Below are 72,089 nucleotides of genomic sequence, written 5' to 3'. Positions count from 1 at the left end.
TATTATGCTACTACACATTACATTCATCATCATCACTACCATAAACTATTATAGAACCATGTACCGTTTTGACCCTATTATTGGTACTTTTCATAGTATTTTACAATATATCACTTAAACCGCGGGTAACACCGCGGGGCAAAGCTAGTTTTATTTATAAGAAAATAAATAAAATAATAGTATAATATTTTTATTGTTTATTCTATAATAATATTATTAATGTTAATATTATTATAAATATTAAACAACTTTAGGCTACGAATATAAAAACTATTTCGTAGATAGGTTTACTAGGTTATGAAAATTGAAATTAAATGCAAACCTATGATACGAAAAAATCTGAGTTCTCGTTGAACACAACGTATAAAGTAAACAATCCAGAAATAGGAAAGACCATTGAATTGAACATCAAACGGTATTTCATCACTGCATGATCTATTTTTTAAATGGAGTATGTAGGTAGTAGATCCCCTACGTCTACGTAAGATTAAATATCATAATATTTTTTGCACGTCCTATCTTTAGTTTCATCTTTGCTTTTTTTAAAGATACACCTTAAAATTATAGCACTGATTACTTAAACACGTCTGATGAATTTGAGAAATAAATAGAAGTCTTATAATTTTGACAAACAAATTATTGAAGAATCGGTTGATACTCCAATAAAAGTCTGAGAGAGCCCTTTAGTTAACACCAAAGTAAGCAAAAATTATATTACAATAATATTAAATTTTTTATTAAAAGTAGTCATCATGTATTAAAATTGTCTCGACATGTGTATGCGGTAGTTTTGTGATTTGTTAACGTTCGAAGAAACGCTACAAAACACGGTTTTATAGGTCTACCAGGATCAGATGGCAAAAAGTGAGAAAAGAAATTGACTCTAGCAATGCCGGGGTAATTAGAATGAAACATCTTGATCCTTTTTAGGGTTCCGTAGACAAATGGCAAAAAACGGAACCCTTATAGATTCGTCATGTCTGTCTGTCTGTCTGTCTGTCCGTATGTCACAGCTACTTTTCTCCGAAACTATAAGAGCTATACTATTGAAACTTGGTAAGTAGATGTAGTCTGTGAACCGCTGTAAGACTTTGATACGAAAATGGAAAAAAATATCAAAAATTTTAGGGGTCCCCATAGATACAACAGAAACGAAAAAAATCATCTAACCTATGCGTGTGGGGTATCTATGGATAGGTGTTTAAAAATCATATTGAAATTTTTAGGATCACTTTTTTTCTAACCTGTTTAATATTTTCGACGAGTTCCCTCGATTACTTCGATCCATGGATCCCATCATCAGGCCACCACTTTTATGAACATGGTACCAAATTCGAGTTAAACCCTTTACAACATGAGTAACGCTCGAAAACCTCATCTCAATCTTAAAAAATATGAAAAGTACTAATAATAGGGCCATAACGTGATGACTGATGAGTGATGATGCATGGTGTAATGGTAGTGGTGATGATAATGATGAATATAAGTTGCACAGTAACATATTATGCTGTCTGAATTCAATTAAGAAATTTTCAGACCTGGAGGTTAAAAATGTAATTTTGTCCATAGCTTCGAATGCCGAGTGATGATTTGATCAGTCGTAATATGATTCTCCCTATCTTAGATGATATTTTACCTGCTATCTCACACATATTCAATACTTCCATTTCTTCTGGTATATTTCCCGAAAAATGTAAGAATGCGCTAATTATTCCCATTCCCAAAAAAAGCAAGCCTATAAATTTTTCAGATTATTGTCCCATATCAATTTTACCGTTTTTGTCCAAAGCTCTTGAAAAGTTAGTACATCAGCAACTCAATAACTACCTAATTAAAAACAACCTTCTTGTTCCTCTGCAATCCGGATTTCGGAGAAGCCATAGTACTGTTACGGCTCTTACTAGAATTACCGACGACATTCGATTAGCGATGGACAACAAAAAGGTTACATTTTTGATTCTCTTGGATTTCACTAATGCATTTAATTCTGTGGATTTCGACATCATGCTAAGTATCCTGTAGTCACTAAATATTTCAAAAGCTGCTATAAACTGGTTTCAGAGCTATCTACATGGTCGTCGACAAAGAGTCAAAATCGATGAAACTGCTTCAAACTGGTGCCGCACTTTTACTGGAGTCCCACAAGGCGGTGTACTCTCCCCGTTGTTGTTCTCAATCTATATTAATTCTATATGTAATAACATAGCGTCACTTTACCACATGTATGCCGATGACCTTCAAATATATTCGCATGCTACTTTAGATAATCTAATTTCAGCTATTTCTAAATTAAATCAAGACCTATCGAATATATTTGACTGGTCAACAAACCATGGTTTGCAACTCAATCCTGCAAAAATACAAGCTATTGTTATTGGCAGCCAAAGCATTTTAAAAAGAATAAGTTTTTCGGATCTGCCTCCGATTATGTTGAACAACGTCATAATATAGTACTCTGAGACAGTTAAAAATCTAGGGGTTATCTTTGACACAACATTGTCTTGGTCGAGCCAGATAAATTATGTCTGCAAAAGAGTTTTTGCAGCATCCGCTTCATTAAAACGCCTTAAAAACTTTTTACCCATTCCGACTAAAGTAATGCTTGCACAGACTTTACTCCTTTCCATTGTCGACTATGCTGACGTCAGTTATATAAATTTGACAGAAGAACAATTAAATAAACTCGAACGTATGCAAAACCTATGCATTGGATTTATTTTTGGGCTGCGTAAGTTCGACCATGTCTCGTCGTTTACGCAGGAATGCTCATGTGCTACACCTACTATATAATATACTTTTTGACCCCATGGCTCCCCCTTATCTAAAGCAAATGTTTACTTTTTCTGGCAGTGACAGCGCGCGTTTTTCTTTCAAATTAAATGTCCCTGTTCAAAAGACAACATTTTTGGTAACTCCTTTTCGGCCCGCGCAGTGCGCTTATGGAACTCTTTAATGTAAGACAGTCAGAAAACTTAAATGCATTCAAAAGACAACTTAAAAATTATTATCTGACTACACCCGGTTTCTGAAAGGCTGATCAACACTAAAATTAACAAATCGCCTGTTAAATCTCTTGTCAAGTAACAATTGGGTTGCTAGAAGTTTAATTTGATCAGCGCGTCAGTTGACGGTAGCTGTTCAATTTGACTTGAGAACGATATGTCAACCGCCATTTTGGGTTTCCGAAACGCTTGTCAAGCCGTGATCATAGATTAAAGGTTTGTCAAAAGCTGTGTCAACTAATCGGTAATTGTGGGTGAATTAACTTGTGAATTCAATTTATTTTTTATGTGAATCTACATTTTCTCTTTGAAACTACGTTATTATAAGGTTCGTAAACACATTTATTATGAAGTTTTAATAAAAATTCGTAAGAAATACGTTGATTATGCAAATAAATTGTTTATTTGCAGTACTCGTTTTATTTGCAAAAAATATATATTATAATCAATTTCATTTCTATAATGAAGAAGAATTTAGGATTCGATATCGTCTGAAAAATTGAAATTCGGAATTCTGACAAATGAACGAAAATAGACAAATCGCATGTCAAATCAAAATGATCACAGATTAGTTAATTTTCGTCTGATCAATGTTTCAAAAAGTATCAGATTTGAAATTCGCAGAACATTTTTGAAAGCAATGACAGTCTGCAATTCCTTCTTTTCACATTTAATTTTCATTTTTGATAGTTAATAGTGAAGCAATGAACGAAAACAAACAAATCGCTAGTCAAATTAGAAATGATCATAGATTAGTTAATTTTCGGCTGATCAATATATCAGAAACTCAAACTGATTTGACATCCATGCTAAATTAACAGCAGTGTTAGTTGATCAGTGATTTGACAGACCTTTCAGAAACCGAAATCATTGAACAATAATGACACGGATGAAACATTATTTATCCTTGTTAGTCATTAGATTTTTTTAACATTAGTAGTTAAGTAGGTAATTAATAGTTTTTCATCGTGTACTTTCGCTTTAATTGTTTTGTGTGTGTGTTTATTAGTTTTAGTTTGTTATGCACATTATGCATCCACTCGTTTTTAAGTTATCTTTATATCAATGTTCTAGTCGTAAGATGGTTGCCTGGAAGATATCGCTACTTAGCGATAAGGCCGCCAGAATTGTGTTGTCCTTTTCAGATTTTAGTGTTTTCTTGTATTATTTTGTGGAATGCAATAAAGTATATTATTATTATTATTATTATAAGGAGTTAGGAGTTCTATCAGTACCTTCGGAACCATGGTATATTTTGATGCAAAATCTTACTTTTTGGTAGCAAATGCTTAGTATGCTTCTAATAGAACCAAATTCACTGTTTTCATATAAATTTTGAGGAGTTTCCTCGATTACCTACTCATGGATCCCATTATCAAGTCACCACTTTTATGAACATGGTACCAAACTTGAGTCAAACCCTATACAAAACAAAAAGAATTTTGAAAATCGGACCTCAAACGGCTGCGTAATCTTTGAACATACATAAAAAAAATACATCGACTGCTCCTAGCGCCTAGGTAGGCAAATTTCGGTTTTGGATTCCAAAAATGCATATAATTATGTTAGATCTTTTAGGATCTCCAAGTAAAAATATAAAATACGAACTATAACTGCCTTTTTCGAAACGTAAGCTGTAGTATGTTTCAAACGCCTCCGACGTTATTTATCGTAAGTCCCTTAGCGATAGTCTACGTGGAGTAATAGATGAGCAGATGCCCGAATTTACACATCGTATGTATCAGTTACGATTGTCTACGCCGGATAAAGAGTAACGTAAACAATAGTTTGTACTATTTACAATAGTTTACATTGGAACTTCTTTTGAAAAATATATTGAAAGTGTAACTTACGATTTTGTTCGTTGGAATTTAAGTTATGATAAATATTGTATCATAAGAAAGACATGAGCCGAAGAATCGAACTAATAACACATTTCGAATTTCGAGTAAATTTCGCTTTTAAGGTTTTGAAAAAATTTTTATGATTTTTCATCACAAATCAAGTAATGTCTTTTGTTAATTGTATTAGGAGGTGTAAATATCTTCCGTTTTTATTATTATGATAATAACAATATGTATATATTAAAAATATCTCCATTCTAGGATAAATTAAGAAAATTGTGACGTTATTGGGTTCTTCACTTATGAATGCAACAAAATCTATAAAGACTGTCAATGCATGAAGTAAACTTGAATTTTTTTTTTTTATTAAGATTCAATTGAAAAGACAAGAAACTCACGGCCAAACAGATAAAAAAAATGGATTATACTTTTGAAAGACGGGAAAGATTAAGGTTGGGTTGCACCAACTAATTTTAACTATAACTACAGTGCAAAATGTCAAATCTTTGGTTAAGGTTAAATATGGCGTCCAAGGACGCTATATTTAACCTCCCCTCATACGTATATCTGAAAATTTACTATGTTTTACAGTGTTATATTTTTCCTGACGATTTTTACGGATAATTCAATTTTTTATACAATCAATCCCGTTACCTGTAGCTTCAATGAAAAAAATAAACGCAACAGTCATCTGAATTTCTCCGGTTAAAGTTAAAGCTAAAGGACGCCATATTTAACTATATTTAACCATAACATTAACCACGCCTCTGGTGCAACCCAACCTAAGGGAATTCCGCCTTAGAAAACTAAATGTAAACAAAACTGAGTTGCAGGCGTCATCTAGTAGGAATTACAGAAAACGAGACAAAGAAATTTTTCGAAAATTCGTCGAAATCAGTTCAGCCGTTTAAGTGTTAAGAAGTACTATTTATGGGAGCCCCCCCTTAAATATTTTTTTATTTTGGATCCTCTATTCAAGATATCATTAGAAAAGCTCAATCAGTTCTAGATGCTCTTCAATCATGGTTTCGAGTAAATCTACTTACCATTAATGCTGTAAAAAGTTGTTACATGATTTTTAAAGCAAAGAATAAAATAATACAATCACACCAGCCGCTATCAATCAATAAATATTTTTTTGATAGCGGCTGGTGTGATTGTATTATTTTGTTCTTTGCTTTAAAAATCATGTAACAACTTTTTACAGCATTAATGGTAAGTAGATTTACTCTAAACAGTTACTCTGGAACAAAAATCATGTGAAAAATATTTAGGCCTACGGATAGTCAATGCTCTATCGTGGAACAACCATATTGAGCATATTAGATTGAGACTCTCATTGCTCCTTGGCTCCCTACGTAACATCGTTTAAGTTATACCACACAAATTAAGACATACTATTTATAATGCCCTTGTAAAACCACACATCTTGCATTTAATCGAAATATGGGGAAGCTCAGCCAAAACAAAACTATCAGACATTCAGATCCTGCAAAATAAAATCATTAAAATGTTATTTTCACTACCACGACTTACTGCTACTAAAAAAATCTACAATGACACAAAAATAATGAACATTCGACAATTATATATATTTACAACTTGTATTTTATATGGAAATGTCTCAATAAAAAGTACAGACGGATCTTTATTTTACTTACCGTAGAGATGTAAGCAAACGTAGTAACCGACGTGCCAGTCTTCTAGTGCTACCTAAAACACGCACTAATTATGGAAAAAAAATTAAATTTGAAGGAGCACAGTTGTATAATAAAATACCTACTAACATACGAAATGTAAATTCACTCAATGTTTTTAAAATCCGGCTCCAAAATCATATAGTCGAAAATATCATATAGATCAGAGTACACTGACTTGTTTGGTAAAGGCAAGAAATTGCCTTTACCAAATAATTCAGTGTTTGGAAAGGGTAGAATATTTAAACTCTCTTATTTTATCAATTATAAATATTTAATTAAACACTGAGTGAATATTATTTAGTTGCTAACTGACGAATGCAACATATTTTATTCTTATAATTTTATGTTCTCATGTAAGTGACATATTGTAAGTCTTAATGAGAATAAATATCTTTAAACCTAAACCTTAGCTGTTGTCATTATTGATTACGAGCCAAAAAGGTAAAAAAAATTACGTTTGTTGTACGGGAGCCCCCCTTAAATAGTCAAAACTACTGACAAAAATGTCAAATCAGTACAAAAATAGAGAAATGAATTGCAAGCAGAGTTGCATTTGCGATTTTAGGAAAATGAATCATATTATGATTCTCAAAAAAAAAAAACTCAAAAAAAAATAACTCAAACTTTTTTATTCACAATAAATTTTTGCAAATATTCTCTGAAAGTCTACATGATGCCTACCACCGGTTCGGGAACTAGCCCGGCGAGAAGAACTGGCGTAAGAAACTCGCACGGAGCCCACTTTTTTACCAAAAAAAGTGAGAAAAAATTAATCTTTTAAAATAAGGTTTACAATGTTGTAACTTAAAATTAAATATACAATGTCAACATACATACATAACTGTAAGTCATAAAATATTATGTACAAATAGCCTTGCAAGCAGCCATCCTACTCCCAAGATGTGCCATCGTTTATGAAATCATTGACCTTATAATAGGCTTTGGCACACAAACGCTCTTTGACTACTTTTTTAAATTTATTAATGGAAAGATTTTGAACGTTTTCTGGGATTTTATTGTAAAGGCGTATACATTGACCTTTAAAAGATTTACTAACTTTACTAAGTCTGATCACCGGTATTTCTAGTTTTTACTTATTTCTAGTGTTTCTTCCGTGACTGTCACTTTTGGTTGTAAATTTACTAAGATTCTTTCTAACCTATAATACATTATCCAAAATGTATTGAGAAGCAACAGTTAGAATACCAATTTCTTTAAACTTTTCTCTCAGAGATTCAAAAGTTGACATTTTATAAATTGAACGTATAGCTCGCTTCTGCAGCACAAAAATCGTATTAATGTCGGCAGCGTTTTCCCAAAAGAGAATGCCAAACGCCCGACATTCTACTATGAAAATAACTGAAATGTACTAGTCTTGCTGTGTCTTCGTCAGAAATTTCCCGTATTTTTCTGACTGCGTATGCAGCAGAACTGAGCCTATCTCCAAGATTGGCAATATGAGGACCCCACTGTAATTTACTATCTAGCGTAATGCCTAAGAATACAGTGGTGTTCACCAAATCCATCTTCTCATCATTTAATAGTATATTGGTTTTGACTTGCCTAACGTTGGGAAAAGTAAATTTTAAACATTTAGTTTTCTTAGAATTTAGAAGTAAGTTATTAACGTTAAACCAATGATCTATTTTTGAGAGAGCACTATTTACCTCGTCGTAATTTGACTGTTGTCGCTTCACTTTAAAAATAAGTGAAGTGTCATCAGCAAAAAGTACTATCTCATTATCCTTAACAAGATAAGGTAAGTCATTTATGTAGATGAGAAAAAGAAATGGACCTAAAATGGATCCCTGTGGGACGCCTAATTCTATTTTAGTCCCATTGTACCTTTTACTATTAATATCAACCCTTTGAGTTCTATTTTTGAGGTAAGATGTCAAAAGGTTGAGTGCCGAGTCCCTAATGCCATAGTGGTGCAATTTCCTGATCAATGTAGCATGCTCAACACAGTCAAAAGCCTTGGAGAGGTCGCAAAAAACCCCTAGGGCATCCCGCGAGTCCTGCCATGCTTTAAATATACTATAAAGAAGACCTATACCAGCATCTGTTGTGGATCGACCCTTAGTAAAACCATATTGATTCTGGTGTAATAAATTATTTAAATTAAAATGTAATAGTAACTGATTTAAAATTATTTTTTCAAATATTTTACTTAGAGTCGGTAGAATCGATATAGGCCTATAATTTGTGGGATCAGATTTAAGTCCCGCTTTAAATAAAGGTACAACCTTACTGTGCTTCATCAAGTCAGGAAAAACACCACTCTTTATGCAGTCATTAAAAATCATTGATAGATGAGGAGCTATGATGTCAATTATCGATTTGATAATTTTAGTAGACATGCCCCAGAGATCAGTAGTATCTTTAATATTTATTAATTTAAAAGTATCAATGATATCTTTGGGGACAATGTCTCTAAACCTAAAATTGACATTACATTCCTTTACATTGTCACTGAGTAGTTTTTCAGCAGCTGCAGGTGAGGAGGAGATTCATATTATCATGATTCTTCAAAGCGACCATTTTAGCCCCGCAGAACTGAAAACCTAGTCTAGCCGATGATAAATAGGATACACCTAAGTTTAACCACCGGTGTGTGGCTGCACCTAGTTCCAGCCGCTATAATGAAGGCTAATCCTAGTTGTAACCGAAGATAAGTAGGATACACCTAAGTTTCACCGCATGTGGCGGGCTGCACCTAGTTGTAGCCGGGTAAAACTGGGTGTAGCCGCACTTCGGCTATTAGCCGTAACATATACACTTACACAAGCATAATTTTACATGATTTCTATGAGATTAAATTGTCAACGTGCGGCACGTGCCGACTGGACGCCAAAAAAAGAGTGCTGCTGTCATATTGTATCACACGTATCTTTTTACCACGCAGTGTTACTGATAGTGACATCTCTCTTGCTCTGGCCTTTGTTTCTCTATTCCGCTAGGTATATTAACTTTATGGTCGGTCACTAATCTATGCCCGATACGTCTTCGGAGATGCGATGTTTTTGCATCCAGCTAACCAGATCAGTGTGCGGACGTCCGTACGCTCAAGGTCGCGTCCGCGATTTTGACAAACAACTTGACCTTGACGACCTAAAGCGTTCGGACATCCGAACAGCTGATGTTTTTACATCCGCGGACGTTATGAACGAGGCGTGGGGACGCATCCGCAGACGGCGGACGGTTTTCTGAAATGACTGGCCAGACATCCGAAGACTCATCTTCCTACAAACCTTCCTGCATCCGCGGACGTCCCCGTATGAACCATTGTTGTCGCATCCATTAGCCGCGACTTATGGATGCGTCCGATAATTTGTTCCCAGGTTTAGTTCTTTCCTTTTCAGGCTCATGTTAGTACTGTATGAATACTCAAAAGATAATAATAATAATTGCTGTACAATCAAGAACTACCTATTATTGCCACATCTTTTCGGTGCTGTTACCCCGAATCCGTTCTCTGAGGCTTTCAATTTCATTTGCGGGTACGGAATAGTTTTCATTCCACACTCTACTAGGACTACATAAGACCAAAGATCTTGGCACACCAGTAAGAATGTAACAACATAATATACTGTATCTATCTATATCTATTATTATAAAACAAAGTCGCTTTTTTTCCCTCATGTCCCTTTGTTCCCTTTAATCTTGAAAATCTACGCAACAGATTTTGATGCGGTTTTCTTTAATAGAGTGATTCAAGAGGAAGGTTATAGATATAATAACATTCATTAAACAGTGGAGAAATTCTGATATTGTTGGGGTTTTAATGTGATGTCGTAAATAATTATATTTTTTCCGCTTACATTGCAAACGCAGGTAGAACCCTACGAGATTTATCAAAATAATGTACCAAGTATATTATAAACATTGATAAATTAAATTAAGAAATTTAAAAAAAACCTTCGCCAAACAACTTTAAAAAGTAATAAAATAATATATTTTACTGACTTTAAGTTTAAATAATTCCTAAGTGTAGTTTATACGTGGGAGAGCCATGCTTCGGCACGAATGGGCCAGCTCGACCGGAGAAATACCACGTTCTCACAGGAAACCGGCGTGAAACAGCGCTTGTGCTGTGTTTCGCCGAGTGAGTGAGTTTACCGGAGGCCCAATTCCCTTCCCTATCCTCCCCTATTCCCTTCCCTTCCCATCCCTACCCTCTCCTATTACCCTATTCCCTCTTAAAAGGCCGGCAACGCACCTGCAGCTCTTCTGATGCTGCGAGTGTCCATGGGCGACGGAAGTTGCTTTACATCAGGTGACCCGTTTGCTCGTTTGCCCCCTTCTTTTATAAAAAAAAAGTGATATAAATTATGTTACGGCGGAATTTTGCGTATCCTCCAGTAATTTTAAAAATTCCACCGTAACATACATAATATTAAATTACGGTGGTATTTTGGAACTCAATTTTGAAGTAGATATATTTAACCGATTGAGCTGAAATTTTGCATACACGTTTAGTTTGTATGTAAGTATGTACTTACATACATACAGAGTAAGAAAAGCTTTTAAAAACCTATCCAACGACACCTAACACGATGGGGTGGACGCAAAAACAAATTCATCCCCGCTTGATGTGTAGGGAGGTGAAGGTACAGAAAAATCGTAAATGATAATGACGCTTACATTGTGTTTCGCCCAGTCACTCAAAATTACTCAAATTAGCCCCGGCCCCCGGCCATTTAATGAGTTTAATTACGTCCAGTTTTTGAGGATTTTCACTGCAGTTTTATGAAATTTAGTTTGTTAGAACCAAGTTATAGAAATCATCATCAGACTAGGTCTATATTACGGTACTAGCGACCCACCCCGGCGCCGCACGGGTATCTATACTAATATTATAAATGCGAAAGTATCTCTGTCTGTCTGTCTGTCTGTCTCGCTTTCACGCCAAAACTACCGAACCGATTGTAATAAAATTTTGTATACAGATAGTCTAAAGCCTGAGAAAGGACATAGGCTACTTTTTTACTGGAAAAAAGGGTTGTAAGGGGGTGAAAATGCGTAAATTTGTTCAAATTAAGTTAGTTCCAAAAATTCATAATAGATGGCGCCGTGCGTCTCCTACATCGCGGTGATGCTTGCCAGTCTGGGCAAGCATCACCGCGATGTAGGAGACGCACACTTCTATAAGAGGTGGTATCTTCTTATATTCAAGTTTCGATTTTTTTCGATTGTTATTACTTTTTTACGTTATTAAGTAACTCAGTACTTTATCTATGCAGTGACGTAACCTTAAAAGTTAAACTTATCAATGATATAAATAGTTTATGGGTAAGGTTGTGTAATTATGGGCCTAAATAAGCTTTAAAATTTGGCATAAAATATAAAGTTTAATAAAAAAAAATTAAATATTATGTACACACTGCACAGCTGTTTTGATTTAAGGGGTACCAGGGTTTTTATTTATAAAAGCTTTTGATACCAATTTTGTTGACATCGCGCGCTATAAACTGAAGTCCACGCGGACGAAGTCGCGGGCAACAGTTAGTAAAATATAAAGCCACTGAAAACATGATTAAAATCTATAGCCTATGATCCTTCACGTGGTCTACTTCTTATCTGTGCCAAATAACATAAAAATTGCTCCAGTAGTTCGCGAGATAAGCCCTTTCAAATAATTTCCCCCGTTTTTTCCACATTCTCCTAATAATCTTAGCGTGATAAAATACAGCCTAAAGCCTTCCTCAATAAATGGGCTTTCTAACACTGAAAGGTTTTTTCAAATCGGACCAGAAGTTCCTGAGATTAGCGCGTTCAAGTTAGCCCTTTCAAATAATTTTCCCCGTTTTTTCCACATTTTCTTCTATTTCTTCGCTCCTCTTAGTCTTAACATGATAAAATATAGCCTATAGCCTTCCTCGATAAATGGGCTATCTAACACTTCAAGAATCATCAAAATCCGTTGCGTAGTTTTAAAGATTAAAGGGAACAAAGGGACATGAGGGACAAAACGAGTTTATTTTAGGAGAATGTGGAAAAAACGGGGAAATTATTTGAAAAGGCTTATCTCGCGAACTACGGGAGCAATTTTTATGTTATTTGGCATAGATAAGAAGTAGACCACGTGAAGGGTCATAGGCTATCGATTTTAATCATTTTTTCTGTGGCTTTATATTTTATACCCGTGCGACGCCGCCCTAGTAGCGTAATATAGACCTAGTCTGATGATGATTTCTATGACTTGGTTCTAACAAACCCAATTTCATAAAACTGCAGTGAAAATCCTCAAAAACTGGACGTAATTAAACTCATTAAATGGCCGGGGGCCGGGGCTAATTTGAGTAATTTTGAGTGACTGGGCGAAACACAATGTAAGCGTCATTATCATTTACGATTTTTCTGAAGCCATGATTCACGTTCTCACATATTTTCACCTCTTGCAGACTCAAACTCATAATTTTTTATTCAGAATAATTTTTCTCAAATATTCTCTGAAAAGACTTCAAATATTACCTTCAAATTGTTACAAAAGCAACTATCTATACTAATATTATAATTGGGAAGAGTTTGTTTGTTTGTTTGTTTGAACGCGCTAATCTCAGGAACTACTGGTCCGATTTGAATAATTTTTTTACTGTTGGATAGTCCATGTATTGAGGAAGGCTATAGGCTATATTTTATCACGCTAAGTATAATAGGAGCGAAGAAATAGAGAAAAATGTGGTAAAACGGGGGGAAATTATTTGAAAGGGCTTATTTGAACGCGATAATCTCAGGAACTACTAGTCCAATTTGAAAAATTATTTCAGTGTTAGATAGCATATTAATTGAGAAAGGTTATAAGCTATATTTTATCACGCTAAGACTAATATGAGTGAAGAAATAGAGGAAAATGTGGAAAAAACGGGGGAAATTATATGAAAGGGCCTATTTGAACGCGCTAATCTCAGGAACTACTTATTCGATTTGAAAAATTCTTTCAATGTTAGATAGCCCATTCATCGAGGTAGGCTGTAGGCTATATTTTATCACGCTAAGACTAACAGGAGCGAATAAATAGAGGAAAATGTGGAAAAAACGGGGGAAATTGTATGAGAGAGCTTATTTGAACGCGCTTATCTCAGGAACCGTAACAATTTAAAAAAAATCTTTCAGTGTTAGATAGCCCATTTATCGAGGAAGGCTATGGGCTATATTTCATCACGCTAAGACTAATAAGAGCGAAGAAATAGATGAAAATGTGGAAAAAACGGGGGAAATTATATGGAATTGCTTATTATCTTATGAACTACTGGAGCAATGTTTATGTTATTTGGCAAACATGAAGAATAGACCACGTGAAGGGACAAAGGCTATTTTTTGCTGCAAAATGTACGGTTGCGTGAAATTCCTAAATTATGCAAGCGAAGCCGAGCGGAACATCTATCTAAGTATATATAATAAAATCATAGGAAAGTCAATTCTGTATATTGAATATTTTTGTACAATAAATAATACTTGGGATGCGATCTACTATGCTAACGCGGACGAAGTCGCGGGCAACAGCTAGTAGGTACATAATATAATATTATAATCTAGAACTTTATTGTTATGCTAAAGTGCCGTTCATTAGGCCGAAGGTACATCGAAAGTCGATCCGCGCTGTTACAACTTGCGTACGCACTTAAACTATGTAAATGTGTAGTCAAGCACATCTCCTCCCATTTTGGCCACTGTCACCACTGTCCCACTGTGTGTTAATTTGGTTTTGTTTTGTAACTGTGATTTAACCTTTAGGTATGTATAGGTAGGTACATGCGGCCGGCGGCGGCTCGGCGGTAGAAAGCTCACACGGGTTTCCTTTCAACTAGCCGTTGTTTATACATTCGGGTTACGTTACAACTTACAACTGCAACACATTCTCTATCTGGGTATTAATCATTTCTAAAGATTTACGATTCCTAGCTGTAAAACTACGTTGATAACCGGTAAACTTGTTTTATGGTTTGATAAAACAAAGAAATAAAAGATTTCCGAAAGTTATTTCGATCATGTTCGCACTGGTCATGTCGATCATCTACGAAATAGAGATTTTCCGGAGAAGAAAACTGCTCGCGAAGATCTTTGACAGAGACATTTACTTATGTAATTTTCGATACAATACTACGATACCAATACGATACGGTGCTTTTAACATAATATATCTCGTTTAATCTTCAAATAAACACACATTTCGGTCGAATACAGCTCCCGCAGTTATTTCTACTCGGAACAAAGTACCCACATACGTAAATCGTGATTCCGGGATACTTTTAGTGTTTTTGTTGGAGAGACGCCGAGATCTGCCGAAGACGCACATTATCGCCGGAGCGTTGTAAGAAATTTATATTATTCCAATAATTAATGGGAGAGTACTCGCCTCGTGTAAGTTAAAAATCAAACCAAAAACATACCTGTTAAAGTGGAGCCAAGTTCCTATTCATGTTAAAGTCAGAGGAATTTGAACGTAAAGTTCCTTTATACTTCGCCGAATACAGTTTTTAGTTGATCGACTATTACTCGATAACTTATGAAGTCTTCTTAGCCGTGATAATTTTCCTTTTAAATTCAATTTTAATTTTTTCACATTTCCAGAAGCACCCTTATAGCTGGTAGAAGGGGGGGGGGGGACGGACACTGGACTCTAACATTCTAACGATTTTTTCACTTTAAAACTTCATACATCACAAATGGATCCCTAAATCGGAAAATTAACTAAGAATACTCGTAATATTTTTAAAATACCTATCCAACGATGGTGGAGCGGACGCGAAATAAAAATCATCACTGCTTGATGTGTAGAGGAGGTACCATAAAAAAATTAAGATTTTGTATACCATTTAGTCGGCATCATTATTTTTTTTAATTTTATTATTTATATCAGGCTACATAGGCCCATACAATATATACCTTAAAAGCTTTGTCCACACTGTGCCTTTTTTTGTTCGTCAAGGGCATGCGTTATAGCGCAGTCAACAGCGAACGTGAGGCATGGCCGCGACGCATGCCCTCTGACCATATCCAAAACTTAAAAAATGACAATATTGGCGTTGCGTTCCTTGACGCATTCAATTATTGAATGTGCCAATATGAAAGTTGATGACGAAAATTGAAGATGAAAGTGTACAGTGTGGACATAGCTAATGACTAACATACATATAAATTATATACACTTAATAACTACACTTTATCACGAGTTAACGGCGATGCGCTTCATTCCGGAGTCTCCTTCGGAACCTTCGGTAGACCACATCAGTCGGCCAGAATTCCTCCGCTTCAAAGGTCAACAGAAGATGCGTCGGTACTCTCACCACAAAAGTTGACCTTGTGGCGAGACTGTAAACGTTCGACCCTCAAGTGGAGGGATGTCTTCTTACTGATGTAGTTCACGGGGGAGGCGCGGGGCGACCAGCAACAGTCGCGTAGTTTTGCTGAGTCGCAATTACAGCCTTGTAGGTCCTATAGTCTCTGAGCAAAGCCGCGGATAGACAGACGGACAGACAGATGGACAGACAGACAGACTGACAGACATATGATTACGATCGATGAAATGCATCTGAACTTGGCATTGGATTGGATTTCAACTCTTTTTTAGGCCAAAAATTAGCCGATAGGAACTTGGCCCTATTTTAACAGGTATGTTTTTAGTGGGATTTCAATACTTTTTTTGAAGAAATCATACCAATAATTTTCTTTGTGTGCCACAACCCACACCCGACATAAACAATACTTTCGATAGATGGCGCTAGTGGTATCTATTTGAACTATCAATAGAAGCCAAATTTTTAAGTAAACAGTATTTATTTAATAAGTAACAGTGTGAATTATACTTAAAAATATTTTATACCCCCTTTCCTCTTCCCCGTCCACCTCCACCCTCATCGTATTCTCATTGTATCACTGGTACATAAGAATTTTTATGTGTTCGTAGATAAGCTGACTCACGCTTGACCGATTTCTTAAATTTCTTATTTTTTTATTAATCTACATATAACACACGACCTGCGTGCCAAATTTTATAACGCTAGGACAATTGAAAGTGGCCTCAAAAGTTCGTAGATTAACCGACTCATGCTTGACCGATTTCTTAAATTCCTCAATTTTTTGTTAATCTACATATTATAACACAAGACCTGCGTGCCATATTTCATAACGCTAAGACAAGTATTGGAAGTGGCCTAGAGGTTTTGATTACCGGTCAGTGAGTGGGTCGATAGTGCCAAAATTTGATATTTTTACAGGGAGATATTTCAGGATCTACGTAAGCTATATCTATGAAATTGGGTTTAATACTTAAGTACTAGTATGTATATAATTACGTAGGTATAATTTAATCTTTGCATTCGCAATAGGCACTGAGCTACAGGGGTTTCAAAAGTGCGTCGAAACGGTTCGTGTAAAATATAGTGCACGGCAAGCGCGCGGCCTGCTGGAACTTGGCCTGCGCACTTCCGTGCGCTTTGATAAAAAGTCTGGATATTTTTATTCGTTACATAGGCATTCTGTGGTCCAGTTTACTCGTTCGAGTGGCTACACGGTCATGTACTCTGTATTTTGCTTCAGGTTACTTTCAGGCAAAAATGCTAGAGATAAGATTAGAATACTAATAGGTATCATTTTAGATATGTGAATAACAAAATCTGCTCAATATAAGTGAACGAATGACAAATATTAATTTATTAATATTTTAATTAACATCATCGTTATCCATAAATGAATACGGATATAAGAAGGGCGACAGGTCGACGGATGGAGCAAAAGGGTCACTTTATCCTCGGCTCCAGCTATGAGCTACGTAGGTACTCTAAAAATGAACCCTTTTTTCGGGTTCATTTTTAGAGTACCTACGTAGCGCATCGCTCTCGCAGTCGGGAAAGACGTAGCTACGTTTATTGCACCCTAGTATAATTCTCATGATGAATACGACAATTCATCAAGGTACGCCTGTTTCGTATCGCGATAAGAGTGACGCGCCGCACATGGCCTATCATAAAACTAATTTACACTTCTCAGTGCGCCGAACGCCTCACATCAAATACTCTCAACACCTTTGCCAAGTTTTATTTAAGGACGCGGCGCAGGACTAGGTACAGTGATTCGTTTGCTTCGGCGGACGGCCTAGGTACGTGATCGACCGACGTGGTCCTGGCGCAGGACGAGATACAGCGACGACGATGTTTTTAACAAAATTAATTAATTTTGATTTAAGCATTATGTACAATATGCAAGATATTTTAAAAGCGGTTACGGAAAGTCGTTATTGCTAACGCGTAGACAGCTCTCATGTAAAATTTAACATTTACTTAAATCCTAGTTAAATTTAACTATCGAGGCCTTCAACTAGGTTAAATTTTAGCTGAGATACTAGGACATTATGACATTCGAGGCGATCTAGTTATTTGAACAACGTACAGCGCATGCGTCGTTAACTTTAGCCTTCATGTGCAACAGCTGAAAATGAAAGTAAAACGATGCGACGTTGTGTAATGTTGTTGCGTTGAAAATCTATATTGCACGGAGCACTATGATGGGCTATTATTAACTAGTGATACAAAATTAAACTTCCTATTGAGTATTCACTGTACAAGAACTAACTTGAAGATTCACGACGTGTCAATCTAAGAAAAATTCTTAAAAGTAATTTTGGCGGGACTTACCCCGCCATATTATAATATTATTTTAAAGGTGAACACTGATTTTGGTTATAAATTTATAATCTATGCGAAGTTGTTACATTTATAAAAACACCACAGCACCACAGAATACTTCGACTCGACTTACGAATTAATGGCCAAGGAAGCATAGGATACGGATACGCCTACGATTTTAATAACGTTTGAATATTACCTCGATCGTGGTGGGAAGCATAAGGTAATGAGTAATGACTATTCTTAATAATTATTATTTTTGACTTTTCATTAGAGTGTTGTACAGTGTACAGTAAGTAAAAGTGAGTTAGCAACAATTCCATTATAGCCAACTACTAAACCGACCGACCCAGCATTTAGCGATTTCAACAGACTAACAGAAATAATTTAATTACGAGAATTAAGACAGGACCATAAACTCCCTCGTAAACACAGATGAATGGAGGGTTCAAGAGCGGACGGCCATGTTGTGGGCGGGGCTTGCGCGCGCGCATCCACGACCAACATTTCATCATAATATTTTATTATTATAATAATATAATATTATGGGTTATAAGAATTAAATATGTCATTCTTTTTATTTCACCTATTCTTAAATCTTCCTGACCAATAAAAAAAAAATCACTGACAATATTTTTTCTTGTTTCGATAAAATTGTATAAGTAATTTTGTAAATACATTTATATGTATTACAGTAGATGTAAATTATTATTATTGTTAACTATGTTATGATTATAAAGAGAAAAATTTGTATTTGTAATTGTTTGGTTCGATTATAGGCTTTGGAAAAATGGTATTTGGCATAGACAGACTAGACCGCGGTCCACGGGAAGGACATAGGTAACTAAGTACATAAAATTGTGAATATTTTTTTCACGCGGGCGTGGCGGAGCAGCGCTCATTTTCTAGTATCATATTAGTATCTAATAAGTATCATTATTTATAAATTTAAGTACATTATTAAAAATTTAAAATTGATTTATTAAAACTATCATACATGATAAAAATAATGTATATTGCCCGTTCCATTATGATAGAGTGAGAAAGAGGGGAAGAGGAAGTGAAGCTACAAGTTGCACTTTGGTCTTTGATAAATGATAAGTGATAAGGGCCGATTCACACCGGAATGGCAGCGGCGAGGCGAGCACTTTCAGCGTCATAATATGATTTTAAACTTTATCTTCATTATTGTAATAACTAATACATAGTATCGCTAGAGTAATCACGGCCGCCGGCAGCCGTCAGCGGCCACGAGCGGCCACGGGCGGCCGTAGACTTCTCAAGCGATAAAAATATGTATTACAATAATGAAGATAAAGTTTAAAATAATATGACGCTGAAAGTGCTCGCCTCGCCTCTGCCATTCCGGTGTGAATCGGCACTAACTCACCAGGCTCTAGTTTTCAGCTATTTGAGTTCCAGCTATTTAAGTTGAAAGCTATAGCTTCAGTTACGCGCTGAAATTACTAGGCACACATAGCTGATTGGAAGGTAACGTAACATTTAATAATAATAAGCAAGCAAAAACAACAACAAGAGTGCAGCAAAGGTAATGTATCATTGCGCGCTTATCACATATGTAGGAAAAGTATTTGACACTCTTTTTAAATAAAATCATGTATGTTATATGGATCTAAAGTACCTGAGAATTAGCATAGTATAAACAACGAAATGAAAATTATGTTTTGTTTATAACTTATGACTAAAAAGTTATCAATGAGTAATAAAAATGTATGTGAAGTTCAGTTTCATGATCAATCGACAATCACCGTTTCTATCGTTTAAAATTGAACGTTTGTAACTTCCTCTACCACGTGATGGTGTGTAACACCAACATTCATCTCTACACCATCGTATTAAAGTTCAAAATCGCAGCAAACAATAAATAAAAGTGCAAAAGTTTCGGTTTACGCTTTACGGTAAATATTTGGTGTATCGTTAATGTTTTATAGTCCTAGTAGAATGTTTGCTTTAATTGTGCTAGGTCAAGAACGTCCTTGTGACGAGTAAATATTATTGTCTCGGGTTTGCCTCTGTTTGTGAGTGCAACGACCGAAACACTCAATATTTGGATACTTTGTAAACGGAGTACGCGTTCATGCTAGCAGCTAGCCCATTCGCTAAAGTGCTTGGCAACTTCCGCTTTTGTATGAAAACGACAGAAGATGAATCGAAAATGACGATTACCAAAAATAATGATAATTCCGAATAACATAATATTATGGATATTGTCGTATCTCATAAAACATTCGTGCAGTTTCAGTAGACACAAAAATATTATGTATCCAAGTTAACGAGAACTGCAACTGCGAGAAGTACTTACATACGATCTGATTTTTTTTCTGTCAATATAAATTACCTAAGTGAAGTGTGCACAGAGGTGAAGAGTGAAATTACAATATTATACATTACGAGCTCTCCGCGCGAAGTCGGGGGCAGTAACCGCAGTATTATCGCGGATATGTCTATTGTCTTCCTATCTGATTCATGGAAGCCATTCGTTAACTCACGCGTCGGTCGGCTACGATCTGTCGTAATTACTCCCCCGGCGGCACGATCAAAAACATCAAACAATTTTTACGTCACATCAAAGAACACGAACCTAGTACCTGTACACGATACGAGCACAGTCTATGGAACTTATATCTTATATCTTTATTACGCTGTGGTACCTCGGTAGTGAGGCGAGCGTAGGTACATGGCCGTCGCGACGGATAGTCGATTCACGGTCGATGGAATATTTCACGTCACACGCTCATTCAGATCATAAAGTTTCGCCGACGGCGGACGTTCTGGCGCCGACGTCGGAAAACGAATCATGTTGTGTAGACTTAAGGCGGGGTATCCATGTGCGCGAGAGCGGGGCCGGCCCTTCGGCGCGGGCGCGCCGAGTGGGGCGGGGCCGGGCTGCGCGCGCGCGGTGGGCGGCGCTGTGGCGCACTCGCTATCCGCACGCGCCCGCGCACGCACGCATGAAGACCGAGGAGCACCAGGACGAGCGCCGGGCGCCCGCGCGCCGCCAGGAGAAGCCGCCCTTCTCCTACATCGCCCTCATCGTCATGGCCATCCGCCACTCGCCCAGCAAGAAGCTCACCCTGAGCGAGATCTACGCGTTCCTGCAGCAGCAGTTCCCCTTCTTCCGCAGCTCGTACCAGGGCTGGAAGAACTCCGTCCGCCACAACCTCAGCCTAAACGAGTGCTTCGTGAAGCTGCCCAAGGGACTCGGGCGGCCGGGCAAAGGCCACTACTGGACGATCCACCCCTCGTCGGAGTTCATGTTCGAGGAGGGCTCGTTCCGGCGGCGGCCGCGGGGCTACAAGCGGAAGTGCCAGGCGCTGAAGCCGCAACTCGAGGGGGGCTACTGCGCGGCCCCCGCGGCGCCGGCGCAGGGGCACGGGTACGAAGTGGGCGCGGGCGAGTACGGCGCGTGCGCGTACGGCGCGCCGCCGCAGCAGCTGTACGCCGCCGAGTACTGCGGCTACGGCGGCGAGCGCGACTGGGGGCTGTACGGGGAGCCCTACCGTCCGCCGCCGTCGCCGCGCCCCGACCTGCCCGACATCATCCCCAACTACCAGTACCCCGGCGCCAACGACCACGGTGAGTGACCGCCTCTGTTCTAGTAGTACAGCAATAGTACAGCCGACTGCCGAGCTGACCGGGTGACCCGGTCACCCGGTCAACCGGCAGGTGGCGACCATAGTATAATTATTGAGTAGTAGCGAAATTAGACTTTGTAGGCAGACAAAATAGTACTACGACAACGTGTTGCATGCACTCAGATCTTACTTATATCACAGAATATATTATATTAGTAGTTAGTATACCGACTTATATACATACCCGTACAACATCATCCGACGGGACTTGAAATGATAATTTCAAAACTTTCAGAACGTAAATTTTACTCGACTGTGAGATTTAATGTAAGTAATTTAATTAATTATTAATATAATTTTAGTTAAAAAATATATTGATTAAATGAATGGTGAGCTAACATTATATTATTGTGACCTAATAAAAATTATTCTTTGAATATAATACGAGCTATAATCTCCAAAGTACGAGTGTCGAGTACCTATGCAGTATGTGTGAACTCGTAGCGCTTCCGTAGCGCGCTACGGGCCGGCACCGCCGCGCCGCGCGCCGCGCGCCGCGCGCCGCGCCGCACTCTACGAAAATGAAAATGTATTCCTCTTGTTTATCATAATATTATATTTGTTAATACTTCTTTGCTTTTTTATTATTTTATAAAGTTAATTTTTCTAATATTATTCTAGTATACTTTATTGTAAATTTATTATAAAATTTCGTTTGTTGATTCTATGAAATAAACTTTCCTCGCTTTCTTCAAAATTTATATTATTTTAAAGATTACACATTAATATTTTGCGTACAGAGATGCGATTACTATTTGAAATATTATTATAATAAGCAAAAACTTGTCCAGCCATTGTTGAAATCTAGCGAAACATTATTTTGGTCTCCTTCCTCTTGCAGTAGCGGTGCATTCGCATTTCGCGCGCCCATCCACGTTGCACTTTACTAGGCTAGCATGAAACTGCAAGCGGTTCGCTGCACAAACATACCTAGGTCGGCTAGGTCACGAGTTCATGACCTACATAGATGATAATGCGACCACTACCTGAAAAACGACTTTCAAACTACAAATACTTTCAAAATTCATTCTAATATTATAAATGCGAAAGTATCTCTGTCTGTCTGTCTGTCTGTCAGTCTCGCTTTCACGCCAAACGTCAAAACTACCGAACCGATTGTAATGAAATTTTGTATACAGATACTCTAAAGCCTGAGAAAGGACATAGGCTACTTTTTTACTGAAAAAAGGGTTGTAAGGGGGTGAAAATGCGTAAATTTGTTCAAATTAAGTTAGTTCCAAAAATTCATAATAGATGGCGCCGTGCGTCTTCTACATCGCGGTGACGCTTGCTCAAAAGTCTTGCTATAAGAGGTGCATATTATTGTATCTCCCGTCCCGAATGTGTTTTGTTAGGCATTTAAATAATGTTATAAATAATGTTACACTCGTTGTTCATAAACGTTTTCATAATATCATAATGATAATTATCATAACGGTTACCTGATATAAAATTCGTCTAGTATGTTTTAACGGGAACTTGTAATGGTACGCGGAAAGAGGTCTAGTTGATTAGTTTTATTCTAGGTTTAACAAAAATCTTTTCTTTCATAAATTATAAGTACAGACAAGGAAAAAAGTACGGTAAACCCTTCCATAGAATTTTTCACGTTACATGGACTTTTGTATAAAAAATATTAAAAGACGTGACACGAGATACACTGTCATACGTCTAATGTTGCATGTATTTTTCTCAAATAAAAAAAAATATTCATGATCTAATTGGGCATTTTCAATAAAAAAACTTTTAAACAAAAAATAATAACCAAAAAAGGGAGCCGGGAGAGTATCCCGGCTTCCGTTTTTTGGTTTTTTGCTATGTCCCTCGACTTTGTGAATTTACTTTTGGGGAACTAGTGACCTTTTGCAAAATAAAAGTAATGTAGATAAAAAAGCATTTTTATAACTACTTTTATTAATAGTCTCAATGCTGTTATATAAATAAATATGGACCCTGAACCATGTAAGGCCAATCTAACGGGAAAATACTGTAAAATCGTTAAGTAACTAAATAAATTAAGGAAACAAATTATCAAGTAATGCTCTGTTTTATCAGGTATCGTATTATAAATCACTTTTTAACCTAGCTTGAATAACCATTTAATAAAATTAAATTTTGTTAAGCTCTTCTAAATGGCTTTGCAAGGAACACAGCTCCAAACAAGGACATCAGTCGTTTAACTTAGAAATAGAGTTATAAGTAATTATTTATCTGCTTTGAGTAAAACGATATTATAATCTCTTTCAATTAGGCAACACGTCAAATGCTCAATATATATTATTTATATATTATTTATATCATCTAACAAAACTTTTACGAATATTGCTTGAACATCATCTTATAACTAAGAATATATTAATGGAAATTCTTTAAAAAAAGTAGTAATGAGTATCACATTGACACCTTATAACTAATTGCCAACGCGTTTTATAACGCAATTAATTTAAAATGGGCCCGTTCCCACCAAAGCCAAAATGTTCAATATGAGAGTATAAGTTTAATTATCTCAATAAGTAAAGATGATAAATAAAAAAATATTTATTAATTATTGCGGTACGCGATTATTACAAAAAAATAACTATTTATATGTGAATGATTTTAAGATGTTCCTTGTAAAGTCCATGTACCCTAGCAAGGCCAACCATCAAATCTTTGATTGGACCTTATAAGGAACCACCGGCCTTCCTAGGAACATTACCAATATTTTAACTTAAATCGAGGCATAAGTAGATTTCCTTTTATAAGTAACATACATATTATTATATCCTAATACGCTATCACTGTAATAAAATGTGAGTTAGATATAGGTTAAGTAACTAAAAACTTAAATTTTGCAGTGTGCGGAAATTACAAATGTGACCTCGACAACCAAAGTCTACAAACAGTGAGATCGTACAGCCACAATTGCGGCACGATCGACTCGCCGCCGCCGCGTTTGTGGCCTTAAGTTTGATGGATCTAAGTGTGTAGCAGAAATAATATGTCTTACCATGACGATAACTATGACTTTTTAATAGTTGGCCTCCAAAGGAACGTGGCCTTACATGGTCCATGGTCGTTATAAGACTTATGAATATTTTAAAGTTTTGAATATTTTTTAATTACGACCGTTTCCATTTGATCCATTTGCTCGTTTTTCGTAAAAGTTTTTGCCTCACGTATAACATAGGTATAGATACTACGGTAGGTACGTTTGATTTAGCAAAATTACACGTCCTTAAATATAAAATCTGCAATAATTCATTTAAAAAATATTATGTGACTAAACATAATTATTATGTTCAAAGAGAAAGTAGTACTCATTACTCTGAGCCTATTACTGGGTAAATTGTTCTATTTTTAGAGAAAAATCGAAAAATAATCAAATAAAAGATCACAGCGTCACATTTGGACAAACAATTATTTTTCTTATTTTAATAATAATTGAAGCTAACTATATAATATTCTTTGATTTGTCAATGATACATTTAATTTACTTACTTTTAATTAAAAAAAAAACGCCACACACCGGACACAGTTCCATTACAGAGCTATAGAGTTTGTACACATTAAAGAGATTACTTTTATTGTTTTACCACCAATTTCCGAAAAGAAGTCAAAGAAGAAATTTTTCCATTTACAAGCGCCATCTGTTTTCGAATAGACCGATTATTTTACATAAGGAAATGTTTCCAAGCTGTGCTGCAAATAGATGTGCATTGTGCATAGTTTCTGCACTGTTTTACACCAGGTATTCATAAGTAGCATAGAGGTATCTGAATTCCTTTAGCTGTAAATTCATTATCAACATCATGCATTATTTGACAATATAATAATTCTCTAGGTAATATTCAGACTATGGTATTACCCGACTCTGCAAATTATATTATTAATATTATAGCCCGATTCCCGGGATACTATCATGATTTAGATTGTATCTGTAGTTTAGGCATTTAACAATAATAATTAGTTATTGAATCATTGTTTGATGATTCATATGCGGAAAGTCACTACTTTGCGCATATGAATCGTTGAGCTTTGCTTCATAATATGCTCAGTCTACTTTTGATAATAAAAAAACTAAATTTAATTTAAAAAGTAATAGTTAATTTTAAATAGTTACCTATGATTTTTCTGGCTTCGCCATGGTCGGGTTAAAACGACATCAATGAGACTTACAACTTAATTCGAAGTTCGAACTAACAAAAGCTTTAACACTCGAATCCTCGAATGTTATAATTAACTTAATATGACGCTATTATGACGCCCTACGGTCTACGGAGATGCTGTAATTTACCGTTTATAGAGTATTATGAACTCATAATTTGAAAGCTACAAAATTATAATAAAAATACAGCAATAATATTCAGCATATGAACATTCCTTTCTCGGTTATTAATTTCCTATTTTTGTTTATTATACTCATGATATCGGCTTCCAAAGTAATACCAATTTATTTAAATTCAAGCATACATTCAGTATCTCCCTAATATTTACAAATTACGTTTATTTGAAACACACGCCAATAAATCTTCAATTTCATTAACTGCATAATATTTGCGTTTGAATTTTTTTAGGTCAATTTTGAATATACTTAAGTAAAAAAATAGGATTTTGGTGCGATCTCGGCAACGCCTAGCCTTAACTGAGCGAGCAGTAGGCGTGTAGGAGCTAACATTTTAGAAAATGTTTTCAACTATTAGGTCTATTAGACAAAATACAGAATTTAAAATTGTTTGATTTTCAATCCCTCCGAAATTGTTTTTAAATATCTGATTCGTATTCTAGGGAAAAGTTTAGTGATTTCTTAATTTAAATAGTAACACAATAATACTATTATTATTTTTAAAGAACATTATATTTAGGCACAGAATACAATATAGGTAAGTACTAGATTTTGGTTACATATTGTTTTATAAATTAGATTTCAAAAACCTAGTATTAAAGCGTAGTTTAGCTTTATATTAAATAAAGTAAATGGTAAAATTATAAAAATAAAACAATATTATCTAAGGCATGTAAAAAATAAAATATAAGAGCTGCACAGCGCCCCCTGGTATCGAGATGCGCAACTAAAAGTGCACTGAAATATCTCGCAGGGACGTGGTTTCATGCTGTGTCGCACCAGGGCAACACGAGCTGTGGGGAGGTAACTGCTTGCTTAGGCTTCAATAGCTCCATCCTCATACCACTGTACAGTGTACACTACGCGCGGTGGGAGTGCCTCCTAGCGCATCCAGACTGCTAAGACCGATACGTGGTGCAGTTGAAATATACCTAATATTGTGATAATTTGGTATTTGGTATTTATATTCGTAACGGAAACCAAATTTTCTAAAAATAGCTGTCGGCGACGGGTTAAATAAATTTAAAGTAAGTACGGAGTATTTACTCCGTAGGTACTTTAAATTTATTTCAAAGATTTACTACTTAATAATATTATGTATTTACATATTATTAAGTAGTAAATCTTCTTATTATACTTATATAAAATTCTCGTGTCACAATGTTACTTACCTTACTCCTCCGAAACGGCTTTACTGATTTTTACCAAATTTTATATTATGCATATAAAATATTGTTTTGCCATATAAAGTATTTCTGCCATATTATTTTATTGAAGTGACCATTATAGACTAAAGAAGCGCTTACACGGTAAACAATTGCGGCAATAATAATTGCCGCAATTGTTTACCGTGATTAATAATGGACCGATCTGTTGCCGCTATAATAACAAATACTAAAAACAAAATAAAATTAATATTTAAGGGCTATTTAAGTTATTTCCCATACAACAAACGTAATTTTTTCGGCCTTTTTTGCTCGATTTATATTATATAAATAATGATCGATATATTATCAATAATGTACCTGTTAGGTAGGCATATTTTGAAATTTTCACAGTCTTTGATATATATTATTATATATTATATATGGACATTGCCACGGTGCCATACTTATATTTTAGTCACATAAATTTTTTTTATTTTTTTATTACAAAATATTTATATGGCAAAAAACGTTTGCCGGGTCAGCTAGTATAAGTGTAATATTGTAACGATACATTTTTAACGACTGATAAGTTTGTACAAATAGTTGGGGTCACGTCTGAAGCCGGATTAGTTTGAAACTCCTGAACGTTTTCCTGCACTTCAAAAATTCAGTTTACGAAATATTTCAATCGCACTTGCAACTGAAAGGAATGCATCTGGAAAGCTTCCATGATGCACTTCACTAGGGCATCATAAGCCTGAAGCAGGTTTCCAGGAACTGAATACAAGCACTGAAAATACTGAAACACTAGCGTCGATATACAATAATTGTTATAGAATAACATTCCATTGCACATCTGCTTCTCTCTTTTCTCAGGAAATTGGCAAATAGGCGATATAGAAAGTATTCTAGTTGTCAATCCAGGGCCGAAACATTTTTACCGACCATATTTCTTTAATTTTATGATAGGCCCAGTAGGATGATGGATGAAACAGTATAAGAGTCTATGCAATCGACATTTTCCATCAATGTTCAAATCAATACGATGTGCGGCGCAGATTGAAAGTGAAAATGAAGTGGTGTGACGTCACATTTCAGTAGCAGTATCAGTCACACTGCAACCCTCTCCCACGCTCACGATCACAAGTTTATAATATGGAGTTTATGGCAAATCAAGAATACATCAATATAATATCTAATATCATATTTTGGTAATACTCATATTATATTATGACGAGCTGTTGCCCGCGGCATTGCTCGCGTTAAGAAGTATTATTATATACAAACTTTTATCCCCTATTTGAACCCGTTGGGGTTGGAATTTATCAAAATCCTTTCTCAGCGGATGCCTACGCCATAACATCTACCTGCATGCCAAATTTCAGCCCGATCCATCCAGTGGTTTGGGCTGTGCGTTGATAGATCACTATGTCAATCAGTAAGTCACCTTTAAGTTTTATATATATAGAAGATATAACAATCCGATCTCAGATGATAAAACATAATTTCTTGCTATTTCTTAATTGTTTATTCTCGCGTCGGTCAAGGTTAAAACATACTGGATCCATAATTATATTATTTTGTGATTTAATAATAATAATAATAATAATAATATCTATGGACGCTTCACACCACGTCAGTCTGGCCCCGTGCTAAGTACCTGAAGGACTTGTGTTACAGGTACCAGACAACGGAAATATATTTAATACTTTTATACTATACATATATTTAAGATTTTTATTATATCATACACATATTTAATACACATCCAGACCCGGGAACATTGAAAACTTTTTGTTCCGTCGGCGGGATTCGAACCCGCGACCCCCGGCTAGAGCTACCAACGCGCTCACCACTGAGCCACAGAGGTCGTCAAAATTTCTATTTAATGCGTCCGCAAAATTTGTGCAACCAAACAGTATGATAGTTTTCAAAAGATAAATAATAACTTAAATTTGTTTCATTATGTTTAGGCATTTTGGCTGGTTTTTTATTCGAGTTTAATTTAGTTTTATTAACGTTTCAGATTTTACTTACATTGCTTAGCTTAGCTAAGGGCTGTGTAGTATGTTTACTCACTATAATACGAGTATGTTGTATTGCATATTGTATCTAACCTTGCATTTAGGAAATTCCTCGCTGTTCATGTGTTCCTAGTCTACGAAGTCGAAGTTACTTCTTTTCTATACAAAAATGATTCCAGAATTTCCCTTCTAGGAAAGAGGAATGAAATTGTGGTTTGTTGAGAAAATTGCAGTGCAATTATTATAAAAAGTAAAAACTGCTCATTGCAATAATTTATGCAGGCTGGTTGCAATGTTTTAACGAAGCTAGTATGCACAGCAGCTGTTGTGCTCTTATATATTTCTGTTTCCCTAGTATTAGATTCTGCTGTAGCAATGGCGTACTTGCAATGAAAATTATGAGCATTTTGGCTACAACGCGATTTGGCTGCAACATGCAGTTTGCTCGTTATAAATCATTATTATAAAAACTGTATTTATTAAAAAAAATGGCTTAACCTAGCCTAGGTTACCCCTTGGTTTCTAAGAAGGGTATTTTGAATCTTGGAGGTGCCTTAAACAAATAATTATTTAAATATCCAAGTCGTCATATCATGCATAGCTATTTTGTGTTTAAAACATTTTCTAAATACTTGGCGTGTGACAAATATCAGGCAAAGTTCCCGTTAATGTCGGCACTTGAAGTGTTTGTCGACAGGTATTACGGGCACCACCACTTGAGACCATGCCACTTCTCCCGCAGACATGCGATAAGCACGCGTGCCGGTATTAACCAGTAGCTCACTGACAGACTATTTTATGGTTTTCACATCCTTGAAATTACCATAATATTAATACGCGAGCGAAAAACTTTGTAACCCTTTTTAAGTAATTCAGACTAAATTAATGTAAGTCGTGTTCAAAAATCATGTTTTTCCCATTACCGTGACGTGTCCCCACGCCAACTTGATCTCGAAACTTGCTTGTAATTTTTATAACATACACATTAACCATGATCTATTCATCGTTTTAAATGCTCATAAACATTGGTTATCGCATTGGAAAATATCGACTCAATAGGCCCAGCCTATAAATAGTTATCATGAAATAATTGCTTGTCCTATCAAAAGTTCTAACTACCGTAACGCATGCTGTTTTCGGGTGCCCACCCTAAAATAACAGGATTTGGCACATTACAAGTGCACGGGTCACTTCTCCTTAGCGTGTTCCACGGCCCATCAGCGGTCCCACGTCGTTAATGTTAGTGTGCCACCGATGAAGCACGATAGTATAATTGAAATATTAATTTATTAATTGAAATATTTTGGACGTCGTCTGGGATTTTATTGTATTGACCTTTGAAAGATTTGCTTACTTTGCTCAGCCTGGTTATTGGTATATCTAGCTTGTGCTTATTCCTAGTGTTTCTGCAGTGAATGTCACTTTTTGTTTTAAAATTATTTACATTTTTTCTCACGTATAACACACTGTCCAAAATGTATTGAGAGATTACGGTCAGAATTCTTATTTCTTTAAACTTTTCTCTGAGAGATTCAAAGGATGACATTTTATAAATAGATCGTATCTTATCGTATCTTATCGTATCTTATTTTGCTACTTGATTTTTAAATAAGATTGTATGTTGATCATGTCAATCTAGAAAGTAATTTGGCCTACGTACTTTGCCCTAAGCAAGTTTTTGCAAACTGTGTCGGTTTTTAAAATTTTTCAAGAAAATCTAACTTTTTCTAATTACCGTATAATAATTACCTGTTCTTAACTACCGTTGTATGAAAAACTGATACGTACTTTTTTATCAATTGAAGTTTTCTCGCGGTTTTCATAGATTATGATTATCATGAATGAGTCTTTAATAATACTAGCTTTTGCCCGCGCTTTGCCCGCGTTAAAAAGTATTATTATATACAATATTTCATCCCCTATTTTATCGCCTTAGAGGTAGAATTTATCAAAACCCTTTCTTAGGGGATGCCTACGTCATAGTAGCTTTATGCATGGAAAGTATTGGCCCGATCGGTTTAAAATTATGTTGTAAAGTGGTCTGGAGCTCTCTGTAGCGAGTATAAATTAAGATGTGGAGTTCGACAAGGTGGATTAACATCTCCTCGTCTGTTTAACCTTTACGTAAATAATTATAAAATACGCTGTCGCTATCTAATATGTATCATTACCCATATTGTTATCTGCTGTAAGTTTTCCCAATAAAATAAAATAAAATAAGCTGATCGAGGAGCTGAGAAGCACTATGTCGGTTGTTCCATTGGCGGAGTAATGCTGAATAACATTAGTTATGCTGATGACATGGTGTTGCTCAGTCCCTCGATCAGTGGCCTCAGAAAACTGCTAGGCAAGTGTCAAGCGTATGCCGAGGCCCAAGGACTCAGGTATAACTCTAAGAAAAGTGAACTTCTTGTTTTTCAACCCCGTGAACACAAAGTTAGCACAATACCACCCGTGTTTCTAAATGAAGTTCCACTTGCTAGAGTCAATAAATTCAATTACCTGGGTCATTGGGTAACTGACACGCTTGCTGACGAAATAGACATTGAGAGGGAGCGAAGGGCGTTGGCCGTACGTGGGAACATGTTAGCTCGTAGATTTGCAAGATGCTCTACAGAGGTGAAAGTGACTTAATTTAAAGCTTACTGTCAGTCCTTTTACACATGCAATCTATGGGCGAGCTACACCCAGCGTGCGATAAATGCTCTTCGTGTTCAGTACAATAATATTTTTAGAATGCTGTTAGGACTACCGAGGTACTGTAGTACCACAGGTATGTTTGCCGAAATGCGCACTGATGGCTGTAACGCCATACTAAGGAAACGAGTGGCGTCATTGATGCAGCGTGTCAGAAGTAGTCATAACAGCATTCTAAGGGTATTAACTGACAGTTTTGATGGTTTGATAAGACATTGGATAGAGGTGCTTGTTAGATAGAGATTAAGTTTCATTTACAGTTTCAGTGCCTTACCATTCATAATAAATAATTTTATACTATAAGAATTGCAATGTAATGTACTAACATAATTTAAATTTTAATTGTACTTTCTACTAACACTATGGATTTCCTGTGATCCGAAATAAATGGTTATTATTATTATTATTATTAAAATTTACAAAGTTTCATAGCCCTTTGGGGGTAGTATTGATAAAAAAACTTTCTTAGCGGATGCGTACATCATAACATCTACCTGCATGCCAAATTTTAGCCCGATCCGTCCAGTGGTTTGGGCTGTGCGTTGATACATCACTATGTCAGTTAGTCCCTTTGTGATATATATAATATTTAGATATCTATATGCTGAGTATTCATAAAATTATATAAGTACAATTTTTTTTTCGATGGGAATGACCAAAGAAGAAATTGGAGAAAAGAAGGCTTGTTCCTTGGAAACGTCGAGTAAAAATTTGAAATTACCCAGTTTTATATCAGAGATCAAAGGAAAAAGTGAAAGAAAGGTATACTTAATAAAAGAAAATACTGCTTATCAGCGAAATTCCCACAAAACGGCGGAAGAAAACTCAAAAAAGAAATGAGTTAAGCTTTTGAGCTTATTACAAAAGACAAAAAGAAAAGAAAAAAATGGAAAAAATCGAGAAATAAGTGTTCATAAATAGATATGAACTTGTAAAATTACGAGAAAACAAAAATAAGTAAAGGTGAATGCCCAAAAAAAAACCCATAGTCGATTGAAATAATTTATATGCAGCAAAGCAGACCATTAATAGTAGATTGTAAATATGTAACTCATTTTATTCAAAACCATAACCGAAACGGATAATTTGAAAAAATAAATCTGAGATTTTGAGACAGCGCTTTGAATCAACTATGCAGAATCTTCCTTTGTTCTTGTGTTTTCCTAAAAAACGATGGTGACACGTATAAGAATATACAAGTTAGAGAAAATAAAGTCAAAACTGGCCAAGTGCGTGTCGGGCCACGCGCAATATAGGTTCCGTACTCCGTAGTACCGCAAGTTTTTGATATTTTTTGAATGGTCAATGAATGTACATATTTTTTTATAACGTGTTATACATTACTAACAACATCATCTCAGTTACGTTTTTAAAGGAATTTAAACTATAAGTTCCTTTAATAATTCTCCGAATAGTTACATTTCTTTTAGTTGATCGACTTTTACTCAATAACTTATGAAGACTTCTTAGTCGTGATAGTTTTTCTTTTAAATTCAGCATATTTCCTACTCCCATGAATATTTTTCCAGACGCAACTGTTAAACTGGTAGACGGGGGGACACTGCAGGACTCTAAAAATTTTTTTTCCACTTTAAAACTTCATATTTCACATCTCTAAATCGGAAAATTATATTATGTTATACTCATAATATTTTTAAAAACCTATCCAACGACACCTCACACGGTGGGGTGGACGCGAAAAAAAAATGATCCCCGCTAAAATATGTGTAGGGGAGGTACTTACCTTAAACATTTTTTAAAAGATCTTATATACCATTTTGTCGGCAACATTAATATGTGCATTCATGCCGAATTTTATACGAAATTTTATACGTGGGAGAGCCATGCTTCGGCACGAATGGGCCGGCTCGACCGGAGAAATACCACATTGTCACAGAAAACCGGCGTGAAACAGCGCTTGCGCTGTGTTTCGCCGAGTGAGTGAGTTTACCGGAGGCCCAATCCCCTACCCTATTCCCTTCCCTACCCTCCCCTATTCCCTTCCCTGCCCATCCCTACCCTCCCCTATTATGCCTCTTAAAAGGCCGGCAACGCACCTGCAGCTCTTCTGATGCTGCGAGTGTCCATGGGCGACGGAAGTTGCTTTCCATCAGGTGACTCGTTTGCTCGTTTGCCCCCTTATTTCATAAAAAAAAATTACAGCTTTGTAGGTTCTATAGTCTCTGAGCAAAACCGCGGTCCGCGGATAGACAGACAGGCGGACGGACAGACGGACGGACAGACTATAAGAGTTCCTTATTGACTACGGAACCCTAAAAAGGGATGTCACCGTATGTTTTTCGGAAGAAAGCGTATTCCCTCTTAAACGCACCCGTAGCTCTGCTAATATTGCGAGTGTCCATGAGTGACGGTAATTGCTTTCTATCAGGTGACCCGTTTGCTCGTTTGTCCTTTTATTTTCGAAAAGACGTAGATAGTTAACTGATATCATGACGTAATAATCGTTAAAAATACATTGTACAGATTAAACAATTTCTATACTAATCTGACATTGTTTGTTGTTATTTTCTCATTTTTCAGATTTTATTTCAAAGTGTCTATTTTTTACTATTGGTAGGTTATGGTTGTATAGGACATCGTTAATTCTACCCCTTTTGTGACAATTATACATGTGCAACTTATTAATCAGTGTTTTTCTATGATGTTTTAGATAGAATTATAATGCTTTCTAATTACCGTACCCATAAAAAAAATTAAGTCTTATTATCTAAAAAACTATAATTAACTATACCACGCCAAATTTATTATTGTATTCGTATCTTTCATTACTTTCATATTTTAATGAGTTTAAGTCAAATTAGCGAAGAAAAAAAATGGTAACGGTAATTAGGCAAATAATGCCAAACCGGAGAATGGCCGACCTGGTAATCTATAGGATACCCAACTCCTCACCAACTTAGAGCAATGGTTTCGTATTTGGGCTCATTTTAATTGCGACAACTAGTCAGACGTAGATAACCAATAAATTTTTGCATGCTGCTGCTGCAGCATCACCTGGATTCTTTAGGAGCCGAGCTCCATATGAACCCAAAGTGGAGGTTTCATGTTTGGACTCATATTGACGCGTGACGGCCTCATCTAAAAGGACATACCTAGATGGTATTCATTGGGATGTAATATGATCCTGTCGATAGGAATTATTCTGCACTAAGTAAATAACCAACACAAGTTTAAAAAGCATGAAATAAAATAAAATTAAGAAATTAAAAAAAAACCCCGCCAACTAACAAAATATAATATTATTTCATTACTTTTTTAAGTTGTTTGGCGGGGGTTTTTTTTAAATTTTTTAATTTAATTTTATTACCTATATGTTTATTGTAATAAAATTTTAAAATGTGTCGAATTTCTTCATTAGAATCACTTATTTTAACAATAAGAAAAACAAATGAGAATCTCACATTTACCTAATTTGAATTTGGAATTGTCTTCTGTAAAATTAAAACTTTTTAATGATACCAAAATCAGCCAGATACAATAGGGATGACGACAAGGTCAAAGATTAGCTGATTTAAAAAAAAAAAAGACAGCGTTAAAAAATTAGTGTTTCCAAAATTTCAGCTTCGTAACATAGGTAAGTACTAGTAAGTATATTAATATTTGATTATTATAGAGTATTTATTAGTTTATAATATACTTATTATTTGTGTATTAGAATGTAAATGTTTATGTAATTATTAGGCATATATTATATAATATTATTAGAATTTAAGTTAGTTGTTAAGTTTCAATACATATAGTTTTTATTAGAGCACAGTATACCCTAAGTTAATTGTTATTGTACTCCTATAGATACCAAAGGTCGCTTGGAAGAAATAGCTCAATAGCAATAAAGCCGCCTTTGCGTTATTGTATCTCTGCTGAATGTTGTACAATATCTTGAACGCAATAAAGTATATTCAATTCAATTCTATTCTACTATTTTTTTATGAACCTTCAAAGTTAAGTCGAATATTTTTTTATAAAACTCCTTTACTTTTGTATACCATTCGATAAGTTATATATATATTATATGTATAACAATTATTCTTATGAAACCACTTTCATAAACGTAATATTTAACATAGCTATCGAACAAACTAGCTAGGCGTGACGTCACAGTTAGCTGACATTCTGTATGGAGCGTTTTGGGAAGGTCTATTTTGTATGAGTTTTAAATTGTGATAATATCTTGGATAGGAGAGTTTTTAAGCTATCCAGGAAGGACCATTCACACTTACCAACAAGAAAAAAAATTTTTCGTCATGCCTATTGGTAGCCCAAGAGATTTTATGACAAGTTCATACAAACTATAGTGCAAAAAGCCTTTTTCCCAACCTATTATTATGCTTTTAAATTCTATATTCATTGTTATGACCGGTTTACAAATTATTCCAATCTAGTGATCCAATCCAGCGATTGGATTGCTCCTGTAATAATGTAAACGGGTTCTGAAATGCTCTGGAATGAACTGAATTGCATTCCACTGCCCGTTCACATTATTACAGGAGCAATCCAACTCTGGATTGCAATAATGTAAACCTGCCATTAGGAAGGGATTTTTTCGGATCAGAAAGCGTAAACATTAAAAAGTAAAGCCATCAAAACCAGCAATATTATCAGCATGTTATCAGGCTACTATTTTTTAGGCACGCGTGTGAGTTTTAAAATTTAACTTTCCTTATTTATGCAATCCTGGTGTATAGTATGCGTATCGGAATATCTATAGAGAATAGATATATTGTTATGATCTAAGTTGTAACTAGTACTGTGCTGGTAAGTATCTTCTAGTTGTGAGACAGACGACTAACATTTACCTGACATAGCCAGCCGCCCGACCAAAAATCCATGTCCGCTATCTACCTATGGACTATATACGAATTTCTCTGTTGGCGCAGTAATATAATACAATTTTAATATTATGACGTTGTCAATCATGTTAACTACCTACTATACAAGTTAAACTAGGCCTCCTAGTTGGGTAGCCAAACCGGCCATCTGCTGCGGTGGACGTCAATGGAGTAATATCGGCACTGAAAGTTTCACAGCAGTGTGACAGCAGTGCATTCCTGTCATGCTGCACTTACACCAGGAGTGCATGGATAACGGAACGAGAAAATTTTATTCAGGCTTGTTGGTTTATCCACAATGAAGTTATAGGGGGTCAAAAAGAGCCTGAATTGGTTCGAGAAAAGGATAGTACGGCCGTGCCGCTTTTCTGCTCGCCTTGGCGGCGGCACTGCCGTGCCCCCAGATCAGCAATCATTGAGTTATAAGTTATCTATACTAATATTATAAATTCGAAAGTATCTCTAGACAGAGATACTCTAGAGAGAGACAGACGTCTGTCTGTTTCGCTTTCACGCGAAAACTACCGAACCGATTGTAATGAAATTTTGTACACAGATAGTCTAAAAATATCGTCAGAAAGGGTACCTCGCAAAAGAAAGAGAGCGCACATGTATGATGTAGGTTAATATAATTGTAGGGGTATACTTTTTCACGAATCCACGATTTTTCGACGTAATGTTAGGGTTCCTTTTGCCTAAGTTATGTAAACTAGCGATAAATGCACGAGTTTTAACCGATAGTTCCTTGGTTATACCTATTTTAAAGCTGTCAAAATTTTCGAAAACGAAAACAATTAGTATTAGAACTTCACAAAAGAGTGTCTCGGTGCACAAAGTATAAATAAAAGCTTGATTCTTGCGACTCACAGAGCTTAACATGGCACTAAACTCCAATCATAAACATGGAAGGAACAATTATTCACAGTTAAAGAATATTAAACAAGTCAGCTATACTTGCAAATTTTAATTCCGCGCACTCGCCTTTTTTTTTCACGCAGAGAAATGCATTAATGCATTCGACGCAGGGGATGGGGACTCCCGCTGCGGATATGTGGGGCTCATCGCGGCGAAGATGGTATGTGCCGCGACCCTACCCACTAAAACTCTGCGACGCTCCTCTCGCCACCCAAGACGAAGCCACGGGCATGACACCGGACACACCCACCGTAACTCCGTCAGTGGCCGTCCGACCTTTGTCAGACCACACTCATTTGGGGGCGCTTCTCGCCCCGCAGGCCGACAGAGGCCCCACTTGGGGCTTGCTTGGACCCGCCCTCTCTGGTGTCACGATGCACGGAGCGTTTTGTGCATCGTGACCCACTCTGGGACTCGAATTTAATGACGGCGTCCCCACGCCGCCACCACGAGTACCCCGGCTAGGGTGGATCATTGTGCTGGCGTCGCGCACGTCTCCGCCTTAGCCGTCTCGAGGGGTCGACCGCCTCCCTTTCCCTGCTGCGTTCGGCCTCCTCCTTGGCAGCCATAACCTCCTGGGCGAAGGTGTCAACTGCCGTCCACGCGGTCTCGCTACTCAGCATTGTACATGGACATTGAGCGTATAACACCCATGTACAAGCGCCGACAGCCCAGGCTCGGACCCCCGAGATTCGGGAGTAGAGTCGCCAAGGCCCCCGCAGATCTCGTGACATTTTCGGAGAGCCGACGGAAGTGCTCCCCGAAAGTCCAACGCCCGTCCAATACAAGGCCCAGGTACGTCATCGACGGCGATACGGCAATCCTCGTTCCGCTCACGACAATCTCCAAACCCAGTGGTGGCGCATTCCTGGGCCCAAGAACATAACGGCCTCGGTTTTGTTCAATGCAACTGTGAGGCCCAACGCTCTAATTCGGTGATCTGTCTGTGCGACAGCAGCCGTCGCCCGAATCACCGCCTCTCTATGCGTTCGTGCGCGAACAACCCCCTAAAAAATGTAAACATGCGCTCGTATAAAAGTATACTTACAAATAATGGACACAATTATTTTTGGTTTGGTTTGGTTTGGTTTGGTGGTAAAAACATAGTTTTAACTTTCGTTTGATAATATAAAAGGACCATTTGCTAATTCGTATATTATTTAAATTTAATAAATGAATTATGTTGTGGGCATAAACTTTTGACCGGTATGTATATGATTAGGGAATGCAATCCCGCAAGATAATTTCAATCCCGGTATTTGCGGGACTGAACCATCACAATCCCGCTGGATCCCGGTATTTGCGGAATCCCGCATGGTGGACATAAACTTGTAAAATAAATCGTACTAATGACTTTACTAGATAGAACCCGTTTTATTCTTAGAAACTCAAATAAAACAAACTTTGTTAGACACTTTTTTACAAGGGTTTATTAATACTTCATTCTTTAGAATATATAAAAATAAATAAATAAACTTTTTGTTTGGAAATGGCTACGTAATAATAATAGTAAAAAAAATAAGCTTATTTATTTTCAGCTTTTATAAAAATTATAATTTTTTTCCAAATATACGAAAAATTGTGCTAAAAGACTCCGTTACATACATACAGCCCAAGCTTATAAAAGTATGTTAAAAAAGTTGTGTCTCGAAACGACTCCTGATATTCGACACAAGGTAGCCAGCAGCTGAAAAAGTTGGCTCAGCTTCAACGCTGGTTGCAGGAACATTATTTTCATTGAATTATAGGTGAATTGAAGGAAAATTGTTTAGTGGGCTGCCTGTAGCCAGTTCACTTTGTAATCCCGCCAGTCCCTCGGGATCCCGCTAAATTTTTGACCGGGATTAGTCCCGCAAAATGCATGCGGGATCCCGGTATTTCGGAATTCCGGTATCCCGGTATTGCATTCCCTATATATGATTAACTAGACGTTCTGCGCGGCTTCGCCCGCATAAATTAGATAACAAACAAATAAGTGAGCAACAAAAAAAACGCCTATGATCTTTCACGTAGTTTACTTCTTATCTGTACCAAATGACAGAAAAATTGCTTCGTAAGTTATGCCCCCTTCAAGTAATTTCCCCCAATTTTTTTCACTGTTTCCTCTATTTCTTTGCTCCTGTTAGTTTTAGCGTGATAAAATATTACCTAGCCTTTCTCGATAAATGTGCTATCTAACACTGAAAGGATTTTTCAAATCGGACCAGTAGTTCCTGAGATAAGCGTGTTCAAATTAAATTAAGAAATATAAAAAAACCCCCGCCAAAACAACTTTAAAAAGTAATGAAATAATATTTACTGCCTTTAAGTTCAAATAATTCCCAACTTGTGTAAAGTAATATTTTAGTCCATAATTGTTGTCAAGGTGTGTCGGGGGACCGCCAAGAAAACTACAACCTACAACCGCCAAGTCGCTGGTTACCTATCTCGATTCAGATTGCTATGAATTGATCTTTAAACTTGTTATGTGAAATCAAAAATCTACATTAGCGGTCCCACGACACACCGTGACAAAAATTATGGACTAAAATATTACTTTACACAAGTTGGGAATTATTTGAACTTAAAGGCAGTAAATATTATTTAATTACTTTTTAAAGTTGTTTTGGCGGGGGCTTTTTTAAATTTCTTAATTTAATTTTATTTCATACTTTTTACACTTGTGTTGGTTATAGTGTAGAATAATTCCTATCAACAGAATCATATTCTCATGATTACCATCTATCAATGTCCTTTTCCATGAGGCCGTTAATATGAGCCCAAACATGAAACCTCCACTTTGGGTTAATACGAAGCTCGGTTCCTATAGAATCCAGGTGATGGTGGAGCAGCAGCATGTAAATATTTACTGTTTATACTTTATCTACTTCTTACTGGTTGTCGCAATTAAAATAAGCCCAAACACGAAACATCTGCTCTAAGTTGGCGAGGAGTTGGATATCCTATTGATTACCAGGTGATGCTGCTGCACCAGGTCAACTTTCCATTATTATGTGTATACGTATCTTGTATATTCACAAATGTCACGAACTAGAATGAAATATAAAACCCATCAAACGACTACAAGTTGCTAACGGCCTTTCATGAACCAGATAAAACCTGATTGTCCAGCACTGAGCAGGCTGATGATTATGAATTATAGCTAAGAACACTCTCGATCATGTCAGCTTTCAAACAAAAAAAAACTAGATCAAAATCGGTCCACCCGTTTGGATGCTACGATGCCACGGACAGATACACACACAGACAAACAGACAGACAGACAGACATGTCAAACTTATAAAACCCCTCTTTTTTGTCGGGGGTGAATAAGCCCTTTCAAATAAATTTCCCCCATTTTATCCACACTTTCCTCTATTGCTTCGCTCCTATTAGTACTAGCGTGATAAAATATAGCCTTCCTCGATAAATGGGCTATCTAACACTGAAATATTTTTTTAAATTGGACCAGTTATAGTTCCTGAGATTAGAGCGTTCAAACAAACAAACTAACTAACAAACTCTTCCGCTTTATAATATTAGTATAGATGATATAGATAAGTTGCACCTGGGAGAATGATCTACGCTCGGAAAACTCAAACTATTTCGGGATGATACTTCGCGGGACAACGTATTAGTATGTTTCGTTCAGTAATTTAAGAAAGTATACAAAACATCCATCTTCATTCCTCACTAAATTCTACGTACGAGAAAGAGTGCAAAAAGTGCCGCGGCCCTACGACATGCCACGTGGACCATGGTACTGAATGACGCGGACGGGCGAAACGCGGTCGGCGGTGCATTCCCCGCTGCAGTAGCACCAGGATACCATGACACTGTAAAAGTTATTACTTATTAGTTACTGCACTTCAGCTTTACCATCATCACTATCGTTAGTTTAGTGTCCAAATAACCTCACTTAAGAAATAAATAATAATACTTAGTTAAAAAAAACTAAAAAATCACGCTTGAGATAGGTAAAAGTCGTGTTCAAAGATTCCGTTACATACATGCAGCCCAAGCTAATAAAAACGTGTTAAAAATATAAAGCTGAGGGTCAGTGACGGAGCGTCAAGTTGCGTCAAGTTGTCAAATGTGTTTTTTGTATACAAAACACACATATTTTGACAACTGGACGCTCCTCTTCGCAGTCGCCTGGTCGCGTAGGTTTGGCCTAAGCTTAAATGTCGAGCTCCATGCCTTGCGAGGAAGGAACTACCTGAGATTTACGCCCTTAACATTATGATGGTTTTGTAAATATTATGAACTTGGCCATAATATAACATAATATTATACGATGCAAAAATAACAATAATTTATTGGTCGCACCAAATCACAAACAGGGAGCTTGCTACGTACTCGTATCTAAACAGCGATATGAACGTTATCTGACATTATGTCTTTAATAATATTATTATGATATTTATTTATTTATTATTATTTATTTATTAATAATATTATTTATTTATTTATTTATTTGACTCGCCAACAGCAAAACACAGAAATACATTTAAATATACTTAAACTAAAACATGCACTTATGTGTAAGCCAATTATAGGCGTGTACAACATTCATTAAGAACAGTAGATAATATTATTTCTTAAATCTAATAATGATTACAATGTAGTTTTAATTTTCGAAAAAATAATTGATAGATAATAATACGTAGAAAAGCGAATTATTGTCGAAAGCACTAAAAAAGTGATATTATGCAATTTGAATGTCTCGCTAGAATTCGGGAACGGCTGGATTTCGCCAACTTAAGTCTTAAAATAATATCAATACAATTCATGGTAGAGAGAGCCTGCGGGCTGCGACGGCCAGACCTTCCTCAGTTTAGGAAAGCTGAAAGTTTACCTATTATTATATACTATAACTGTCCTGTATAACGCCTCCGTGGTCTAGTGGTATAGAGCGCGGCTCTTGACTCGGAGGTCGTGGGTTCGATTCCCGCGTTGGAAACATGTTATTTCCAAGTTTGGTTAGGACAATGCAGGCTGATCACCTGATTGTCTGACAAGTAAGATGATCCATGCGTCGGATGGGCATGTAAAAATTCGGTCCTGCGCCTGATCTCTCGCCAGTCGTGTCGGTCGTCCGTCCCACTGGGTTATGAGAGTAAAGGAATAGAGAGTGCTCTTGTGTACTGCGCACACACTTGGGCACTATAAAAATTACTCCTGCGTAGCTGGCCTGGTTTCAATGAAACCGGCCACCGTCACCGAAACCGGTGTGGGAGCTATTATTATTAAGCCACTATAACTGTATGCGTGTAATATTATAGTTCCGAAGTGTACATGTAGCGTGTATAGTGTTGTTCATAAGTATAGGTACTTTACGCATTCGAATATAAATAGAGGAGGTTTATCGGGAAATCATAACTTTGAAGGATGCACCTCCAGCTGGCCTGTCGAGGAGCACGGATGTGGTACAGTGCGCTCGCTGGCGGCGGATCACTTACACTTGTAACGTCATTCATGTCCTATCGGAGGAATTGATTCGTAAGCAGATGGCACGCCCACGTGATGTGGTCAGGTTATGTCAAGTCCAGCTGACAGACCACTACAAATACTAATTAATATACTTTAATTTTTTTCCTTAAACTTTGGTTTTTCTAAGTATGTTCAATTACACGAAATTCATAACGTATTGCCTGCGTAAGCGTAGTCCACAAGTTTAGCTATCAATTTTTTTATATGAAATAAGGGGGCAAACGAGCAAAAGAGCAAACCGGTCACCTGATGGAAAGCAACTACCGTCGCCCATGGACACACGCAACATCAGAAGAGCTGCAGGTGCGTTGCTGGCCTTTTAGGAGGGAATACGCTCTTTTCTTGAAGGAGAAATGATAGCTTTTTTATCTTCATAGGATATTTATAACATGAGAAGTGGTCAGATTAGTGTGAAAGCCCGAGAAAAACTAAAATAGCCATTTTACAACCGTGAGAGAGAGAAAAAATTTGAGAGCTAAATTGTCGATACAATATGCCATAGATCATGATATTAAAGGATCGGATACCGTCCGTACCGTATTGTATATGTCGCAGGATGATTTGATAAATCGGATTATCGCAAAAATTCTAGGGACTTCGCGAAAACACGGTTAATTAGATAATGCTGTTTATATTTTTCAATTTCTCTAAAAAAGTTAGTTTTTTTTTGCGAAAACTAATTAAAGTTTAGCTAATAACATACTTAAAAAAAGTGCAACGGAAATTGTTGTTTTAATATTTGACTGGTAATGCATTTAAATGTTTTTTTTTTTTCATTTTTTAATTTAACAATCAAAAGCACAATTTTTTAATTGGTGAACTTTCTTATTTTATTTGTTACTAGCTGACCCCGCTAACTTCGTTTCGCTTTTTTGAGAAAGTCGATCCATGCGTGGAGCGGGCACGGGGCATGTCAGTCCTTTCTTTGACGTGGGAGAGCCATGCTTCGGCACGAATGAGCTGGCTCGACCGGAGAAATACCACGGGCTCACAGAAAACCGGTGTGAAACAGCGCTTGCGCTGTGTTTCGCCGAGTGAGTGAGTTCCCCTACCCTTTTCCCTTCCCTACCCTCTCCTATTTCCTTCCCTACCCTCCCCTATTCCCTTCCCTACCCTCCCCTATTACCCTATTCCCTCTTAAAAGGCCGGTAACGCACCTGCAGCGCTTCTGATGCTGCGAGGGCGACGGAAGTTGCTTTCCATCAGGTGACCCATTTGCTCGTTTGCCCCCTTATTTCATTGAAAAAAAAAGTTCTCTCACCGGTCGTGTCCGTCAACCGTCCCACCTGATGGGAAAGAGTGATCGAATAGAAAGTATACCCTGTGTATTGCGCACACATTTGGGCACATTATATATAAATATTTTGAACGTTATTTTTATGTATCATCAGTACTTTTCGCAGCACAAGCGAAGTTATGTAATTTTATGGCAAATTTTTGCAATTTTCGGAAGGATCTCTAATATTATTCAGAATTAAGCATAGCCTATTTCCATCACAAACGATATAGCTTTCCGTAGGTGAAAGAATTTTTAAATTCAGTTAATTAGGTAGTTTTTGAGTCTATTCAATACAAGCAAACAAAAAAACTTTTCCTCTTTAAATAATAGTATAGATTTAACTACCCATGAACTAATCTATTATATATTATTATGCGTCAAGGTATATCAAAATACATTTAGGATAGTTTCGATTTGTTGCACAATTTAAATCTAGCTTTTGGGAAATTACGTACACCTGTGAATTATGATCACCACAATTACTGCGATTCAGTTCTCAAGTGTTTTTCATGTGGTTGCAGTAGGTAGTAGGTACTGAAACAAGAAAATATATCGGTTGCAGTTTCCGCGTTGCAATTAACCAGGAGCACATGAATGTGAGCTGGACTGCAGTACCTAGTTCATTCATTGCCCGTGTATTGACATCATACCCCACTCCACAAAGCTCAGTGCTTTGTGGAGTGGGGTATGATGTCAATATTGTCGATTATAGATATAAAAGTAAGTATTTGTAATTACCAGACCAAAATATGTTAAGACAGGGCTAAGGCCCCACATACTTATTTAGCTAATACGAAACTTCATAAAATGTCATCAAAATTTGTGTGAAATTCTGTGAATAGCTTTTGTCTTTGATGTTAATGAAGAAAATAGCTGTTCACAATTTGGCGTTATGCAGGAGTTCCGTTTTTATCCCTTTTATTGTAACGTTGCAATTTCTTTGCATTCAATTTTTTTTACTTGTATCGTGTTTTTTTTCCTATGGCAATTTCCGAATACACACATACATGTCATTACCTGTCATTATGTCAATGTCATGAGGACATTGACATTTGCCATTTGGTAAAGAGTTGGATAATAGATAATTGGTAGCTGGTTTTCAAAAAGAGCGAAGTCTTCAAATGCATACAAGTCTCTATGCATATTTTGAAGACTTCTCATCTACTCATTACAAAAAAAATTTGTGATGGAGTATTTTATATTGCCATTTTACAAAAATTCGGGAATTCTATTGAGGCCAAGTTGTAGAGGGTCTTTACCTGATTGAAATGAGCCCTCACTCGAGGGTCCAGGACTAAAGATAGCCGAGTTATGAGCAGAGGGGTTTTCGTGGGGGAGTGTTTAGGGGGGGTTTCGTGGTCTTTGAAAAAAGTTACATATAGAGCAAGTCAAATAAAATCTTTTAAAAGTAATGTGTAATGACAATTTGGTACAGTAGGTACCAACTCATTTACATTAAAAATTGTAATTTGTAATGTACATTTTTAAAGTACACTGTACACATCAAATTAAAAAATGAGTAATGTAAAGATGATACTTTTCTCATTACAAAAAAATGTAATGAGAATTTATTTTTATGCCATTAAAAAAAAGGAAATGAATAATGGGAACTGACACCTCAATAACTCATTACTTTTAGTAATGAGTAATGAAACGTCAATGCATTAACTAAAGTAATGCGTTATTTGCAACTCTGGTTGTAGCAGCCGCCGTGGTATGTACAAACCATAATTAAAATTAATTCAGTGTTGTAGTTGTTAGATGTTTTTCTCATAGATGTCTTGTTTTTTTAGATGCGTCTTACTATATTTCTATTCTTCTCCTTTTAAATATATTGTAGCAACACGATTCAAGCATTTCCTAATGAAGAAGCTTCTTTGACTGTTTTAGAAGTCACAGTATTGTTCGATGAAGCTGTCCGGGCAAACGTTTCTTTGCCATATATAAAGTATTTCGCCCATATTATTTTATTGAAGTGACTAAATAAATGTCACCATGGCATCGTCCATCGCTATCCCGTCGCACAAACAATGGTCGCCGACTAGATCCATTTTCTGTGGGTCGCCGTCAGTCTCGAGTTGTAATAATTTACTATTATTTATTCAACAAATGCATTTATTAATATAATATGTACCCAGTAGCCGATTCTCAGATGCACTGAATATGCATATAAAATTTGGTTAAAATCAGTAAAGCCGTTTCGGAGGAGTACGCGGCCTAACATTGTGGCACGAGAATTTGTATCTCAATGGTGTCATCATAATAATATTTTGTTACTAGTGAGCGTTGCAAAAATAATGATAATGAATGCTGCAGCTTGAATTTCTACTGTCAGAGCTTTATGTTGACCTAGTAGAGTGCAGGGCGGAAAAGCTTTACGAATTACGTGCAACTTGCGACGTTGCAGTGTTGGAGGTCGAATTGCATTGGTTATAAGAAAAATTCTTGTGCGTTGAAGTCGTTTACTAGACTAATAATATAAAACTGCAACACCCAACAAAAAACTTGAGAGGTGTCTTGACACCTTGTGTTGTAGTGTTCCTTGGAACACCCGGATGAAACGAAGTTATTTCTTATGCACAAAAACCTGTAAACACTGAACAAAAAGAAAAAAAGATAGAGAAAGAGAAACACGCGTTACCACACGGCTTACAACTATAGCAAAAAGCACTGACATAGCTCAAAATAGATGGTAAAAAGTGTCATTACAACTTTTCGTATGATTTTTTCCGTTTAGCCCTGTTTTTATTGTTCTGTTGTTTAGCCCCCTTTCGCAACGCGCAATAACTAACTTCGTTCTAAAAATATTATTCTTATTACCTTGGCTTATAAGCCACCATTGCATGGATATTGTTAACATTATTAAAATCCATTTTATTCATCTTTTTAATAGTTTACTTTGTATCAGCCAATAATTTCTCACGTGTAAAAATATCATTATTGCGTACAAACGCATGCATGTAAGCAATTACTTTATAAAGCAATTGCAATTATTGGCTGATACAAAGTAAATTATTAAAAAGATGAATAAAATGGATTTTAATAATGTTAACAATATCCATGCAATACCGAAAACAAAAACAAGTCAGTTATTATTGCTTTGAAAATATTATAGGATTCTGTAATCAACAAAACTTGGTTGACTACTGAACCCTAAAACGGAACCCTAACAAGCTGATTTTTGTATATGGATAGGTTAATAGTTATTTAATTTAATAGTAACATTTTCCTACAAATACAACAATCCATATTTTGGGACCATTAAATCAAAGTATGAAATCCTTTCTATTTCTGTTACCTACCACTTTCAAGATTTTTCGCAAATAAAAATGTTGTTCGTCTTATCAAAATGAAGCTACTCACAAAAAATTAGCTTGTAGGTAATAAAAAAATGTTCTAGGGCACCCGTACTATCTTCTAATATCTATAAACTTATTACTATATCGTTTTACCGATAAACTAGGATCACATAAATTAAGAGAGATATCTCTATATATATTGGTATGATTGTAGTTAGTTACTAGATGACGCCCGACACTCCGTTGCGCCAAAACTCGGTTATCGCCTGTTATCGCGCACATCATCCAAGACATTACAGACCAGGGATGTTGCGGATCCCGATTTTTTCACATCCGCGGATGCGAATGCGGATGCGGATGTTGCGGATCCTACATAAATATAGTTAATAAAATGAAAAAGTATTATTTTCATTTTTATTAATGTATTACAAAATAATAGTACAGGTTTCCCTCCCTAGAACAAATTTTTAAAAACCTCTACCACTTTTTTGTTAGTAAGTACACGAAGTTGTAAATAGGAGCATAAAGGATTATACTTAAATTATTAAATAGTAATAATGCCGCTTTTTATTAAGTATGAAGCACAAGCAAACACGTAGTGATTAATTCACACAAGACAATTGATTCACCACAATAAACGCGTCGGATCCTGTCGCCGTTTTCAGGGTTCCGTAATCAACAAGGAACCCTTATATTTTCGGTCTATCTGTCCGTCTGTCTGTCTGTTTCTCCGCGGTTTCGCTCAGAGAATACCCTACAAAGCCGAAATTCGGCATGAATGCACATACATATAACGATGTCGACAAAATCCATCCATACTTATATTATAAATGCGAAAGTGTGTCTATCTGTCTGCCTGTCCCTCTATCTGTCTATCTGCCTCTTACCTCTTCACGCTCAAACCGCTGTACCGATTTTGCTGAAATTTGGTATGGAGATACTTTGAGTCCCGGGAAAGGATATACGATACTTTTCATCCCGGAAAAATGTACGGTTCCCGCGCGATAAACGAATTTTGGCGCAACAGGGTTACGGGCATCATCTAGTGGTATATAAAACCTTTAAAAACATTTATGGGGCCTCCCTTAATAATCCCAAGCGGGGATAATTCTATTTATTTCGCATCCACTCCACCGTTTGTGGTGTCGTTGGATAGGGTTTTTAAAAATATTACGAGTATTCCCAGATCATTTTCGATTTAGGGATACATTTGTGCAATATGCAAAGTTTTAAAATGGAAGAAATCGTTAGTATCCAGTGTCTCCCCCTTCTACCAGCTATTAGCTAAACGGTTGATTTTGAAAAATATGTGGAAAAATTCACGGGAGTAGGAAATATGCTTAATTTAAAAAGAAAATTATCTCGGCTAAGAAGACTTCATAACTTATGAAGTCCTCTTAGTCGAGAAAAATTTTATTTCTCAATAACTTATGAATCATAAGTTATTGAGAAGTACAAAGGAATTTTTCGTTCAAATTCCTTTGAATGTAACTGAGATCATGTTGTTGTTGATCTATGCGGATGCTCCGCATTTACGGATTGTTAAAGACATGAGACACGTCAAGTAACAATAATAAGCAACATTTACATCAGGGGTTACAGGTTACAACTGAACCTTTTTGAGAATGCGGTTTGGTAAAAAAAATATTAATGATGATGATGAAATAGAAAGTCGGAATGCAGTTTACTCCTACACCTTCATGTTTTCCTGGTGAAGTGCAGTGCGTAAATCAATCGTATGCACTTTGAAAGCTTTAGCTGCGCTGAAACTCGATTGGTGGAGCGAGTGGGTGGGAGCAAGTCTGGAGTGAGGGTAGGTGGAGGTGTTGCTCGGGCATGATCGGAAACTCGGTAGTTTTCGACTGTATCGGTGGTGATTATGATGACGGCTGTATGAAATGCGATCTCGGTTTTCATATTGTCCTGGTTATTCGCAGGCCGGAAATCAATCAATGCACCGACTCCGTTGTACATGCGTACATAAATGTTGAAAATGCATGCGCGAGATATGCAACCAAAAATATGAATTTTGTCCCTTTCCCTCGAATTTTTATGATCGGGGTAAAAGAATGCATAAATGCATAATATTAAGTAATTTATTTTTGTTAAAAGAGTGTCCGTGGCCTAACGGTCTCTACTCCCAATGGCGCCCGCTACGAGCGAACCAAAGACTCGTAGAGGGTGCAGGTTCGATCCCCGGTTGGAGGCGTGTACCAATGAGACATTTTCAGCTGATCTCAAGTACATAGTACGGACGCTCGTACGGTGAAGGAATACATCGTGAGGAAACCCGCACATAGTTGAGTTTTTTCCTCTGGAGTAGGCCGGCTATGTTGCGAGAATGACGTATGTGTTCGAGCAACCATACAGACATTTAAAAATCTTGTCCCAGGCAGTACAGTATTTGAGGAGTGGTTACTTAGCTCTGAACATAATATTGTATAAATCATCCACAACGGATGTAAAGGCCTAGTTTTTATGTTCAAAACACTTTATGCAAATTACAAAGGCGTGAGTTGTGGCTATTTTTAAGATTATTTTCTTTTACAAGTCCCATTTTAGCCCGGCTGCACATTATCCGAATTTGTGATCAGAAAAATTCGGACGCCCCGCCCCGCTCATTACATTTTGACACGTCAGAATTCTTATAGTATGAACAGAGTGTGGTTCGGCCGGCGTCCCAATTTTACTGATCAGAAATTTCTATCGATATCTCATTTCAGAGTTTCAAAGCTTAAGGTACTGCTGTACCTTTTAAATAGTTTTTTGCGGGAAACACATCTCTCATCTATCCACCCTCACAAAACGTATAAAATCGGGAACTATGATTATTTAGTTTGCGTTACTCGTCTCCTGAACGGGTTGTACAAAACAGAGTGATGAGCGCCAGCGCCGGCGGCCGGATCCCGGTTTACGGCCGTTCTCAGAAGACTCTCGAGCTATAAACCTGCGGTGGCATGTGCACGCCTGCATCATTCGCACTTCCATTCCGATTTAGTCTTAGAGAGATCGATTGAAATACTCAATTATTTATCTTATTACGTAAAGTTTCGATGTACTCATCAACGCCGAAATATAAAATATAAGTACACTTAGCACGCCGTACCAGAAGAAAACGCGGATTAAGTAAGTAAGTATATCCTTTAATTCCTAATTAAATCAAACAATCTCAAAATGAATTTATCATATTTTGTAACATCACAAGGCAAACGTGGAAAAGGTGAAAAATATTATTTCGTATAATTTCAGCGACGAAGATGCGGTTCTATCTGAATTATTTCAAACAAACGTCAGTCCGCTTCGACCGATTTCGAGCACCTTCGAACGTAAACAATGTATCACGGGTGTCGTTTTAAAAAATCATCGTAATTTTTTTTATTAAAGCTAACACGCTTTCAGACGGGTTATTCTTAAAATACCTATTGCATTTATAAAGATCAAACGGGCGGGCGAGCGGTGTTGTAAACATTGCGCGCGACTCGCGAGGGAGCAGAGCCGATCATCTCTCTAAAACGATGGTAAAACGGGTCTTTGAAGTAGTGTTCAACACCGAACTCTATAGAATATTCGACGATCATGATGATATCCGAACGTCGGTGTGCAATATGAAATTGCTTCTGTGTGAAAGCTGCACTGCATCAGAAACCTCCTCCGGTGTTATATTTTCCTAGTTCGTATAGTGATATTTAGTTATATGGACACTTTTTCGGAGGACGGTGGAAAATTACAAGGGCTCGCAAAACCGGTTCAGCAAAATATCTTGTATTTTTAATTTTTTATTATCATATTTTGCTAAGCTGATTTCAATATTTTTGAGAAATTTCAGTCAAAAATGTTAAGAATGATAACCGGTGCTCCCTGGTACATAAGTGTAATGAGTAATGACTAATGATAGACTACATCATGACCTCAATATAAATACAGTTAAGAGCGTTTACACCTTTCACGCTCAATTTGGCTTAAAACTGTACTTTTCAAACTTGAAAAAATCATCAACCACTTATCGTTATAAAAATGTTGATAACTTATTTTTATAGGAAATTTCACTGTCTATATTATTTATAGTGTATTTGTATTAAACCTTGATACCTTTACAGAGATTTTCTTAAATTCCGTTTTAGTATCAGTTTCGAAGCTTTTAATTTACGAAACCAGCGACAGATCTAAATAAAAAATAATAATAACCTATTGACAAGATCCTTAAGCAAATAGTTAGCAGAAAAAAAAAATATTTCGTTTACGTAATGAGAAATATCAAAGAAATATCAAGGAATTAAAACTATTTTTTTACCTATTTATTTTATTTAATCCATACTAATATTATTAATGCGAAAGTGTGTCTGTCTGTCTGTCCGTCTGTCTGTCTGTTACCTCTTCACGATTAAACCGCTGAACCGATTTTGCTGAAATTTGGCATTAAGCTACCTTGAGTCCCGGGAAAGGACTTAGGATAGTTTTTATCCTAGAAAAATGTACGGTTCTGGCGCGATAAACAAATTTTGGCACAACGGAGTTGCGGGTGTCCACTAGTTTAATATAATGATAGCTTCATATCATAGAAGAACACTTAAATTTAATTAAAAAATTGTTTTTAAATATCAACAAATCTTTTGTTGTTTTTTTTTCTACAAAATATATATTAAAACTACTAGGTGTAAACGCTCTTAAGCAAGAAATAAAATATAAAGTAAAAACGTACAAATCGAAAATTTTAAATCATTCGAATGTATATTATGCCAAAGACCTAATGAGTATGACTAATGAGCAATGACTGCAATGACGAGCCAGTAGCCACTAAGGCGACTCAAAAGAAAACTCCTGCAGGACCTACTGGAGAGGCTGCACATAATCTAGACCAGAGGTTTCCATACTTTGTTTTTCTCATAGATGACTTTATACATTTTGCTGGATCCGGTGGACCACCTGCAGCTGTTACATTTACTCACTTTCTTTCAAAACTACAAAAAAGTAAGTATAGAAAATGTGTGTTGTGGCTGCTTTTCAATCATCTATGAGTTACACTCTTTCTGAATATGGAATATGCAAGTTCTTACAAAAAACAATTTCTGAGTTTCTTACATGGTTTCTTATGATATTTTCTGCCTGTAGGAGAAGTCAACTCGGGTCACCTAATACATTTTTATAGACTCCCGCTTTAACTACTGTGGACTCCCATTTTTTTCCATGCAAGCGTAGACGCCTATCGGGCTCCCGTGGATTCCAGGGGTCCACATGGACCACTTTGGGAATCAATGATCAAGATTCTAGAGCGTACTTGATGCTGGTCAAGTTGAGTAACGCGCAAGTCATCTAAATATTACTCAATGTCAGACAGATTGTAATATTAAATATAGAAAAAAATAATAGTCGGCCAAGTGCGAGCTGGACTCGCGCACGAAGGGTAGGGAACCCGTCGTGCACGAGTCCAACTAACACTTAGCACTACAGAATAAAAATAGGCTAAAATTTTTGATTATTTATGGAAGCCCCCCTTAATTATTTAATTTATTTAAATTTTATTATTAATTATTAAAGTACAAATACAACTGAGTATTTTGTAAACATTTAACCTATATTGTGTTGCCATTATTTATATTAAGCAAAAAATAGCAACAAATCACGTTTGTTATATTATAGGAGCACCCTTTAATATTTAATTTATTTAGTTTTTAGTATTCGTTGTTATAGCGGCAACAAATAATACACAATCTGTAAAATTTCAGAAGTCTAGCTATAGCGGTTCTTGAGTACAGAGACAGACAGATGGACAGACGGACAGACATCGAAGGAAGTCTTAGGTAATAGGGTGCCGTATTTACCCCTTGGGTACGGAACACTAAAAATTGTTAAGCTGTTAGGATCTCTAAATTAGGAATTACTACCACTTTCAAAAAAAAACAAAAAAAAACGGGCGAATTGATTTTGTAAGCACTAAAGCTGAAGTAGCTGTAAGCTGATATTTTGTCTAAGAATAGCGACAGTATTATAATTTATAACCATCATAATCTACTCATTATTATTTAACGTTGCCTTTTAATTTCTTGTTAAAAAATAAAATAAAAGTAAAACAAAATATAAGACAACATTATCAACACAATAATTATGTTATCTATTATTATATTTTACTATCACTGATTAGTGATTACTGATTAGTGAATACCGTTAAGCCTAAACTTAGCTTGGTGTCTTAGCCGTGATCACTGTTACTCTTGTAATAAATAATTTACGTTACATTCAGTGCAAGTTGTGACTTTAAATGTGTTTCTACTTATAATGGTAATAGGGTACATCAGTGTTTTCAACGCCAAAGGCCGAAAGAACTATTAATAAATTCAATAAAAAACAATAACGATTTTAAAAATTTGCAAGAAAAATTTTGAGGATATATTCATAAAAATAAGTACTAGGGCAATTGACATAAAAACTTGATATAAAAAAAAAAAAAAAAAAGTGGGAGGGGGTCGCAATTCGCAATAATATATTAATCCGTACTCAACTGCCATGCCCCCAAACATGAAGCAAATCATTAAAAAAATAATATACCAATTACCAACTACATAATATTACAATTTGTAAAACTCTCAGACTATACTAATATTACCATACAATTTTATTGTTTCACGTATTCCAGTTGGATCCCAATCCAGGTACCCAACCCTATCAGTGGCTCGTATGGTAAAAATAACTCCAGTAATTGAAACTGCGATCGATGCATTACGCTGTGTGCGGTCCGCTGTCCACATGGAACGGTTTATATTTAGCCCCTTTTTTTTACAAAAAAAAAAAAAAACTTTACATAGAGGTGTTAATATTTTTGTTTTTTTTTACTTTTTGCTAATGTGTTATTCCAGTTATATTCAGTTTTTAAGGTTAAATTTAAAACATCTGCATTACAGACTTTGTTTCATAAATGAAAAAATCATGCGGTCAATGTTTATTTAAAACCAATTTTTAATTTTGTTTATTGTTTTATGAAATTAAAATAAGTGATTTATTTATTTAGGGTGGAACGAAGGCGCAATTCCGGTACAATTTAATTCCTGAACGCCGAAAAGTCGAAATTCGTCAAAGCATTAGAACAGGTATCGTCTTCATTTTTTGACCCTGCGAATTGAAATCATTGTTGACAGTTAAAAATTGCGTCCTCGTGAATCCTTAATGCCAACTTATTATAAAAAATAAAGTTTGTGTTACAAATTATATTTTTTATGAGATTCAAATAAATAGAGATTTTTCTTTATGTAAAAGTTAACGACTGTAATACATAATTATTTTTAGCTGGTGAATTGTACAAATTATATCTGTATTTTAATATAGCCACCTTATATTAAGGTGGCCACCTTAATAAAATATACGCGTCCGGCATTCAAGATTCACATAACTTGCTAGCGAATTATTATTTTTTTATTGCTTTGCGAATTATGCGAATTCTGTGTGCTAAGAAAATTATTGTCTCGTAAGCCGAATGGCAATTTAAGCCCTCATGGGTTAAAATATTGACCGCTTGTGCTGCATCATCTTAATTTTTTTAAAAGAGTGTTTGTACCCACACTGTTACAAGTGACAAAGAATAACTATTATAGAAGTCCCATTATCGTAATTGATATAATATGAATGACCTCAAAATCTGTTATGATAACGTAACTCAATTCAGGTCACATTAAACAATAAAAATAAATATTAATTTTACCCGTAGCTTTTTGTCGACTCGTTTTCAATTTTATAGTCTATTTGGTTTACCTACCACATGAAAATCATTACTCAAATAGTGAACTGTGCATTGTAACTCACGCATGTGACCGTAGGTTATTAAAAGCGCAATAACGTTCCCATACGGCTGCTGGCATTCGTCTGTTGTCGCCCACATGCTCGCGGCCTCGCCCGCCCGCCGCCCGCCCGCTCGCCGCTCGCGTAAACAAACCCCACCCGATTTTTGGAATTCTAACTCCACTGTAACTATTTTGTAGCCACGTGTGAAGTTTAAACGTTTTTAAATCGTTTAACATTTTTTAGAACCGTCACGTCGATGTGTTACAAATTCTACATTCTCGAATGCTTTCTTGATTTGGATAAAATTTAACGATAATATTATGTTAAAAATTATTATTATAATCATTAATCATTATTAATAAATTATTATTAAATATATGTAAGTAAGTAATAATTATTATAGTCACGGGTGCGATTAATGAAACGAGTTACAAAATTAGTTATCAATTGATAACTAATTTTGACCACTAGATTAACCATCCACCATTAGACCAAAATATTCACCACTAGAACATCAGTAGAGTAATTGTGTTATCTTAATGTTGGCTACAAAACCTAATTCCTTTCTTATGTGCCTCTTATTATGTTCTTATAATAGTTTTGTAGATATTCCGTATGGATAAAAATAAATTACTCTATCGTTATCTAATGATGAATTCTTATGCTGCTCTCGTCATTATAGTGTAGACAGGTGCCCGTTTTTACTGAACTCGGTATATAGGATATCTTCAGGGATTATTGACTCTTATGTAAGAATACCAAGTTTAATTCTATAAAATAACTAACAGTGCTTCACTAGATATACTTGTGCTGCTTGGGAAATATTATTATTATTTTATGAGCGGTATTGTTAGCGCGGCGCGGCGAGTACCGCCTCCCGTAATGCTAGGTCGGAAACACGATTCTGATGTTAAAGTTCATCTAATCTGTAATTAATAAATTATCCATGCAACGAATAGCTAATGTGGCTAAAAAGTAAAAGCATTGCATCACGGCACTCGTTGCTGGGCGTCGCGGGATGGCGCGGGGCGGCGCGGGGCGGCGCGGGCGCTGTCAACACCAGCAATTGCTCAGCAACAGCGCGCCGATGGCTTAATGGTTCGGGTTGAGAGACGCTTAAAGTAGTACTATGTTGTGGTATTCAATATCCCCGGGCTGTCATAACGGTCACTGTGTGTTAATGAGTCATTACTTTGAACCAGATCGGTCGTTTTACGATAATTGAGGATGTTTTAAAAGTCATGAGTGAGTTGGGTGAGCACTCGAGGTTTTCTTTCCATATTGTAAAATGTTAATAATATAATATTTTCATGTCAATTTAGTAAATAATACCGACCCGTGTACGAAGCAGATTCGCTCGATTCTAAAAAGCTCCAAAAGCATGAAATGGGGTTATAAATTTGGGGTTACAAGTAATATAGGCTCGACATGGGGGTTGTCGCCCTACATACCACCCAGGGATCAGCAAGTAGGGGTAACTTATAAACTAAATATTAGTTCTAGTGCGATGTAGAGGCTAGGAAGTGCTTTCCGTGCTGGTTGTTCTGCTTTGTGATTAACAAACACTGAAAGATTCTAGATTGCCAATATTTAAGTGCAGTTGAGTGAGCTAGAGCGAGATAGATATCGCTGGATGTCCTATGTTTCGATTACCTGGATACTGGTTACCTGTGTAGTTTGATCCTCACAATTTATGTGTTCCTGGTGCAAGCCACGAAACAACCGGAACAAACAATACTCGGGAAAACTTTAAAGAAGCTCAAAAGAAAAGGTGGAAATTTTGTCGCGTTCATCATGTTTTCATGTGGAGCTGGAGATATTATGACACCACGGTACGCGATAGATACAATTGATTGCATTGAGATGTAGTAGTACTTATACCTCAATGATTTCTGAAACTATCTTAGCTAGTGCATGTTCATAATTTTGAGAAAATTATTTTGGAGCTTAATTTACCAGAAAGATGGCTTTGTTGCCTTTTTGTAACTTGTGTTTGACGATAATATGATTATCAAATAATTGAAATAAAAGTAATAACTTATTATATTATAATATGCGACTGGTGATTCCCAGAAATCTTTCCACGATTTGAAGTCGTCAGTCCACGTGTTCATTTTTATTTAATTTTATAATATTTATTTATCGATTCTTATCGATTTTCGAACGTTTTTTGAACATATTTTTTTGTCCACAAAATAACGTTTATTGTGAAAATTCGACCAGGATCACATGGGTCGATTGAAGTTTATCGATAGCGGATAGTTCGATGCACCAGGCGGAGCACACATACGTAGGTACTGAAACATTTGAATGTGTGCATGTGTCTCTTCCTGTTTATTCAAACGGGATAATATTCATATTACGTTCTCGTTCAACGTGCTGACTGCTGACTGCTGCGTAGTACGTCGGTCGTCTCGTGTCAAAAGGTGCGAAGCGATAGCAGATTCATGAATTTAAGTATCAACATCGATAGTGTTCGTTTCATTTCATTTATTTTAGTCATAAGTGTCGTAATTCAAATACACGAGTAGTAGTTCTAACATTTATAATAGGCATACGAACTTTTATTTGCACAATTTAATGTAGCTTATAAAGTTATAAACAATCCGCTAATAGCTCTCGGCAATTATAATAAGTAGTATAATATGCCAAATTAAGTAAATGTATAATTAATAAATAATAAATTAATCCCTGATGCACAAATCGTTGCTTTTGCCGATGAATGATGATACGGCACTTCTCTTTAGTGGTTCTTCTTGGCATGAAGCATTTGCAAATGCTCAGAATGGAATAGATATTATGACCAGATGGCTAAATAATAAAATAGTTACTTACCTTGAAAGTCGAAAAACCAAACTACGAGACAGACCTAATGATAAGTCAGATTCCCGTCTGCGTTTAATCTCGCACTCATGCTCAAACCCGGACGATAAATGTTGCCAATGTCCTTTCCATAAACATAATATAAAGTTTACAAAATATCTGGGTGTGATCAAAGACAGAAATCTGAAATTTAATGAGCATATCAACCTATTAGTTACTAGGGCACGTCCTTGGTACATCGTTTAATAGCTGTTTTTAAAGGCCTAAGACAAGTTGCTCCAAAATCTGTAATCAAAACAGTATACTACGCGCTGGGCCAGTCTCAATTGGAATACTTACTTCATGGGGTGGCGTGTGCAAAACTATAAACGAGCCCAGAGGTCACTTCTGAAAGTAGCCCTGTTCCTTCCATATTACCATCCAACTAACGACCTCTATAAGAAATGGAAGGTATTTACGGTCCGTCAACTCTTTGTATTAAAAGTAATTATTATAAAACAACATCCACTTGTAACTTTTAATCCAAATCTACAAATCCGTCGAAGAGATAGAGTTTGTCATGTGCCTCTAATCTCTATACAAAACCACCTTTGCCCAAAAATTTTTCTGTTTCCTGGGACCCAAGCTTTATAATAACTTAAATCGGATCTTTTATCTTAACCATATACAAATATCCTTTACACAAAACTAAATGTAAATTTACGGTCATGGATTGGTTGCAAACAGCAAAAGTTAAATTATAAAAGTACCTACTGAAAATTTAATTCACACTAATAACTAGCTGTTAATTAAGTTTAAATTGTTTATATATCTTTTATCTTTCATCATTATGTATATTTTTTTTCCTATGTCTCTAATAATTCCGTAACTATTGATTTGTTTCACTGTAATGTCCGAGGTTGGGGACCTGGTGATTTGTAGTTTGTACCATGACAGGTCCTGGCCTAACACAAACACCAGCTCCTCACAGACCTATGTACTTATGTAAGTACTATGCCGATTAAAATTGTTATCTAGCCCTTAAGATTGTTTGTGAGGAAAAATAAAGAAATATTATTATTAAAAATACTATACCTTCTGCCATTCTCTGCCGGTTCTCCTGCTGGAAATTCGTACATTGACTCATCTCAGTCGCAACTCGCACACGAATATAATATTGTCGTTATAATATATATTCGTGCGTGATATACCCTAATATATACCATATTCAGCTATTCTACAACGAAAGACAAGTACACCGTAGAGATGAGTCAATGTACAAAAATATGTGCTCCGCGACCGAAATGCTCTACCAATTACCATCGTGTGACCGAAACCCACTTCTTGCAGGTTCATCGTCAATGTTCGCGAACGTGCGCGGCGTCCATGGCCAGATGCTGCCGGGTGGATCGCTGAACTCGGTGGGTCTAGGGGGGTACATGACCTCTCTGCCGGCCCTCCCCCCGGACCGCAAGCCCCCCACCCCCCTGCCGGCGCTGCCGCCCGCCTCCATCGCGCCGACACCCTCGACGTCCGCCGTCCACTACTACGACCATCTCATATGAAATGTTTCTCGTGACGTGAGTATCTCAGGTGTAGGCAGCGAACGACTCTAAGATCGCTCGCCAAAAATGGACGGGGACATCGCCGTCTTCGATTAGGTCTCCTAGATTAGTTATCAAACGACTCGTTAGAACGATGCGATCAGAGGGTGACACGTTAGTGGTAAATATTGCACATAATATGAGACGTGCGCCTTTCACCTCCTCCAGGTTTCGGCGAGCGATTTTGACGTCGAGCCCTACTTGTACGAACTCTACTACTAATATACTTACTTTACAAAAGTTTGTGAGAATAGTACCAGTTGAACAGAAACACTCAACACCGAAGGGAATGCGAGTACGAGTCAGCTAAACTCTAGAGTCTGTGGGCAACGGTACTTGCCGAAAAGAAATTTCATTTACGATATAAAATAGAATATTCTTACGGGTTACCTATAAGATTGGGTACTAGAGAAATAACAATATTTATTGCACTTAATTTTATTTTCGATGCACCTCAGTTTGCGTGCAGGTCAAATACCCGTAATCGATAGTGATGATGATGTTGAAGCTGTAGTGCAGCAACCGCTTACTTCGTCACTGTCATGGTACCCTGGTGCTACTGCAGCGGGGAATGCACCGCGTGTCGCGTGACCGAGTTTAAAATAATAAATAAATGAACTAATTAATGTGTGAATATAATAAATATTTTAATCGAATGGTTAATATTTAAGTAGTTAGTTAATTAGGCGTTACTTTGCGAAAATCCATAGCTTAAAATTGACGTTGTTCTTAGAGTCAACATCCTGGTTGATCGAGTTTTTCAACTTGCATGGTGGTGAGAACTGAGAGGCCTTGTACGAATTCGCTAACAGTATTGCTTGTGTGGTGGTGTTTGCAGGTTCTTGCATGTGAGTGTACGCATAGGCAGTGTGGGAACGGAGAGAGGTGCTATGCGTACACTCACTTATTTACTTACAGGTTGAGGTTTATTTCGCGGAATATTGCTAAAAATAATAACATACTAAATTTTAAGAAAGAAACATAATTTTAATAATATTATGTCAACATAAATGTTCGACTGAACTATCTCAATGTTGCGTAGACCTCTACATCAGGGCAGTGGTGCGGTTAAACATTTTTGTTTAGTTTGTAAAATCCTACTTAAGTAAATAAAATTGTATAAATTAAAGTATAATTTATCTTTTTCAGATTCAGAAGATTTTGCCAAAGAAGTCGTTGCATTTATAAATTACAAGCTTGGAGATGTGAGTTGTGAGCGGACAATTATTACGTTTGTGTTGAAAGAAATGTGTACGACCATCTTGCAGCTGCAAATGTCAGTACTGCTGTGAAAAGGGAAAACTGCAATTGATCATCGTCATGATCTTGCAGATAGCACATATGTACTGTAAAAAATATGCCGTAATTATATTATTATAGCTTTGTAGTTGGTAAAGAACTCCAAAAATCACGTTTTTTCTAGTTTCCATATTAGACACCTTTAAGGGTTTAATGTAAGAAAAAGAGGAAATCATTATTAAATAAGTTAAAAGTACTAGCATTTCTATCTATTTAGTTTATAAAAAGCTTAGAAAGTGCTTATTTTAGTGTAGGCATATTATATAGCTTATAGTTTAAAAGGCTATACCTGTAACTTCTAGATTACCTACTATTTAAGCTAGTAAAATCGCAGTGATATTATGTTAAATATCTTATTATATTTATTGTAAACTTATATTATTTGTCAAAAAATGGATGTCGTTTAAAACTGGACAAACCTCCGGATTCTTTATCCACTCAGCATTTTATACTTTTTCTTTTGTATGACAAAAAATGTATTTATATTATATAAGTACAGATGATAAACAAACGTACTTTGGTTAAGTTTTGCCCCAGCATAAGTCGTAATCCAACCAACTTAGCAAACAATTTTCTGATTGTCAGTACCTCCTCGATCAAAGGACCAGGCAAATTACTATTAGAATCATGTTCTGTTCTAGCTAGGAATTTTTGACGTGAGAGAGCCATGCTTCGGCACGAATTGGCCGGCTCGACCGGAAAAATACTACGGGCTCACAGAAAACCGGTGTAAAACAGAGCTTGCGCTGTGTTTCGCCGAGTGACTGAGTTTACCGGAGGCCCAATCCCCTACCCTTTTCCCTTCCCTACCCTCTCCTATTTCCTTCCCTACCCTCCCCTATTCCCTACCCTACTCTCCCCTATTACCCTATTCCCTCTTAAAAGGCCGGCAACGCACCTGCAGCTCTTCTGATGCTGAAATAATGAAAATATTTAGAAAGTTTTTATCTGCTACATTGGAACAGTCATATAACAGATATATATATATAAAAAACCAAAGCAACCAAGGCTACGCCATACTAAAAGGAGGGGAAGTAAGTTATCTTCATACAAAGGCACCGCGCGCGGCTTGTATGTGTGCGCCATAGTATCAATGCGTCGACACATACGGCACACAACAAAATCTCGGCCAGTTTTATAAGGCTGGTACCGCCGAGATTTTGTTGTGTGCCGTACGTGGCGACGCAATACGCATTGATACTATGGCGCACACATACAAGCCGCGCGCAGTGCCTTTGTATGAAGCTAACTTACTACCCCTCCTTTTACAATGGCTACGCTTTTGCAAATGAATAATTCGAGTTAAAGAAATAAGTAAGGGTAGTACAAGTTATTTGGTTACTTTGGTTTTTTTAATGTAAGTACCTATATTATATTAGGTACTGACTGTGTATTATATTTTTGTAGGTCTGAAAAAGCATGAACAAATTCGTACAGTAATTATTATTAACATTGAGCAAAACATAGCCGATCTTGATGAGTCTCTTGATAGTCTAAAATTAGTTTATTTTTAGAAAACTTTAAGCGAATATTCTATTTTAAGAAAGTTAATGTAAGATGTTTTATTTTAAATTAATAAATAATAATAAAAATGATGTTCTTTTATTTTCTTACCAACACTTTTATACATTCCATTCGATTATTCTGGAACAAAAAGTTTTCAAATTGATTTGTCAATATTGTACCCAAACTCAAACCAGCTGTAAGCTTGAAAAATTACCTAGAAAGTGGTTTCGAGCTAAAGTTTTAGAAACCAAAGTCACTTAATAAAGTGCGTGATTCAATTATTATTATTGGGCCTGATTACACGTCTACCGAGTAAACTGGCGAGACAGCGCAAACTCCTCCAAAACGGCTCAACCGATTTCAAAGAATTTTTTATGCAGGCCTTAGGTACCATTAGGAGAGACCATTTAACAAAAAAAAAATTGGGTGTAATTTTTAATGACTTTAAACTAAAGGAAATTATTTGAAAGGGCTTATTTTGAACGCGCTAATCTCAGGCACTACTAATCTAATTTAAAAAATTATTTCAGTGTTAGATAGCCCGTTTATCGAGGAAGGCTATAAGCTATATTTTATCCCGCTAAGCCCCAATTTCACCAACGAATGTCAAAGTTAACGAGCGAATTAGTAACACGTCACCTCTTTCATTTTTCTTATGAATGAAAGAGAAGACATGACATTTTAACAAGCTGTTAACACTGACAGACGTTGGTGAAATTGGGAGTGAGACTTATTATCTTCGCTCCTATTGAAGACATAGAAATATGTGAAAAAAAAAACGGGGGAAATTATTTGACAGAGCTCATCTCACGAACTACTGCAATTTTTCTGTTATTTTTCATAGACTTATCTGTAAGTAAGTAACTAGACCACGTGAAGGATCATAGGCTATTTTTTGTGGACTAATTTGTCTGTGAAATATCTCATTTACGCGGGCGAAGCCACGCGGTCACGACATCACGCGTAAATGGCTGGACCCATTTTGCTGAAATTAGGTATAAATATACTTTGAGCCCCGAAAAAGAACATCGGATACATTTTGTCCGTAAACTATTTAATCTATTTTAATGGAATTTGGTATGGAGATACTTTGAGTCTCGGGAAAGGACAAGGAATACTAATTTTGTCCTGAAAAATGTACGGTTCCCGCACAATTAACTTTTATGATTATCGCCTAAACTATTTAATCTATTTTGATGAAATTTGGCATGGAGATTGGAGATACTAATTTGAATCTGGGACAAGGAATGTTTTTTGTCCCGGGAAAATGTGCAGTTCCCCACAATATTCATTTCTGATTTGCGCGTTAACGATTAAATCGATATTATACGGGAACAACTATAAAACTAAAGTCCACGCGAACGAAGTCGCGGGCAACAGCTAGTAATAATAATAATACGTTTGTTGACATCCCAAAAACTTACATCTTGTTTACAGGCAATGAATATTGTACACAAATTAGGATTTAAAATCGGATGGCACAGGTTGGTTGATCTCAGACTTCGAAACTATTATAATATTGTGATATCGGAGTCAGTGATTCTCACAGTTGAGGCGGTTGTAAAAGAAGTACAATCCAATGTTCATGTTATTATAATTTTAAAATCTATCATGTTTTTGGGTTTAGTAAACAAATACTTGTATAATAAAGATCTTAGTGATTTAGACTTGTGATTAATCTTCTTCTCGACCAGCTTTTTGTATTATTGTGCCTTTGTTATTTTAGGTCTATTTTTACTTTGTACTGCATGATTGTGATATATGGGAAACCTGTTATTGGCTTTATTGTATGTAAAACGCTCTTTGTAAATTTTACAAGTTTATAAGCTGTTGGTTTTCACAACAAATATATATTTTTATTAATTATCCTAAATAAATTATCCTAAATCAGGCATTTAGGAGTTTTTTTAGATCACTTTGACATAAATTTATTACCTAATCTGGTATGAAAAGAATACGTGATGACTGATGAGTGACATAATATACTTATGTCACTCATCAGTCATAATAAGTCATAGCCTCATATATAATATGAGGCTATGACTTATTAACTGTTAGGGACTAGAGTTAAACACTAAAGTAGGTCAGGTGATAAAGCGTGGTCCGTTATCATTGAGCAGTTTTGAGGAATGCCAGGATGACAGGGATGTGAGGAGTTTTCAATTTGTCATGCGAGTGCCAGCTGTATGTGAAGGTCGACTGTCGCCGCTGAATGAAATATGCACACGAACATATTTTCATGTTTGAGTTTCTACGATGGGGTTCGAAACGTGGTAAAATTACACTTTCGCTGTACGAAAGTGAAAAAAATATTATCACTGAGTAAGTACAAAGTTTTTATTGTCGATACTTTAAAAAGGGAACAGAAAGTAAGTCAACTCCAAATTATTTCCGTAAGTAAAGATGATGTAGTTGAATAATTGGCAAACAATTCCGAAATTCGGTTATCCTATAATATAATGACAAAAATATTGAATATAATAAAGATCCTATAATAGTTTGTCAGATACTAAAACTAAAATAACAGATATCGAACCTTTATTGGGTATACGTAGTCGAAATTGTCGTAATATAATTGAGTATTAAATTAATGTAATTACCGAATGAAATTGCTGTATGAGCTTAATAGTTTTTTTGTCACTTCACCGGAAAATTGACCTCAGCTGAATGTTTGTAGGTGGAAATGTCTTCAGTTACTGTGCCAAAGTGACTACGCGACGCCCCAGACGCCCCAGACGCCCCAGATACATTGAGCGCAAAGTATGCAGCAGGTTATTGTTTATATCGCTAGCTGTCAGCTTTTCCACCGTCATAATATAGACTGACGGTTTTCTTTATTATTTACAAAGTAGAACTAGAAATACTCACCTATGAAAGGTATGAAATGACTTTATACTAAAAAAATATTTACATATTCAGTAACGCGACTGACGTTGAATCCCCCGTCTGCAAGACGGCTGACGGCGATTTTTTGGTTAACATGACCTCAACAATCACCCATAAAATTTTCATACGGTATAAAATTACTCCTAGTATAGAATAATGTATGGCTGGTCTCTGCTTCCAGCTAAATTTTTTTCGACCACTTTGACATTTTTTCAATTTTTATTTCACATTCCGAAACTCCTATTGTATGGGTGGAATACTTACTATTATTGTTACGACTTTCGCTCGGTATGAAATTACTTTTCAAAATGAGCACTACCTCCCCTACTATTACTAGAAGTTAATTATGTGGTAGTTCTCCATAATCATCATGTCATTAAAATTATCCATCAAATCTACCATCAATTTTTATGAGGGAAATATGGTGAGGTAATGACGAAATAAAGAAAAACCGAAAAGGACTCGTGACGTCATAATCTTACTTTCGTATATTGTGTGATCTCACAAAAATGGAACCCAGCTCAGCATAAGCAGCAAGTTGCTGCACTGATTTTCTACTGGGACCAAAGTGTGACATCACAATAATCAATAATATAGTTTGGGCAATACAACACACACAAAAAGAAAGCATACCTTTCTTTTTGTGTGTGTTGTTCAAGTTACCGGCGTGAAACAGCACTTGCGCTGTGTTTCGTCGAGTGAGTGAGTTTACCGGAGGCCCAATCCCCTACCCTACCCTCCCCTATTACCCTATTCCCTTTTAAAAGGCTGGCAACGCACCTGCAGCTCTTCTGATGCTGTGAGTGTCCATGGGCGACGAAAGTTGCTTTCCATCAGGTGACCCGTTTGCTCGTTTGCCCCCTTATTTCGTTTGCCCCCTAAAGAGTTTTGGAAATCAATCAACAAACGGTGGAACAATAATATAATCAAAGGCAAGATTTTTGATAATAATGTGATGATTCATGGCATAATTAGGGGAAGGTGAGGTAAAATGATCCCCTTAAGGGAAAAATCTTAAGTATGGCTATAGTTGAAGGAAAAATCGCAATATTTATATGGCTGGATCTGTGGGCTGGATGTAATGAATTTACCAAAATTCGTGATAGCATACTTATTTTTTATCATATGTACGTACTTTTTGTACTAGAGGTTTTTGTAAAAGTTTAACTAAAGGATCATTTTATACACCCCTATGTATAAAATGATCCCTTGAGTTGGAGTAAAATAATCCCAGAGATAATATTCTTCTATCTTCAGACGTAAAATCACTATATGTTTCCATATAAATTTTAAGCAATCCTGACGATTTCTCATGGATGGCATCATCAGATCATCACTTTTGTGATCATGTTACCAAATTCGGGCTACATCTCATACAACAACAAAGAATTTTGAAAATCGGTTTACAAACGACAGACTTGTCCGCGAACCAATATAAAAAAAGTGAAATATATCCTCCTTCTTTTCGGAAGTCGGTTAAAAAGTAGCCTAAGTTATGCCTTACTACATCAGTTATGTGCCAAAAAAAGTCCCGTCAAAATCGCTCCAGCCATTTACGAGATGGAACAAACAGACAGACAGACAGATAGACAGACATACAGACAAAAATTGTAAAAAATGTTGCTTTGGTGTATGTACCCTATATGCATCTAGTTAAAAGCGGTTCTTTCAATATTACAAACAGACACTCCAATTTTATTTATATGTAGTATGTATGTATATGTATGTATGTATATGTATGTATGTATGTATGTATGTATGTATGTATGTATGTATGTATGTATAGATGTATAGATGTATAGATAAATAACTTTTCCATTTATAAGAAAAATAAGAAACGCTCTCAATCAATGTCATCATACATTTTCGCCCTATCAAGAATGCGGCGAGCGTGGTAACCGCCACTGTACAAGGCGCACTGATATGAATGTTATTTTAATGCCCTTAACGGCGATATTCGTACGGACAGACATCGACCTGCTAATTTTTATGGGATAGCGCCCTTAACTGGCATTTTCAAAAAGTAATAGTAGCATTGGATTATTTTTTAATCTATGGCATATTTCATCAATAAGTTGGCCCTCAAAATTTTTCTCTCTCTCACGGTTGTAAAATGGCAGCCATTTTAGTTTTTCTCGGGCTTTCACACTAATCTGACCAGTACTTCTCATATAAATATCCTATAAATATAAAAAATGTCCTATTTAATAGCTAAACTTGACTACGCTTACACTGGCAATACGTTATAAATTTTGAAAATTAAACATAGAAAAACCAAAATTTAAGGAAAAAAGTCCTTATAGGATGCAGAGAATCGTTTCGCATTACCCAACCCCACACCTGGGGTGTGGCCTCATCATGCCCTAAGTCCTAACCATGTCCGACCCTACCTATGTTTAATTCTACGAAATTCATAACGTATTGCCTGTGTAAGCGTAGACCATAAGTTTAGCTATTAAATAAGACCTTTTTATATTCATACATTTACATGAGAAGTATAATTGGTCAGATTAGTGTGAAAGCCCGGGAATAACTAAAATGGCTGCCATTTTACAACCGTGAGAGAGGGAAAAAATTTGAGAGCCAATTTATTGATGAAATATGCCATACAAGGATCGCACACCGGTGTCGCGGCTCATTGAATATGGCGCATTTTCGACCGGAGAAGTGATTCTCGATACCGCACGCTCTCCGCCCTCTTTATCGGAAACGGTTCACCGTATAAAAATTTTTTTTGAACAGAAGTTGTAGAGAATTTTGTACTCTATATTATGGTAACAAATACAAATAGCAAAAAAAAAAACCCGTAGGAAAAGAAATATTTACAAAAAAAGTGCAAAAACCGGTTTTTGTGATAATTGCGTACATCCTACCATATTATGTAGGTTGTGAGACAATATTAGTGTGCCAATATACACGTCATATTCTATATTATCATCTCGAATTCCGGTTCCTACATAATATAAGCCTAATATGACTGGACCAAATATTAATTGTAAGTTGTAACGCATTATTATAATAATATTAAAATAAAAATATATTCGTTATAAAAAATATGCCACAGCGCCATCTGTTAATAGCTAGCAATATTATGTGTGAACATAGATCTAAAAGCGTTGCAGGAAGTTCGTGATTCGTGAGCTTTAAAGCTCTGATGTCAAGTGTCCCGCATACGAGTTCAGAAGTATGAACATAGATGGCGCTTTGACGAAGTCATATTTAAAAGTAAAGTGCTTAGTGCTGAAAAAAAAGTTTTATCGCTACAGCTAAAGTCCGGTCGCCGGATAGACATAATTTTCTATTGATGCCTCACTTTGTCCGCGATCGAAAATATTGCTATCTTTAACACCTACGGCCCACCTGTGACTACAAAGTCGTAAGTGAAAGGGTCAAAATATAGTTTTTTTTTGTTTTTCTAAACCCAGAGATCGAACTTAATAATATCAAAATTCATAGTACATGCATAGCAATGAACGTTTTTGCAAAGTAATAAATGTGTAACTTTAGAAAGAATTAGTATCGTATTTAGTAGTAATATTTTTTTTAAATATTCAAAAACATAAAATAGAACGGAAAATGACATTCCCTGGTCGTAAGCTGAACTAATTAATTAGTTGCAAGTTGTAAATTCGGTGAAATTTATCGTCAGTCCTAATTCTGAGCTTAGCGTGAACACAATACAATATGTAAAGTATTAATTTAAATTTCAAAATAATTACATTCACGTGAATCGTGATAGAACTAAAGTAAACGTACATCATTATACTGAATACCGAATAACAAATTTAAACTTCAAAGATATTTAAGTGCATGTAGGTAAACTGACATTCTTTGTTTAATGACGCGAAAAAGGACTCTTCTCGACCTATATTTCTATTATTAGACGATAATTAATTAGTGAACGTTACACATTGCTGGATTATAACTCCACAGTCCACGCGACACGCGTTTCAGATCTCTAATGAAGATGCGGCAATGAACACGAAATGGGCCTCCGTTTCGTGTCCCCGATTCTATTTATAATACGTCCACTATAAAAAATGTTAATTATGGAAATACAAAGCCTTTAAGGTTTCTGCGAGAATTTTCTTTGTCACGGAAACGGCCTAGAGAAAATTTTTAACACTTTATTAATTAAGTATCGATAGTACTAAAGAAACCTTAAGATAGTTTAGGCTGCTGTTTTTTTTTTAAAGTAGGTCACCTAGAAAAACTTCAGTCCGGAATTTCTGATAAACACAAAGTGAGACAAATAACTTCGTTAGTGACGTTCATTACGCGTAGCGTCGCGTAGCGTCGCGTCGGTAGCGCTCCGGCGTAGCGCGCTACGAACCCAAATAAGAAATTTTAAAATCGCGAAGGGGTCAGTTAAAAAAGAGGTCTAATCAGTTCTGCGAGCACGCGTTACGCACTTACATAATGAAAGGGGGAAGGGGGGCGTCCGGCCCCTCGGAGGGCGCGAGGGGGCCGAGGGGACGTTATCTGCGTATAGGGTGTCCAGCCGCCCCGATCGATAGCTACGTGTGGACTTTATGTAAAAAGCCTCCACGACCATAAGTGTCTAGAAACGGGGCCCCAGGGAGGATATCTTCAATTTTCGAGAATTTCCAATGGCGCGGGGCGGCGGGGCGGCGGGGAGGAGGGGGGAGAGGGGTGTCCGAAAAATGCGCACCCCTTAATTGAATTCGTTTGTTTGCCGCTTGTCATCAGTGACGATTAACATGCGAGTAGCGACTCAGACGCCGAATATTTAGGGGCACAAGCTGGAGGATGCGTCGTCACTCGTCGAGCTGGTTCAGTGAGCTGTTGCATGACTACAGACATCGGGCAGATTTTTAGCATCCCTCTTCTTAGAGATCCCGAGTGTCTAGCAATCATGATCGACGAAATTTTAAAGAGTCGTCCTTTCCGATTAAAACTCCAAAGGATGACTGGGTTATAGGTGATCATTAAAAATGAGTTTTAAACATTAGAATAATCAGTCGGCTCGGTGTGAGCGGTGAAGCTGTAGTGAACACGCTGAGGTCATTGGCCCCGTCCCGAGTGGACAATTGTTGAGGGTTACACTTTTATTGGGATGTTGAGTTTGTTGTGATCGGGGATTTTGTATTTGTTTTTGTAAATATGAATGGTAATTGAGTCGCGTAACGCGTTGTTGAGATATTACGTAGAGTGAGCATTACAAAACGGTACATGAAAATATTCAAACATGGCTCAGGTTAATGTATTTTACATATTATAAAAGTGAAGTGACGTACTTAATACTAATTTAACCGTCGTTTTCGTGCAGAAAAGTACAAGTGGTTCGCATGCTGCCCGCTTTTATTTTAAGACTTCCTTTGAAAATATTCTTAAAAAGTCTTGAGATCATTGACGACGTATAAAAATATCTGTAAGTAATTCTTAAGTTTTATAGTTTGTTCATTGTTGTGTTTGCACAATCGATGCTTATAGTCAATTTCATTATTCCGTATCGTTATTTGCTACAGCCGGTTGTACAGTTATATTATTATATCACCATATCCCCACTTTATGTTTTTGTGATAAACGCTAATACATATTTAATTGTGGTATAATTCGAGGCGGCCGCTCGTCAAAGCGCCGTAACCGGCGAATGGCACTTATAATGTGGTCGTAAATGTTAAAATCGCACAAAACCCGGGTTAGGGCCGTTTCGTCGATGTTTGTAGCTTCATAAAACACGGCGAAATGTGTCGGACATACACTCATAAAGATGTTTGGACACTCGCCGCTAACGTTACTTCCATCTACTTCGGTGGCGAAAGTTCAAATGTTTCAGTTGGTACCCGGACTTCGGTGTGCATAACTTGTTTTGTTAAACTATACGGTTTAGAGCAGTGTTTTTCTAACTTTTTAGGACGCGAAACATTTTTTTCTTTTGGTATAAAAATTATTTCGCGACCACCCATTCGGTCCTTTATCATATAAGTATGTATGTTAAAAATTTAATAAAGTATATTTTTGTTAAATTGCATTTTTAATCTTCATTGTTTTCTTTACCGTAAAAGTTCTCTCAACCTCTAGTGATCCCCCTACGGAAGCTTCTTTCAGAACACTGGTTTAGAGTAGAACAAAGAAAATATAGAAATATATAATTTTCAAGTATTTCCTTTTACCACGTGTACTTTCAGTACCTAATAGACGTAATGTCCGGTCCGCGGTACGATACACGTAAAATACGTTCGTAAAATTAAACGCCGTAAAGTGGACAGAAACACCGATTATAGTACTCCGCGTGTTTGATACATGTAACACACACGGATTTTGATTCGGACGTAAATAAAACTAACTATTCAGCCCTACTAGACAAGTGGCAAGCGATTATTAAGGTATTTCAATATTAATATTGCAACCCAGTTTTTAT

At 36.4% G+C, this 72,089-nt stretch overlaps 1 protein-coding gene across 1 annotated transcript; it reads left to right on the top strand.

The window, feature by feature from the left end:
• The first annotated feature begins 21,130 nt into the window (after nucleotides 1–21,130).
• LOC121739274 (forkhead box protein F2-like) lies at nucleotides 21,131–61,406 on the top strand. Its single transcript, XM_042131638.1, has 3 exons — nucleotides 21,131–21,770; nucleotides 59,760–59,989; nucleotides 61,163–61,406. Exons 1-2 carry the CDS (start codon nucleotides 21,146–21,148, stop codon nucleotides 59,972–59,974), a joined length of 840 nt encoding a protein of 279 aa, XP_041987572.1. The 5' UTR covers nucleotides 21,131–21,145; the 3' UTR covers nucleotides 59,975–59,989; nucleotides 61,163–61,406.
• Nucleotides 61,407–72,089: the final 10,683 nt, after the last annotated feature.

The sequence above is a fragment of the Aricia agestis genome, chromosome Z (assembly GCF_905147365.1).
Source record: "Aricia agestis chromosome Z, ilAriAges1.1, whole genome shotgun sequence".
Taxonomy (NCBI): domain Eukaryota; kingdom Metazoa; phylum Arthropoda; class Insecta; order Lepidoptera; family Lycaenidae; genus Aricia; species Aricia agestis.
Note: the sequence above shows the minus strand (reverse complement) of the source record. Positions and strands in the feature narration are given on the sequence as shown.

What these genes read in the sequence shown, in the direction of transcription:
- LOC121739274 (XM_042131638.1), top strand. Translation starts at nt 21,146, where the DNA reads ATGAAGACCGAGGAGCACCAGGACGAGCGCCGGGCGCCCGCGCGCCGC. An exon ending in CCCCGGCGCCAACGACCACG is followed by an intron (nt 21,771 to 59,759) that starts GTGAGTGACCGC and finishes CACTTCTTGCAG; the next exon opens with GTTCATCGTCAATGTTCGCG.